This window comes from Gekko japonicus, unplaced genomic scaffold, assembly GCF_001447785.1.
Source record: "Gekko japonicus isolate JY-2015 unplaced genomic scaffold, Gekko_japonicus_V1.1 scaffold775, whole genome shotgun sequence".
In the NCBI taxonomy this organism is placed as follows: Eukaryota; Metazoa; Chordata; class Lepidosauria; order Squamata; family Gekkonidae; genus Gekko; species Gekko japonicus.
The window spans coordinates 533,447-604,748 of NW_015168673.1; the positions used below are offsets into that span (position 1 = coordinate 533,447).

General features: G+C 44.6%; 3 protein-coding genes across 3 annotated transcripts in view; 2 read left to right on the forward strand and 1 right to left on the reverse strand.

Moving 5' to 3' along the window:
* Positions 1–18,524: 18,524 nt before the first annotated feature.
* Positions 18,525–28,778, forward strand: GTSE1 (G2 and S-phase expressed 1). The gene is made up of 9 exons (XM_015415361.1): positions 18,525–18,707; positions 19,163–19,318; positions 21,776–21,917; positions 23,130–23,357; positions 24,652–24,724; positions 25,607–25,855; positions 27,257–27,443; positions 27,943–28,071; positions 28,386–28,778. The coding sequence occupies exons 1-9, from the start codon at positions 18,546–18,548 to the stop codon at positions 28,467–28,469; spliced, it is 1,410 nt and encodes a 469-aa protein (XP_015270847.1). The 5' UTR covers positions 18,525–18,545; the 3' UTR covers positions 28,470–28,778.
* A 6,451-nt stretch (positions 28,779–35,229) lies between these two features.
* Positions 35,230–51,680, forward strand: TRMU (tRNA 5-methylaminomethyl-2-thiouridylate methyltransferase). Its single transcript, XM_015415360.1, has 11 exons — positions 35,230–35,375; positions 37,406–37,571; positions 38,975–39,081; positions 39,976–40,098; positions 41,918–42,090; positions 45,402–45,455; positions 45,571–45,637; positions 47,540–47,640; positions 49,160–49,304; positions 49,500–49,582; positions 51,474–51,680. The coding sequence occupies exons 1-11, from the start codon at positions 35,288–35,290 to the stop codon at positions 51,624–51,626; spliced, it is 1,260 nt and encodes a 419-aa protein (XP_015270846.1). The 5' UTR covers positions 35,230–35,287; the 3' UTR covers positions 51,627–51,680.
* A 16,239-nt stretch (positions 51,681–67,919) lies between these two features.
* Positions 67,920–71,302, reverse strand: part of CELSR1 (cadherin EGF LAG seven-pass G-type receptor 1) — a 154,458-nt gene continuing 151,075 nt past the window's right edge. Inside the window, exons 35-36 of the mRNA XM_015415356.1 lie at positions 70,512–70,773; positions 67,920–67,982 (exon numbers count right to left, since the gene is read on the reverse strand). Coding sequence (XP_015270842.1) covers positions 67,973–67,982; positions 70,512–70,773 — 272 coding nt within the window. The 3' untranslated portion in view covers positions 67,920–67,972. The remainder of the gene's footprint in view (positions 67,983–70,511; positions 70,774–71,302) is intronic.

The window sequence follows — 71,302 nt, forward strand, 5'->3', positions numbered from 1 at the left end:
GGGACAGAAGTGCTCTGTAAAAACACAGCAGCTGCAAGGCCCAGGATAGAGTTACTCCTGAGAGTGGAGTTCTTGTTGCTCCAGTCTTGTAAAAAATCCTGGAGCTGCGCTTCTCCATGTCTCTGCCCTACTCTACTCCTGGCCAGTGAAATCACACATTTCTGCTTTTATATGTTCTGCTATGCTTTGCAAGAGAGGCCCAGTTTAATTCTAGACTGGAACTCTGTGCTTGCCCAGAAAGTCTGCTAACCTACAGAACATTCAAAGTCTTCCTCAGTGATTCAGATGCTGGCACGGCACGTTGATTCCAGTTTCCCATTGTGTAGCAGGAAGGAGCTCCTGCCAACCTAGTAGTTCGAAAGCAAGAAATTGCAAGTAGATAAATAGGTACCACTTCGGTGGGAAGGTAATAGCGTTCCGTGCGCCTTGGTGTTTAGTCATGCCGGCCACATGACCACGGAAATGTCTTCGGACAGCGCTGGCTCTTCGGCTTTGAAACGGAGATGAGCACTGCAACCCTAGAGTCGGACTCAACTGGCTTTCGAGCAAGGGAAACCTTTACCTTTACCTAGCAGGAAGGATGTTCACATTATTGTTGCCAGTTGCTTACTTTGTGTTTTGATTGACTATTTCAGGTTAGCGTGTGCAACTAGGATCTGGGAGACCCAGGTTTGAATCCTTGCTTTGCCATGGAAGCTTGCAGGATGTCCTTGGGCCACTTGTACATTCTCAGCCTAACCTACCTCACAGGGTTGTTGTGAAGACAAAATGGAGGAGAGGAGAATGATGTAAGCTGCTTTGGGTCCCCATTGGAGAGGAAGGTGGAGTATAAATGAAGTAAATAAATAAATATTTCCGTTACTGAACCTGATCTACTGAGATCCAAACTCTGTGATCAGTCCATCCTCTATCCTCCATCCTTTTGGACTGATTCCATCCACAGGTTGGTGCTATAAAACTGGGTACTCAGAACAGAAATTTATTGTGAACATTAAATCAGAACTATTAAACATAATGACATGGCTTTTAAAATATTTATTTCATACGTCCTTTAAAATGTACAGGTAGAGGGCTGCGTCATATTATTACTCACAGTCGTATCAACATTCTGTCTAGTTTACATTCTGTGCTGAATTCTGTGCATCGTTTGGAAAACAGTGCTGCATCCACTCGCAATAATAGTTCTATTGGACTTTAGAGACAAACTCCAGTGTGTCTAGGACTTCAGCCTTTCTGTTCCCAGCAGTCTGTCTTGCCCTTTTGATTTAGAAAGTCTTCCTTGACCACGCTCAGGTGTCTTTCCTGAGCCAAACTCCCCAAATTGCAATAAGGATGACCATGACAATAAGGGTGTATAGTGTGTGGACAGTCGTTTGCTCATCTCCACACCACGGTTTGCAGCCACAAGAATTCTGTGCATGCTCGCTGACGCTTGCAGGTGATTTGGGCCTGTGAGCACGAAGACAGTGTATTCTGCCAAAAGAAAGGGAAAGACTGGGATTTAGCAACTGTTTGACTTTGGAGAAGGTGCCAGTGCCTCTATTTGCATTCAAAAGCAGAGGATCCCATGTTCCGTCTCTGCCATCTCTAATGTTAGACATACCAAAATATATATATCACTGTATACAAGAAATATATGTTTATGGAAAAACAATGTTATGCTTTATTCTTTTCCTTTTTATATTTTTCAATATTGTTGTCTAAGCTACTGGATAGGGCAGGGTACAAATCCCAAAATAAATAAATAAATAAGTATTTCACCCAAACAATACATAGAGAAAAATATGTTTCACCCAAACAATACATCGAGTGCAGGTTTACATTCAGACAGCACCTTGTCAGTAACACTCTCACTGATCCCACTGAACTCTAGTAATTCACCTGTTCCGAATGAATCTTTTTCGAGGACCGTGATGTTTATATAAAGGACATAAGGTGCAATAATTTTTCTTTGTGAGCACAAAAGCTCTTAAGATAGCAGCATTGTCTAGGATCCCATCAGAACCCTTGCGGCAGACATAATAACCTATCTAAGACAGCATATCTTTCAAATTCTATCAGGTAGCTTGGGGAAGGGGCCATGACTCAGTGACAAGGTATCTGCTTTACGTGCAGAAGGTCCTAAATTCAATCCCCAGCACCTGCAATTGAAGGATCATGTAGCAGGTGATGTGAAAGGCCCCTACTTGAGACCCTGGAGAAGAGCGGCTGCCAGCCAAAGTACACAATACTGGCCTTGACGGACCAATGGTCTATCTCAGTATAAGGCAGTTCACAAGTTTGTTTGTTTTTCCTGCCTAAAACTAAGAGCACTATTTCACCAAGTACACTTGGCACATGGCTTCTTAGAGTGAATGGGCGTTGTAGGGAAATCTCCATAATTGGAAGCATGGAACATTGCCAGACATTCGGCTCATATCTATTTGAGGATGTGCACAATGGTTTTAAGTGGGCAAAACCTATTAATTGCTTTGTCGATAAACTCCTTCTCTCTTCAGCACCTCGTTTTGTAGCACTGGTAGGAAGAGTCAGACTGGCCAGATTGGAAAGTAATTCTTTTTTCCCTGGTCTAAAGGAACAGAATGGAAAGAAGATGGCACTGAAAGCTCCCACGGTTGAGGGATGGTAAAGGTAAAGGTTTCCCTTGTTCGAAAGCCAGTCGAATCCCACTGTTGAAAGGAACTCACAATAACTATCCAAGGTCATAACTACTTGTTCCTGACAGAACTTCAGGTCAGCACTCCCCCATGCAAAGACACTCTCCATTTCTCTAGAAGTCTAATTAACTGTTTTGAATCCTGACCACTTCCCAGGTTGTCTAGTTAAAGAAATATCCTATTTTCACTTCTACATTAGTATCCAGTGATACAAATTAGTGAAGCCAAAGTTGGTAGACCAGATATGGAGCATCTTCAGTACCTCCCTCCAGTAATTCCACAACTGATCACCTTTTTATTATATCCCATTTGACAACTTTGATGAATGATTTGCACTCTCATAAACAACAACAAATTTGCACGCTAGGATCTGAAAATCTGTCTTTGTTTGCCATATTTTTTTTGTTTTGTTTCATCCAGTGTTCCTTCAGTGACCGTCCCCCCCTCCTTCCTGCCCTAGGTTTTCATTGTTGTTTCTGGATGGCTGATTTGTTCTTATAATGTTCTGGTTTTTATTGTTATCTGCCTTGGTGTCCCAGATTGGGCAGAAAGGCAGGATATAAATCTTGTAAATGAATAATTTAAATAAATAAATACATATGCAACTAAAACAAATGCATTTTCTTCTAAGCTTATAGCAGGATTTCACTTTGTAAATTAAGCTGGAATGCACTAACATCAGAGAATTGAAGTGTGAACCAGCGTTGGTGAACCTGTATAGATAGGGTTGCCAAGTCAAAAAAACTCACCGGCGGGGGAGCCTTGCCAGGCTCCGGGAGCTGTCTCCGGATGCGCACACGTGTGCCGCCAACACATCACCGGAAGTGATGCGCGACGTCGACCACGTTGAGGGCGTGGCCCCGATCGTCGTAGGGAAACCATAGAGTTTTCCCTCTGACAATCCGGGCCATGCCCTCAACGTGGTCGACGTGGTTGCGTCACCTCCGGTGATGCAGCCATGCTGTGCTTCGGGGGCAGAGTTCCCCCTGGGGCCCGATTCTGCAGCGGCGGAAATCGGGCCTCCAAAGCGGGGGTATACCCGCCCCCCATCCCCACTTGGCAGTCCTATGTATAGAAGACTCATGGCTGGTTTGCCAGCCAAAGCACCCATTGACCGCTTGGAGCTGCACAGTAGGGGAAGGGACCACATAGGGGCTCAGTTCACGCCCAGCTAGCAGCAGCACAGCAGATGACTGGCATCCTCTCTTGACATGCTCGGCTTGGCTTGTACCCTGCCAGTGGTGACACAGGCCCAGAAGGGGATAAACGTATCTTGTTTCGAGCAACAGAGCAGCATACCATGAATTGCAAAAGAATATATCAGTAGGCGACAGCCATATAGTGCAATCTTAGGCACACCCAAGAGTAAGCCCCATTGAATACAGTGGGACTTTATTCTGAGTAAACCTACATTGGGCTGTGCTATTAGGAGGTTAACCCTAACCTTTTGTTCTAAAGCCTGCTTTCCTCGCCTTTGTCCTTGCAAAGTGAATCACTAGGAGAGGCCCAAATAGTGGCCTATGGCATTTTCATTTGATAAAACAGCAACTGATATCAATATTTGGTTGGATGTCCTCTAGCAAAGATATGTGTTTTATGAGTCTGAACTAGGCTTGCCAAGTCCCCCCAGGGGGCGGGGAAACTCCCGCCCCAGAGGCCCATTCCTCGCCGCTGGCGGATTGGGCTCCAGGGGGAACCCCACCCCCAAAGTACGCGACCATGCCGGGCACACTGGGGGCGGGGCCACGGTCATCCGAGGGAAAACTCTATGTTTTTCCCTCAGATAGTCGTGGCCCTGCTCCCAGCGTGCCCGGTGTGGTCGCGTCATTTCTGGGTGACGTGGATGCGGCGCGTGCGTGCTTCACGTGCGCGTGCTCCAGGAGCAACCCAGGAGTCCCCCGCTCCAGATGAAGGTAGGACTTGACAACCCTAGTCTGAACTTGGACAAACTGTGGTTGCCCAGGACCGGCAGTGTGAGCCGTATCTGGAATCCTATTTACTAATCTCAAAATGTCAAATTTTCAATCGATGTCACCAGCATCCATAAACACAGGTTTGGTGCACGGGCACAAACTGGGGGATTTGAACCCAGGCCTCCCGGATCCTAGTCTGACCCTCAGAGGCTGTGGTCACACACACTAAATAATCCAGTTCACATAGTAAAAATCCAGTTGGAAAGTGCACTGAAAGCGGATTGAAAGTGGATTATTTAGCATGTGTGACCGCAGCCTAACCAGTCCACCGTGCTGGTGAACCACTGGTGAGACTGCAAAGCACGAGAGACTTCTGGCATGCAGTAAGTTTTGTGCGTTGCACATTTCTGGGGACAGGATGAAAACGGACAGACTTACCAAGAGCACAAAGGCCAAGAAGGGGGCCATCTTTTTTAATGGACAGAAGGAGAGGTAGATTGGGACCTTAAAACAGGCCAGGAGCAAGCTGAGCCAAGTGGTCCCTGTGGTCCTGTCTGCACTACAGGGGCTGCTTGGCTCGGATCAGGGCTGCAGCGATGACAGCAGGAGTCAGGCAAGCGTGCACCCATTCCTATGCTTAGGCATACACAAGTCACCCCAAAGTCTTCGCACATAACCTTGCAATGGTTTCTGCAATGTTTATTAAAGCATTTGCTTGGTAGGGTTTGCATAGCATTTTGAGTCTTAGTGGTTCTGAAACTCTTTTTTTCACTAGAGCAACTGCGTTTTGTCTGAGTACACTCAAGCTGCAGTTAAGCATGCAAAAGCCAAACGGACACAGAAGTCTGTTCCATTTTACCACATTCCTTTGTGTGTGGGAGGGGCACTCTGTTGAAGATCAACTGATGTTAACAGGACAGGCAGGTATCTTTTTTGACATCCCTCCCTTCGTCATAGAAAGGCATCTGTGCGGTATGTACACCTGGTACCAGATGGGTGAGCAGCAGATCTGCCCAGGATGCACATATGGATTGCAGAAATTTGAAAGCACTCTAAATCCTAAACAGTGTGATATCCTTCTAATTAGAGCATAGAAGGATATAACTTTGCTTAGGCTTGCTCTGTCAGTCTGGAAATCCAAGCCATTCAGACAGAAGCCCAGATGTGATCAACAGGAAAAGGGAAGTGGTCAAAAGATCAGGATATGATCTGGGAAGCCCAAGTTAAGCCCCACTCTGCCAGGAAAGCTCACCCGGTCAGTCACCCACTTTCTGCCTCACATACCTCACAGGGTTGTTGTGAGGCTAAAATGGGGGACAGGAAGAAGATGTAAGCCCATCGAGGAGAAAGGCAGGGTATGAATGACGTGAACAAAATAAAATAAAACAATTTGAACATCTGCTTTGGCAAGGATGTGCATTCAGTTTTGAAATGCTGTCTTCTCTGCCACTGACATTAGTAACATTCACACACAGTGCAAAACAGGCTCAGATTGTGTGTGAAGACACCCTTAGTCCCTTCATTGCTCTACCCCCACCCCCCAGAGCAAGAGCCACCCACTAGTCCCCCAATTTCTGAATTCCAGATATCACATAGAACTCCCCATTCATGACATTCAGCTCTGACTATGGTGAATTCTGCGCTGCAGCGCATTCTCCCTTTGCAAATGGCTTTATGAGCAATTTTCTCTTACCTCCTAGAGACATTCATGCTTTCTTGATGGATGCCTTTCACACCTCTTCCTCCAAAGCTGTCAGTGACTGGAAGGTCCTTGTTCTGTGGCACTTACAACTCTTAAGATGCTGACTTTTGCACACCTAGACAGCTTAGAACCTCAGGAAATGCTCCGGAGCGACTGGAGAGCCAAGCAACCGATAGACTCAGTTATGTGTTCTTCTCTCATCGGCTCCTGAGACTTTTATAAACAAGAACAGTGCGGCCCCTGCCAAATCTGAAGCAATAAAGGGATCTTTCCCTCCCATCTTTCAGCATATCTGTTTATAGAAAGGAGGAGGTGTAGATGTGGGAGACGTGCAATATCGTGCTATATTAATTCAGAGCAAAAACATCTTTGCAGAACTGCATTTTGCATAAACGAGCATTTGAATTCCTTAATCTGTGGCCAGGGGAGATTTGATGAATAAACACAAATGATTCATTTGTACTAATGTAGAAGGCAGCACACATGTTCCTCAGGAACTGCCCAATATTTTTTCCTGCAACTGAACATTTTATGTCAGGTTGTAATTTTTAAAAAGCAACTGGTTGCTAGAGAATGAAAAGACATGCAGTAAGGAAATCTCCCCTGTAAAAATTACAACCTGACATAAAATGTTCAGTTGCAGGAAAAAATATTGGGCAGTTCCTGAGGAACATGTGTGCTGCCTTCTACATCAGTACGGTCAGATTCTCAGTTCTGAGTATTTTCTCCAACTCTATATATGCTATGTATACATAAAAGCAGGGGCGGGGATTTGGGGACATCTCTTTGCCAGCAGAGTGGGATCTGAGCCAAGTTTCTGTTCTCTTTCTTTCAGGTATTTAGCCTGGATGTGCCCAGGGGCATGACTGAAGGGTAAGAGCCGAAGCCGTCTTGGCTAGAGTTGCCAGTTCCAGGTTGGGAAATACCTTGAGATATTGGGGGTGGAGCCTGAGGAGGGCGGGGTTAGGGGAAGGGAGGGACTTCAAAGGGGAAGAAGAGTAGTTTTTATACCCTGCTTTTCTCTACCTTAAAGAGTCTCAAAGCGGCTTACAATCACCTTTCCCTTTCCACCAGGCATAAATAAATAAAGCATGAGCTGATCACAATCGCATGTCGAACCCAGTATATTTCACTGGCGACGAGGATGGGATCCTGATGGGCAAGCCCGCTCAAGACAGCACTGCACCGTGCAACGAGCCCCCGAGCCTCGCATTGCTCCTGAGACCATGGCTGCTGCATCAGGACATCTGCACAGTTCGACCCTGCACACCCAGAACTGTGGGAAACCTGGGTGGAATGGCTGAAATACTTCATCTTATTCCAGGGCATCACCAATGCTGACAAGAAAAAGGCCCTCCTGCTCAGTGCCTGTGGAATCGCCACCCTACGGCTGGTACAGGGCCTCGTTGCACCTAACACCTTGGAAGCATCCACGTATGAGGACCTCCTAAAGGCGCTCACTGGCCATTTCACACCACAGCCCATCAAGATGGCGCACCACGTGGACTTCTTTTCATGCCACCGACTTCGTTGCTGACCTTCGCCAGCTGGCCCTCCACTGCAGGTTCTCGAACCTTGATGAGACCCTGCTCGATCGGTTCATCATGGGTATCCAAGAACTGAAGCTATGGTGCAAGCTCATCGGCCACAAGGAGCTAACCCAGGTAACAGCGCTACACGAGGCCACCACCTTCGAGAAGGCCCAGAGGGACCGCCGACTCCAGTGCGCATCAAGCCTCCATTCCATTGGCTTTGGATGTGTCCGACGGGGAGGAGACACACCAGGTCCGCCACCGACTCACCGCAACCCGCGTCCATCCACAGCCCCCACGCATCCAGAAAAGACGAACACGCCACCTCTCTGCGCCAGCTGCGGGGATGACCACAAATGTCGTTCCTGCCGTTTCTGCAATGCGACCTGCCGGACCTGCAGCAAGACCAGCCACATCGCATGCACCTGCCACTCCAAAGGCAACCAGAGATGCACAGCAACACACCAAGAGTCCACGGAGCTACACACCACCACCGTCCACCAGTACGAGGTACTGAACTTGCCCTGGGACACCCCCCATAAAAGTGACTGTGCTTATAGAGGGAGCACCTTGCAAGATGGAACTGGACACCGGGTTCTCCATCTCTATAATATTGGAAGAGACTCTCCGGAGGCTCTGTCCATGGGGGCGTCCCCGCCTTAAGCCCATCGGCTTCACTTCGGGGACTTTCAAAAGAACAAGGTGGCCATCAAAGGGTGGGGCAAGTTCCATGTTAAATACCGCCGTTTTGAGGGACTGTTGGACTTGCTAGTGGTGGAAGGGCGACTCACAAGCTTACTGGGACTATCTTGGTTTGTGCCCTTGGGCTTTGAAGTGACGGGGGTGCACCACGTAGGCTTTAAGGGCTTTCAGATTGTGTACGACGAGTTCCCTGCGGTTTTTGATGGGACGCTCAGTTGCTACACCAGGCCTGCAACTCAACCCAGAGGTGCGGCCGATTAGGCTGAAGGCCAGGCATGTCCCCTTTGCCCTAAAGCCCAAGATTGATGGGGAGCTGGATCGGTTGGTGGTCCAAGGGGTTTTAGAGACGATCCTGCACATCATATGGGAAACCCCCATCGTGACCCCAGTCAAGCCCAATGGAGATGTCCGCATCTGCATAGACTATAAATGCACCATAAACAAAGCGTTCCAGGACCACGCCTAACTGGTCCCCGTGGTCAGCCACATCCTGGCATCCCTAGTGGGTGCTAAGGTTTTCGGGAAACTGGACTTGGCGCAGGTCTACCAACAGCTTCCGGTAGACAATGCAACTGCGGAGGCCCAGATGATCGTAACGCACAGGGGTGCGTTTCGGGTGTGGCAACTGCAGTTTGGGGTCAGTGTCACCACGGGAATCTTCCAAAATCTAATGGACTCTCTCCTTAAAGGAATTCCCAGGGTCCAGCCATTTTTCGACAATGTTCTAATCGCTGCTCCCACGGACTCCGCCAGCCGTCTACAACGGTTCCGCGACACCAGCCTTAAAAAGGGGAAAATGCCTCCTGGGGGTTCCACCGGTCGAGTTCCTGGGTTTCTCTGTGGATGCATGGGGCATTGATCCTGCCGCTGACAAGATCCGCGCCATCATCAACACCCTGACCCCTACATCCAAGCAAGAACTCCAAGCCTTCCTGGGTCTGCTGAATTTCTGTCATTCATTCCTGCAAACAAAGCTGCAATCGCGAAGCCACTGCACCGACTTCTTGACGAATGGGCCCCCTGAGTCTGGGGCCAGAAGCATGTCACTGCGTTCTGATCGGTCAAGGAGCTGCTCACCTCGAACGCAGTCCTGGCACTCTTTGACCAAGCACTGCCCGTTGTTCTTGCCTGTGACACATCCCTGTATGGGGTAGGAACCGTCCTTGGACACCAGCTACCCAAAGGCAGAGAGGTTCCCGTGGCCTATTACTCCTGCACCTTGTCCTTGGCCGAACACAATTATGCACAGATCGACAAGGAGGCGTTGGCAATTGTGGCGGGAGTAAAGAAATTCCATGATTACCTCTACGGGCGGCCCTTCACCATCGTGACAGATCATAAACCCCTGTTGGCATGCTGACCCCAGACCGCCAAACACCACAGATGCTGTCTCCCTGGGTTCTGCGCTGGTCCATTTTCCTGTCAGGCTTAAATTCTTACAACTGAGGCTACCAGTACACTCTCCACCACTGCCCCGGGAAGGCGATGGGACACGCCAATGGGACACGCTGATGCACTCAGCCGCCTACCACTGCCCTCCTGTGACCTGGACCCTGCGTCTGCCCACCAGATGCTGCTCTTGGAGGAACTTCCCAACTGCCCTCTCCAGGTATTGGATGTGTCCCGCCACACTGCCAGGGACTGCGTCCTCTCCTGCATTTTGGACTGGGTGGGGAGGGGATGGCCCGCTGGTCAGGTGGTCCAGAATTCGCGGTGTTCTCCTCCCACCGGGATGAACTATCCACACACAAAGGTTGCCTGCTGTGGGGAAGCTGGGTCATGGTGCCAGCTCAGTTGTGCCAACAAGTTCTAGCGGCGCTACATGAAACACATCCGGGTATCGTACGGATGAAGGCACTGGCCTGCAGGTATGTCTGGTGGCCCGGTATGGACAGCAAAATTGAGGACTGTGTTAAGCGCAGCTAGTCCTGCCAACAATCCCGTCCGGAGCCTCCCCGGGCTCCGACATGACAGTGGGAGTCCACCCAACGACCGTGGTCCCGGTTACATATAGACTTTGCAGGCCACTTCCAAGGGCAGATCTTCTTCATTCTGGTGGACTCCTTCACCAAATGGCTAGAGGTGGTACCAGTCCCTTCCACCTCATCCCAAGCAGCCATCCGCGCCCTCCGAAGGATCTTCTGCACCCATGGCATTCCTTACACTGTGTTGGACAACGGCATGGCCTTCACCTCAGGTGAGTTCCACAACTTCATGGGACATTACTTAATCAGACACATAAGATCCGCGCCCTTCCACCCAGCCACCAACGGCCAGGCAGAATGAATGGTGAGGACCACCAAGGACGCTCTGAGGCAGATCATTCAGGGAGATTGGGACCACCAGCTTACGGCCTTTCTTTTTGGCCAGCGGGTGACTCCAAGCACCTCCACTGGCTGCAGCTCAGCGGAACTCCTAATGGGGCGATGCCTCACCACACGACTGTACCGGATGAACCCCGATCACGCTGCAGAGCATCATGCAACCCCCAAGACTCCAGCGGCACCCCAAGGGTTCTTTCCAGGCAACCCCGTCTATGCCTGGATCTTCTCCAGCGGCCCCGCCTGGATCCCGGCCAAGGTCATCCGAGTAACCGGTCCCCTGTCCTACGAGGTATCGACTGATGGTGGCCAAATACTGCAGAGGCACATCGACCAGCTCCGCTGCCATCTCCTCCCCGCCGAGCCCGGTCTGCTATCAGCGACCCCAAACGAAGACAACACGGAGTTGCCAGATCTACTGGAATCGGAGGCCGAGAGAGGCGTCTCAGCAGCCAGGGCACAACCTGCAGCCAGCGAACCACCAGATGGACCTGTAGAAGCAACATCGGAACAGGCAGCCACGGACGGGCTCGAGGTCGCGTTTATGCCACTGCCGCCCCTCGCAACTGTTGCATCAGGACCAGAGCCAGAAACCCCAGCCCCGCTGACAGAACCACGTTGCTTGAACTGCGAGCGAAACAGATCGACCTATTTAAGATACTATGTTTGTTAGGGAGTTCTGAACCTTGGGGGGGAGGGGTGTTATGTACTGGACCCAACATTGACTGACCCAGTTTGGGTACACAGAACAATAGACTACTAGGATCCTGGAAAGAACCCATCGACCAAAAGTACCTCTGTAAATAATCTATCACGGGGTTGTGGTGTGGGTTGTGGTGTTGGTCACGGATTTAAGCAGGGCTTCGGTCCTGCTACGGTTTTCTTTAGTTTGAGCTGAAATCACAATAAAGCATGAGCTGATCACGTGTCGAACCCAGTATATTTCACCTGCCTTTCCAGCAAGAGTTCAAAAGCCATCTTAGCAGTTATTAATGGTTTGTACAAATGTGAATCAACAACTCTGACATCTTTCCAACAGTGTCAAAATTCCTGTAACTCACATATTTTAGCTCTAAATGAATAATGTTCAATAATTGTAAGAACAGTGCTGGTATGACTCTTAGGTTTTGTTTTCATGTTTAAAATGGTGGTGGTGCAGGATGTGTATGTAGCTATTTGGTGCTTAATTTGTATAGAGAAAACACTCAATTGTTAACATGAGGTATAAAAAGCACAGCCATTTCGAAACTAGCTGTGGAAAACTTTCATTAAAGCCATCTGTCTTCTTGCTCTCCTTCCCTGACAGTCACAAGTGCAAAAAGAGTCATTTGGATTGCAGTAAAAAATTGCAAAAGATTAACTAAAACTCAGCAGAGCCCAAAAGCAAAGAAAGATGATACTATTCGGAACTAGGGTTGGCAACCTTATGGAGGATAAGTCTGCCAGTGGCTACTAGCCATGGTGACTGAGGGGAACCTCCACACTCAGAGGCACTAAACCTCTGAATCCCAGAGCCAGGAGGTAGCATCAGGGGAATGCCTCAGCCTCTATGCCCAGTTGTTCATCCTCCAGAGGAACTGGCTGGCCACTGTTTGAGACAGGATGCTGGACTACATGGACCACTGGTCTGATCCAGCAAAGCTCTATTTACATTCTTACAATTGGGGCCTGGAGATCTCCTAGAATTCAACTCATCTCTAGTCTACAGAGATCAGTTTCCCCTGGAGAAAACAGCAACGTTGGAGGGAAGACTCTATGGCATTATACTCCACCCTCCCCCAAATCTCCAGGAATTTCCCAACCTGCTCATTCCGGCTCCCCCAGCCCTCCTTAGGGGCTCTTTAAAAAGTTATGGCCACCGCCGCTGTCGAACGCAGCTGAAAGGGCCGTGGGCGGCCGCGGGGCAAAACGTTCCCCGCCTCCCTGAGTCTTCGAGTGGTGGCCTTGGACTTCTTGGCGCAAATTCCACCTCTCACATGTGATGTCACATCACACGCGATGCGAGAGGTCATTCCAGCTCCCCTAGCCCTCCTTAGGGGCTCTTTAAAAAGTTATGGCCACCGCCGCTGTCGGCCGCAGCTGAAACGGCTGCGGGCAGGCGGGGGGCAGGCCAAAATGTTCCCTCGCCTCCCTGAGCCTTGGGGTGGTGGCCTTGGACTTCTTGGCGCAAATTCCGCCTCTCGCGTGTGATGTCACATCACACATGACATCACACGCAAGAGATCATTCCGGCTCCCCCAGCCCTCCTTAGGGGGTCTTTAAAAAGTTATGGCCACTGCCGCTGTCGGGCGTGGGGCAAAACGTTCCCCGCCTCCCTGAACCTTGGGGTGGTGGCCTTGGACTTCTTGGGGCAAATTCCACCTCTCGCATGTGATGTCACATCAAATGCTGTTGGTTAAGTTATGGCCACCGCCACTGTCGGCTGCAGCTTAAATGGCCGTGGGCGGGCGCAGGGCGGGGCAAAACGTTCCCCCGCCTCCCTGAGCCTTGGGGTGGTGGCCTTGGACTTCTTGGCGCAAATTCCAACTCTCGTGTGTGATGTCACGTCACGTGACATCACACATGAGAGGTCATTCCGGCTCCCCCAGCCCTCCTTAGGGGCTCTTAAAAAATTTATGGCCACCGCCGCTGCGCGGGCGGGGGCAAAACGTTCCGCGGGCGGGGGCAAAACATTCCCCCTGCCTCCCTGAGCCTTGGGGTGGTGGCCTTGGACTTCTTGGCGCAAATTCCAACTCTCGGGAGTCATTCCGGCTCCCCCAGTCCTCCTTAAGGGCTCTTTAAAAAGTTATGGCCAAAGCCGCTGTCCTAGGGGCAAATTACCTTAGCAACTCAGGGCCAACTCACTTGAACTGAATTCTCACTTTATCATGAGAGAGCAGCACTAGCTGAGGTCTTGGGCGGTCCTACAGTTCTGGATTGTATGCTGTTGGTTAAGGACTAGTCTGCACTAGCAGATAAATAAGATGGTGGTGGGCAGGAGACCCATATTTAAATCGTTAATTAGCATGAGGTTCCCTTGGTGAACTTCGGCTAGTAGTCACTCACTACCTCTGATTTTAAATCTCCCTTCCAGAGTTTTTGGGTGGGAGGGCGATTGAGACAAACGGGTAGAGCACACTGGCCGTTGTTCCACTTCAGGGGGCGCTGTGACGGTGCTGATGGGCTATCAACAAGACCCTCTCTTGGGATTTCTCTGCGGACCACAGAGTAGTACACTTTTCCCAAAGGAGACGCGATGGCGTTCCTCTGAAAACTACATGTCCCACAATGCAGTGAGCGGAAGATTCCAGGGTGGAAGTGCTCTTTTTAACCCCCCCTGCAAACAGAATTGGTTCCAGGTCGTGAGCGGTGTTTGAATTCACCAATAAGAAGGCTCTGCATAAGGGAGGTAGGCGGAGCTGCCATTTCAAATTTGACAGCGGCAGGCGTTATCAAAAGCCCTATTCGCTTTTTCAGGGTGACTAGTCGGCTGGCCTGGTAGGACTGCGGTGGCAGAAAGAGGTGCCAGGAGGGCAGTACGGGGTTGCGTCCGAGGTTTAGTTTGCCAGTAGCGGCGCGCCGGGGGGGTGGGCGACGCTCCTCATCGAAGGAGTGGCACGTTTTTTGAACGGCCGGTTCAGGCGACCCTGCTCAGGTATGTGCATTGTTGAGAATCTTTGAATCAGTGTGTTAACTGATTTAGACGTTTTATATGCCGTTTGTCCAGAAATTGCACCAGGCAGCTTACGACATAATAAAACAACCCTCCCCAGTAAAGGTAACTGAGCTGGTAATATTTATGCTTTAAGAGCGCGGGGCGTGGGTGTGGTGTTTTGTTTGATCAGTATCCTGATTTGGCAGGTTCTACTTCCTAATCCCAGATATGTGAGAATAGGCTGTGGCAGGCAGAAATTTCACCCAGGAAAGATAAAGAAGCCTGCTTCTAAGGAATCTTTGTCATTGGTACCATGTGGACCCCCTCTTGGAAAATAGACTGCTTTAGTGGAGCGGGAGCGACTTCCTTTGTTTTCCCAAATCCAGGTGCTGCTCAGAAGTAGGAAAGCCACTTATTTTCATGAGGAAGTCGAAGGTGGAGCACTATTTTAGAAGGAAATTATTATTATTATTATTATTAGTAGTAGTAGTAGTAGTAGTAGTTGTTGTAGTTGTTGTTGTTGTTGTTAACTTAAACTCGCTGAGACTCAAGGTGGATTGCAAAATATGATAAAAACAACTTGGTCAAGTACCAAAGGTCTCCGATGAACAAAACAATGCAAATTACATCAGGTTGTCTGAATTCTCTTTGAAATGTGAAGATGCTTGTTTGCACATAGATGCAACAGATTATTGGATATTTCATGCCTTCCAGTTTCAGTGGCTATCAAAGAATGAGATCAAGATGGGTAGCCATGTTAGTTTGTCTGTAGCAGTAGAAAAGAGCAAGAGTCCAGTAGCACCTTAAAGACGAACAGAATTTGTGGCAGGGTATGAGCTTTTGTGAATCGCTGCTCACTTGATCCCTGCCACAAATTTTGTTAGTCTTTAAGGTGCTACTGGACTCTTGCTCTTTTCTACTGTATCAAGGAATGAGTCTTCCTTGTTAGAGGAAGAAGATGGCTTCCCAGAGTTTTCTGCAATATTTTGAAATAGAATGATCCAAACATAAATTCTGTTATGATTGTGAGACTGTGGTTCCCACTTCTCATAATTCATAATAGATCCACGAATGGAGCCAGTATGGTGTAGTAGTTAAGAGTGTCAAGATAGGGATCTGGGAGACCCAGGGTTGAATCTCTGCTCTGCTGGGGAAGCTTGCTGGGTGATCTTTTGCCAGTCACACACACTCAGCCTAATTATTTTATTTTGCAAGCCACCTAGTGTAGTTTACCTTAAGACACAGCATAAACATTCTCGTAATAGTTGAATAACCTACCTCACAGGGTTGTTGTGTTGTTTAAATAGGAAAGGGGAGAATGTTGTAAACCACTTTGGGTCTCCATTGGGGAGAAGAGTGGGGAATAAGTGAAGTAAATAAATAAATTCATTAGAATGGCAAAATACTATGCCATAGAATTATAGTAAATCAGGGCTTATGTGATCTGATTCTTTTCCAAAGGGAGGGTCACCAGCAGTACACTTTCCCAATTCAGGGGAACTGCTTAAATTCAGGTTATACTTGCTGCAAGTAGAGAGGAATGGTTAAGGTGTATGATGCCATATTGAACAGGTGTGTGATTCTTCCCACACTGCCTGGTTGCCCTGAGCTTCAAATGCACAATGTATGCAGAATTGCCCTTTAATTTCTGAAGTAACCCCTATTTTGGGAATAAAGTATTTCTTTATAGCTTGGGCTGCCCATGAAAGCATTGTAAGAGCAATGGGAGCAGCTTTTTGGAACCAGTATTGTAACCTGATGCTTGCTTTGGTTTTTGCTGTGTGGAAACTCTCTTTGTAGTTGTACCATGGAAGAAGGAAAACTGGGCATTGATTCAGAATGTATAATGACAGAAATTAAACCTGATGAGTGCATCAATAATGGTAGGTGGTAAAATACTGACTATTACAATATTGTCATTCTAGTTACTTTATAGATACTGTAGTGGGGTCAGCATGATGTTAATTTGGATTCCGTTAAGTAGTAGAAAATCTTCAGTGCACAAGGAACTGGTGGCTAGTTAGTTTTTAGGAGGAACTAGAAAGCCAGATAACCCAGTTTTGAGGTCAGATGGGGGACTTCTCATCCCTTCTTGCCTTGATCATCCTTTTCACTGTCTGAAAGGGTGCCTGAAGTCACTTGGGCAAATAAGCTGGATCGCATGCTGTAGGTATTGACCCTGTAATCAATGTGTTTCTTCTGTATTCTTTAATTTTCAGTTTGATAAGAAAATAGTCAAAGTCAAATACCTTTTATTAGCATACAATATTAGAAGCAATTCCCAATATTAATACAATCCAATAGACATTAGGCATATTCCGCCAGAAAAGTGGGTGCTGGTAGGTTTGTCCCACCCCCCCTCCAATGTGGCCCAAGATAGGAATAATCAAGTCATTAGGACGACAAATTGTGAGCCGCCCAGAGACCCCTTCGGGGGTTAGGGCGGGATATCAAGTCTAAGGTAAATAAATAAATAAATAAATAATTTAAAATTGAGTTTTTAAATTTATAAATTAAGACTCATTAATGTGATCAGGGTCATTCTTCCATTTTATAAAACCATGGAGAAACTTAGTGGTCAGTTCAATGATTTCCGGATCTCGTGAAGCAAGGAGATAATGTACCTTGATTCTATCCGGCTGGCCTGCTACCAACCTAAGGGGGGCTTCTATAAATTCCACTCGAATGTCATTTAACAATTTACAATGTAAGAGTACATGCTCAACAGTTTCTATTTCTCTTCTATTACATCCACAAAACCTGTCTGAATAAGGGATGTTCTTGATAAGAAAATAACAGGTGCCCTGATGAATCAGACCAATGGTTCATCTAGTCCAGCATTCTTTTCCATTCTGTGATCAACCAGCTGCCAGTAAACAAGGCATACAGGCCAAGGCCTACCCTTAAATTGCCTCCTAGCACTACTATTTAGAAGTAGACTGCCTCTGGACATGGAGATTCCTTTGGCTAGTAGCCATCAGGGGGCCTCTCTCCTATGAACCTGTCCCATCCCCTTTTAACAATTTCTACTGCCTTTAACCTCCATCACCAAATAGTACCTTTGGTATGGCAGTTTTTTCCTAAGCAAAGGTAACTGAAGTTGAACCACTCCAGTGAATATCTCACCTTTGACATTAATGGTAGGTACTGAGCTGATCCTGGTTGTTAAGTGCCAATGATTTGGATTCAATTAAATATAGAATTACCCCTAAGACCCTGATTTGATGGTCCTCTGGATTTGCTCCCTTTGCGCTGCTTGCACTGACCTGTCCATAGGACTTTGCTACGTAGATGTCTAGTACTGTTGACTTTGACAGAGCCAGTTACCTGCCTTGGGAGTGGGGAGAGGATGAATGTGTAGATTCTGCACTCTGTTTGGCAGTTGGAACATCAGTAGAAGGTGTAGGTTTCAGTATGACTAAAAGTAATACGTTAGCATTTGAACGGGAGAAAATGTCATTCATACCTATAAATGATGTACCATTGTAATTTCAGACATTCCCTGTCTCTCTGATGAAAAACTTGATTTTGACCTTTCACTGTCTCCTTCGAGGTAAACAAAGAACACACTGTACTTTTTGGTACTTAGAGGGTAGGCTTTACCAGGCATTTGACTGATGTTGTCTATTTTAGTGAAAATGAGGATGAAGTATTTATTGGACCCATGGGCCATAAAGAGAAATGCATTGCCGTATCTGTTGAGGCCTGTGATAGGGCTGAAGGGAGCGTCTCACCATTGCCTGCAGAGAACCCGTTGTGGAGCCCACTTGCTGAGGAGAAGTTTGCAGAGATTGTTAAAGAAGCTCACCTGGTGGCTCTTCAGCTCCAAAGTGGGAGCAAAACTAAAAGACCCCATGCTAACCAGGTGGGAGGTCAGAGACATGAGTCTGTGGAAAAATTTGTGCAAGAATCCAAGTCCAAACTGAAAATGTTTGAGACAGGCATTAAGACAGAGAGAACACCCAGGACTATAAAGAGAGAGACGTATTGTGTGTGGGAAAGCCCAGTGTCTCAGCTTCCACCTTCCTTTCAGAAGCATTCAAAGCAACTGGTACAAGTGATGGACAACTTGCGTTCTCCACTAATGTCTCAGAAAGTCTCTAGTCCTAGAAAAGACAAATTTCCTAAATCATTCATCGGACAGGTAGCACCATGTTGTGTTGACAAAAATAATAAAAAGTCAAGCAAGCTGCAGACCGTAAAAACTTCATATGTGTTTGGAAACAACTCCTTAGCAGTGGAACAGGTAAAGATCTTTCCTGTCTAGTATTTTTTTATATCACCCTTCTCTCCTGGGCCATGTACATGTCTATAGCCCTAGGACTTATTGCTTCTCAGCAGCAGATTCCCAGCGATATGCTCCAATATCCGATCAACAGCTCCATGAGGTGATTATTTGCATTAAAACTTAGTATTATCTCAAATAATATTTTCTTTGGGCTGGCCTGCATGTACATTGGGTGATTTTGCCTGTATTTTTTTTTTTTTTTGGGTTGTCTTGAGTGTGCATACCAACTGGTCTGATAATACTAAATGTCTGCTTTGTCACAGTTTTTGTGGACTTCCAGTAGGTGATCATTTGATCCCAAGTTAGAGAGTTTTTTGAAATGGGCTGTGAGTAGATAATTGGAACAGTTAAGTTAATATGCAGACATACAGTTTTTCAGGTTATGGCCTCTAATTGATTTTTCAATCTTGCAGTCGGAACAAGACAGCCCACATCACCCTTCCAGCAGGAAACACGTGAAAAGCATGGGATCACTTGAAGACCTGCTCTGTGGCAAATCAAGTATCGTTCCAGATGCCAAAGACTCTTCACTGGTACAAGACAAGAGACGTCTTCTTACTCCTGGCAAGGTGACTGGTTGCCCTTAATGAAGGTGCAACACCTGTCTCTATTGTGATCTATAGTGACATGTCCATCTTTCACTTTCCTTATTGTTTTATACCTGTGATATTAGAGCCTGGTGTGGCCCAAACCCAGGTATGTTGACTCACCTCACAGCAAGGGAGAGCAAGCATGGTTGCATTGGCCCCACTCCCTGCCTCTGTAGTGGCAAGGTCGTTTGCAGAGTGAGACTGCATGGAGGAAGTGGCTGCACGTACCCCTCCTCCCCCAGTGATCAACAATGCTGCTTTTAGATTTACTTTGGTGGGGAGGGCTCAGTATATGTAACCAGAAAATATATTGCCTGGGGGAAATAAAGGCAATTGTGTGCAAACTGAGAGAATTATCCAGGGAAATCAAAAATAAAATTCATATTGAAGTGTTTATTAAAATTTAACTGTCACATACAAAGCCCTTCATAGCCTTGGACCCTCATATTGGTGAGTCTACCTCTCCCCCTACATTCCGTCACAACAGCTTGTCTTATGAGAGCAGGGTCTTTTGCAGGTGTTAACCTGCAAATGGGCAAAATCAGCAACTGCCCATACACATGCTTTCTCCAGTGTGGCCCTCACCTTGTGGAATGTTCTGCCTGAGGAGGTCAGGAAGGCTTCTCTTGGCTTTCCACAAGCTATGCAAAACTGCATTATTCAAGAGGGCTTTTCTACGCAGGCAATAGAGTCACACTATACTAAATGTTTCACAAAGTTACTTGGATAAATGATTAGGAACTGTGGTCTATACTACTGTGTATAGCTTGCTGAAACTAGGATCCTACTATGTAATGTTCACATCATTTTGAATCATTTAATGTGTTTTGCTTCAGTTCGGTTTTTAGACTTCTCATTGGTTCTACAACCCTAATTTCTATTGCATTGTTCATTGAACATTCTGTTGATTGTATTGACTTGCTCTGTGTAATCTGCCTTGAGTCCAAGTGAGAAAGGTGGACTATAAATAATAGTCTCTGACTCTGCCCCTGAACATCTAGACAGGGCGTTACAAGCTGAGGCTGGATGGTTACAACAGAGCAGACTGAAATTGAACCCATTGAAGACGGAGGTCCTTCGCCTGGCTCATGGTAGACTGGGATTAGGTATTAGGCTCCCAACCTTTGATGGGGCCCTGTTGGTGCCAGCGTCTAGGGTGAGGAGCCTGGGGGTGTTTCTGGATGCCTCACTGACTATGAAGGCCCAGGTCACCATCACTGCCAAGTCTGCCTTCTCTCATCTGAGGCAGATCCAGCAGTTGGCCCCATATCTCACCCCCCGTGATCTGGCTGCAGTGACCCATGCAATGGTCACTTCCAGACTAGACTATTGTAACTCTTCCTACATGGGGCTTCCCTTGACTCTGCTCTGGAAGCTGCAGCTAGTGCAGAACGCAGCGGCGTGGGTGTTGATGGTGTTGCCTGTGTGGGCACACATCCGCCCAGTGCTGTGTGATCTGCATTGGCTGCCTATCAAATACTGGATCCGTTTCAAAGTGTTGGTGCCTGTCTTTAAAGCCCTATATGGCCAGGAGCCTATATATCTTCGAGACTGCCTCTTCCCATATGAGCTCCAGAGAACATTGCGTTCTAAAAAACAACATCTCCTGACTGTCCCTGGCCCTAGGGATGTGCGACTTGCCTCAACTAGGTCCAGCGCCTTTTCGGCCCTGGCCCCTGCCTGGTGGAATGAGCTACCTTATGAGATCAAGCCCCTGTGGGACCTGCTACAGTTTCCCAGTGCCTGCAAGGTAGAGCTCTTCCACCGGGCCTTTAGTTGAGGCAGTGGGCACCCACTTGATTGGCCTCTCCTCCAGTGACCACAGATCCATGACGCTGGACTGGAACCACAGTGTTTTTCTGTTGAGGTGTTGTTGTTTTAGTATGTGATGATTTTATTGGTTTTACAGATTTTAAATGTAAATCTGTGCAAATTGCAGACCTATATGTTGGAACCCACCCTGAGCCTACAATGTGGGGCGGGGGGATACGAGCCCTGTTGGTGCCAGCGTCTAGGGTGAGGAGCCTGGGGGTGTTCCTGGATGCCTCACTGACTACATTGTAGGCTCAGGGTGGGTTCCAACATATAGGTCTGCATATATATATATTAATGGAAGAAATATCTCCAGATGTCATTACGAGACCTATGTTTTCTTGCAAAAGGAGTTGTAAGGCTTCTTGACAGTTGTGCATCTGCAGAAAATGCTGGTTCTAAATGTTACGAAAGCAGCAAGTTGCAGAGTATGTTGTTTTGGGTCTATAGAACATCAGTGGGGAGCACCTGGTCATTTTTTTTGGGGGGGGTTGCTTTTTTATTCTAGTAGGACAGTGCTACAGTGAAGATACAATCATGTGCATACTTACTTGGACACAAAAGGGTTTATTTCCAAGTATGTTTGAAGTCTGTTAAATTTAAGGTCTCTTAACGTTTTCATAGCAAAGTATAAAGGCAACACAACTGAAGCCACCTAATGATGTTCAAATGCAGAGGAACACTTTATCTTCATCATCATCCTCACTTTCCAGTATGAACTCCAGCTTGAATTCAAGTCTGTCCGTCTCCCCTAAAAGAGGAAAAGGTAAGCAATACAAACTTAGTAGTGGTCATGCACCAGCATTTATTTACTTCATTTGTACTCTTGCCTTTCTCTCCAAGGCAGACCCAAAGCAGCCTAAAGTGTGATCTTCTCCTCTGTGTTGTCCTCACAACAGCCCTGTGAGCTTGTTTAGGCTGGAGGTGTGTGACTGGCCCAAGGTCCCACAGCAAGCTTCCATAGTTGAGTGGGGATTTGCACCTGGATGTCCCAGATCCTAGTCCAACCTCTAACCACATTGACGAGAAGTCAAATCAGCTGGCATGTATGTGTTAACCTGTCATCTATAAGGCAGAAGGTATAGAAGGGAGATGGTCTTAAGCTCTTACTCTGTAAATTTCCCAGCTCTGGTGTTAAATGTTTGTTTGCTTGTTTTTCTGGGCATGATCCTCACTGGGTTTATCAAGTGTTGTCTCCTCTTGTTTTGTTACAAATAAGGAGCTCACATATTTGTAACAAAGTTCTTAAAGTGCAATTTTCTGTAGAGTTCCACTAGTCTAAGCCCCTGGATTTCAATGGGTTTAAGCTCAAACTTTGCCAAGGAGTGCTCATTGAACATCTTTGACCCAGATGTAGGTGTGTTTAGCACAGAGGATCAGAAAAATGTATGTGTTTATAGGGAGATCAGGTTTGGGAAGAGCTCTGTACAAAACATATTTGTAACCATGCCCTCGCCCCCCAGCAGGCAATAATTTCTGTAGGTTTTGGATGATGCAGATGACATCAAAGGAACCATGGCTCTAGAGATCTTAGGATTCATATCTGAGAAATCCTCCCATCAGTTGTGATGGAATTGAACCTAGAAATGTGTTTGTCTTTGGTAATGCTATGCTTTTCTTGCTTTAGCTAATGGCATACTTGCTCTTGAGAACACTGAACCTTTTTGTTGGCTCTGGGTATGAATGCTTTGGACAAGACCATGAATCCAAGCACAAAATGCTACCTTACTGACATGCAAGATGATAGCAGCCAAAATGCATCAGGTGCTTGATTCTGGAATGTTTAGGCATTCTGAGACATCAAATGAAACTGTTCCTTCTACCAATGGCTCTTTCTTTTCTGTCTTCCATTACTGAAATCCAGATTGCAAGTTTCACAGTTGGGACCTGGCTCTTCCATGGTGTTTTAAAAATGCTGTGTTTATTGATTCTATGTTAATGTTAAGTGACAGGTCATACTTACAATTTTATCTTCTAGTTAAAACAAATATTGTTGCGAAAACTTCGACATGTGGCTCTGAGATCTCTGGTACAACCAAGGTAGCTATGGTTAGACCTATGAGGGTGTCATCTGTGCAGGCTTCCCATTCAGATGCATCTGGGAAGCAGGAGAGATCAACCTGTGCTATGAAAGGAAACCCTTCCATGAATGCGGCCAAATATAAAGCTGCTTTTGAATCCAAGACTTCAGGCACTGGGATTCGAGGTATGAGTTTGGATCCTAGACTGCAAAAATCATCACAGAAAAGCATAATGCTAGAAAGAAAAGGCAGTTCCTGTTCTGAAAATAAAATGGTACCCTTCACAAAGGAAGGTAAGACCTTGTTGGGCCACGCCATTTGTGTCATAAAATGTAATGCCAGGTAGCGGAGATATAAACTTTATAAAGGACACAAACACGAAGGTGTTTTTTTAACTTAAAATAAAAACATGCTTAAAACATTAGCACTCTTGCATTAATTTATTAATTGTATTAGCTATAATGGAACTGTATTAGCTATAATGAAATTGTTTTTAGGTGATTATGTTGTTTTAATTGTATTTATGTACTGATTGTGAGCCGCCCTGAGCCTGCATTGCAGGGAGGGCGGGGTATAAATGAGATAAATAATTAAATAAATAATGTAATGTAATGTTTTCACTCTTTTCTGTGAGCCCTCTTATATGTAATCTCTGTAAAGGCACCTCTCTGTAGTGTTCTGAGGTGACATATATTATGCTGGCTCCTTGCCTTCCTTAGCATTCCCGACTTATTTTCATTGCCACCTTAGAATTCTTAGTTGGATCTAAAGGAGGGCTTAGGAGATGGCTTGGTAGAATAACAGAACAGTCAATGTGTGTGGGGTGGCTCTGAGGTAAAAGGGGACCTTTAACCTAAATACAACAGCTGTTTTCACTTAAACATAAAGAGAGTTTATTTAGAAGTAGAAGAGCCTAACAGTTTCTGTGTGGTTAATAAGTATAATGGTATCAGTTCTTGTTTCTCTAAAGTTCCTTAAACAGACCTAGCCACAAAGGTTTATTTTCTCACTTACACTTAGGCTCCTGACTTCTGCACAAAACACAGATTTCTCTCACACTCTACACAGCATCTCAATCAGTCTCTTTTCTCCACACACTCCCCATGAACTCTCTTACACAAAGCCTCTCAGAACAAATCAGTCAACTCCACCTCCTAGGGTACAGCTACCATCCAATCATAATGTATTTCATTCACCCATCCAGCCTCTCTCTTAATGTACAGCCCTGCCCTTTAAATCACTGCAACATACATATAAAACTCCACATTAAAAACATAGAAATAAAAAACACACAAAACATTTACTTTGTGAAAACATTGCACCTAACCTGATCCAAGGGTTTCAACTACACCAGTTTCATTAGAATACCTTGGGGGATTTTTTTTACTCAGCACTTTATGATGGATCAGGATTGAAATGAGGAAATGAATGTACTTGGGAAGTTTAAGGTAACCTCGGGAATCATGTCTTTCCTCTTAGGTGTGTCATCAGAAAATGGAGCGGTGAGAGTATTACAGCCAATTGTATTCCTATCGTGTGGCAATGTTGGAAGGTTAATCTCTTTTAATACTTGTTTTCACCTGCATGCCTCTGTCTGTGCCCTTCTTTTGGGCCATTCTGTACAGGCATTAGCAGTATTTGTCGGAAACCTTGGGGGGAGTGACTTGGAGCAGTGTCTGGAGAACTTGTAGCCCCGGCTAAGCAGGGCTGAGGGGTCTCTTTAAGCTCAGCAGTCCAATAGGATTGCCCCTATTCCCCAGCATATGCATATTTCAAAATTCTGTGTTCTAGGTGGTGATGATGGTCTGACTTAGTAGGTCACATCTTAGGACAGAAGTATATATACTCAGCTGTCTTGTGCACTGGCAAACTGAAATTTGGGATACTGTATTTACTGCTGAGCGTATTGGTCTGTTAACTGCTTCCCCTGTTAAAGAATGCTATGCTGAGTGGAACTTGGAGTTCAAAATTGGGGGACTTTTGCACTTGATGCAATCAGTGGCATCACTTTTCTTTGTAGGCTGTTCTATGGTGCAGCACTCTAAGCTGGAAAGGGTACCTTCTTATCCCTCATAACTGGCTTGGATTTTTGTCAGCCATTCTAAATTTGGGATACAAACTGGACAACTTGCTTGGCAGCAGCACTTCAGCAGACCACAAACAGCTCACATAAATATCTGGAATGAGTTTTAAAGCCTGACCACAGGACTGCTGGACTTACCTTGTCTGAGAATCTCTAGAGAGCTGCTGCCAGATGGAATAGAGAATACTGAGACATCAGTAAAGTAGTGTAAGGCTGCTGTACAGAAAAATTATTAGTATCTAGCTGTTGGGCTGCCTTAAATTTTATTCTGAATGTGCTCTTAAATGAAGAAGGAATATTTCAGCTGTGGTTTTGTTAAAGCTTCTAAAAACACTGCATATATCTTTCTAGTAATGTTGCAGCCAGCCCACCTGTCAAACAACTGGAAGAACGGACTGTGTTAAATTCCTGTTCTTCCATAAGGTCTATTCCAACTCCAGCCAATATAAAACGTTCTGGATTGCCTACACCTGTTGGCCGTCGCATGTCAGGAATTCCAGCAAGGACACCCAAAACTGCACCTAGATCAATGTCGTCACCCAACCTTCTACCTGTTCGTCAAGTCTCTAGTGCTGTATCCAAAAAAACGACAGCAGCTAGGTAAGTCTAGCCTTAGTGAAATCCAATCAGTGCTATGCCATGTATGTTGTCATGGATTCTACTTGTCCTCTCAGTCCTGCACTCTCCATCTTAGCATTCACAAGACCTACCTTTCAGAGTCACTAGCTAGTATCATAGGATGCTGTGTTGGTGGGAGCCTTGGAGTGTTGTTGAGCTGCTTTGGAGTTAAACCGAGGTCTGGATAATGTGGGACGAGGGTCCCCAACATGGTGCCCATGAACAGCATGGTGCCTGCGACACCTTTCCCTGTGCCTGCCAAGTGTTTTTAGGAAGTGGGTGGAGCCAGGGTGGAGCCAAGTGGGTGGAGCCTTGCCTGCGCAGATTTTTTAAAATGTTGTTTTGGCAACAGCTACCACCACAGCACAATGATCTACATTGTGTTACTGAGGTTAAGGTGTGGCAGTCATTTTGTGGCTGGCTCTGCCTCCTGTGGCAGCCATTTTGTTGCTGCACCCACCGTGTCATGTCAGAATTCCAAATGTGCCTGGAGGCTCAAAAGGTTTAGGGACCATCAGGGCTCTTTTTGGGCAGGAACGGAGTTCCGGCTGGCTCCCGAGTTGGCCACACCCAGCAGGAGCTCATTAGCATAATAGGCCACACCCAATAGCAGGAACTCATTAGGATTGGCTACATTAGGGGTGTGTGGCCTAACATGCAAAGGAGTTCCTGCTACAAAAAAAGCCCTGGGTTTTGACAACAAACAAGGTAAACAGAATAAGAAGGTAAAGGTGAGTGTGGCTGGATGACCACACTTCTGGTAACATGGCGGTGTGGCCTAATGTGCTAATGAGCGGTGCTGTCAGGGTGTGCCCTAATATGCTAATAGGTTTGCTGTCGGGTGTGGCCTATTATGCTAATGAGTTCCTGCTGGGTTTTTCTACAAAAAGAGCCCTGCATTGATCTAGGGTTAGGCTTTTGCATGTGAAGGCAGATTTCTTTAGTGACTTTAGAACTAAATCTGTGGCTTGTGAGTTGTTGTTGTTAAATTACAATATTTAATTTGTGGCTGGTTGAGCATAAGCTTTTAAATAGGACTTTTACTGAGCCCTGTTATTAAACAGGGTACATTGTACACATTATATAACACAATTTGCAGATCTTTTATATGCTGTGTGTGATGCATAATTCTATGTCTTGTACATGTTCCACAGAGCTAAGGCTGAGTGTGCACATGCAGAGTCAAATCTCAATTTCCTATGCTGAGATGAGCAAAAGTTAGGATCACCTTCTGTTGTGTTTGGGCATACCCACTGGCAATACCTGCTATTGTTCTTTGCAAAACAAGTTGAATTGCTTGAGCTACTATTTGGTACAGAACTTTGGTACAGAACTTGACCAGATTCTGTGTAGAACTTCCAAAACTTCTCTCTTCCTGTGTAGTTCTAAAAGGGCAAAAGAAAGCAGTGTGCAGACAGCCGATAGCTCATCAACTTCTTCCACTGAAGGAGACTCATTTCCCCCTCAAGCTGTGTCTGTTGCACTTGATTTTTCACCAGAGAAGGCCCCTTCATGGAATCAGGGCTTAACTGAAAATAAAAAACTAGCTGAAGAAATACAAGCTAAGGAGGTAAGCTGCAGTTTTGTTATCCTCTTAGAAAGCCAGTTTGCTAAATTAAGTATGAAACATCCTCTCCTTCAGAGTGGTTTCAGGTGGAAACTGCTCTGGTGCCCTTCAGTGTCTTTTCTTGGTAAGCAGGCTTCGATGGAAAAACATCCTTGTCAAATACCTTTATTAAAGCAGTTTTCTTCCCTTATCTCTTTTTGGGCTTGTGCTGTGCAGAAAAGTTGCAGCCTACTAAGATTTGTAAAGAATAAGTCCAGATTTTGGGGGAGGTGTACTGCTGTTATAAATGGCTGCCTCCTACATGTTGGTGTGGTCATGAAAGTTTGCTTGGGTAGTAGTTTTAAGAAGGTGCAAGGGGGGAGTGGCATGAAGAAGTCTAAATCTAGGCTAACAGGACAGTGTATTTTAGAGACTGTCATTTTGTCCATGATGGCATTTCAACTGTAATGAGTTACTACAGGAAGCTCAGTGAATGAATATCTGAAACTCTGTTGTTTTCTAGGGCTTATTGATAGACACTGGGATAGACACAGCACCAGTTGATCCCTCAGATTGTGAAAATAAGCCTCTCATTGATTTCTTTAACACCCCTGAAATGATTAAAGCCCTTCCACTGAAGCTGACAGAACAGGTGAGGCAAATCTCCATTTATTTTCCTCTTTTTAATGTACATTGTGTGAGTGTGTTTATGTTGGCTTCATAATAACTCTTGGTTAACTGCTTACAAAGATTTTCTAAGCACATGTGTGACCTTCAAGAGCTGAAGCTGTAACCATAACTAGGGCTGACATCAATTAGCCATAACAAGATAATCATTTGACTTTTCTGTCCGTGTGTGGCAGTGTCTACAAGAGCATTGCCCTAGACTAATTAGTAAATGGCATTCCGCAGGCACAAAGATAAACTAAAACAATGTTTACTTTTTTTTTTTGGTTCTGCTTCCAGCTAATAGACCTGGGCTCTCCTCTTATTTACCTCAGTCCTGAAGGAAATAAAGAAAATCTGGATTCTCCTCTATTGAAGTTCTGATCTCCTAGACTCCAAAATTCACCTCGAAACCTGAAAGAGTTTCACATGTGTGTGTGTTTAGCTATGGAAGTATTTCACTGAGGTACTGGGTGTAACATACTTGAAAACTTTTGAGAACTGTTTGCAGTTTAAACTATGAATAAATGATTGTGTGACTTGCTGCTGCTAGGGAAAATAGGGTTTAATGGCTAACTTTTTAATTAGATACTTTGATTATCACAGCCAATGGCCTATACTGTGTTTTTAAAATATGCTGTTAATATATGACTTGTAAAACTAAGCGAACTGTTTTTGAAGTTAGTAATATCATGGGCTAAAATAAAATGAATTTTGTACTAGAATCAGTATGTAAATGCTGGCCTTGAGTTTGTACTTCAACCCTCTTGTGAATACTATTAAAGACTTTAGACTAATTTTGTGGCTGGGTACCCATGGAGCTGCGGTGGCTCAAGTGGTTAAGACGCTGAACTGCAGGCTGTGGAAGGTCAGTAGTAGGGCTGCGAAATGCAGCCGGGGGGCGGGGATTCCCCCGCTTCGGACCTCCAATTACCGGCGTGCCGGAATCGGGGCCCAGGGGAAACCCCACCCCCACGTTCGCGTCACCCGGAAGTGACGTCGCATGCTGGGGGCGGGGCCACGTGATTTGAGGGGAAAACAAAGAGTTTCCCCCTCAAATGGCAGCCATTTGAGGGGAAAACTCTTTGTTTTCCCCTCAAATCGCGTGGCCCCGCCCCCAGCGTGCGACGTCACTTCCGGGTGACGTGCACGCGGTGCGCGCGCACGTGCCCGGGATCGTCCGGGAGCCCCCCGCTCCCGGACGATCTGAATTTGGCAACCCTAGTCAGTAGTTCAGCAATTCGAGACCCCAGGTGCCAGAAAACGGAGTGAGCTCCCGTCTCTTTTTGCCTTGACAACCTGTGACATATGTAGCTCTTCTCCTAGTTCTTCAAAATGGCTGCTGATTATAGATGTGGATAAAATGACACAAGATACTTTAAGGGCACATTTCCTCCATTACTCTAACCATGCACTTTTTAACAAATTCACCATTTAGCAACATGATAACTGGCCCTCACAGTAGACAGTTTCTCTTCAATGTGCTTTCTAAAACTATTTTACTGCAAATCTTTTGATTTTTTTAAGAGACTTTATTTTGTTCACTCGCATCTCTCCTTGATATATTGAGTAGCTCTTGTGACAGGATTCAAAGTGCCTTTTAACTCTGTACTCCTTTAATGCTGAGACAGTTTTAAGACACATCAGGAAAACTGTCTTATCCTTGTTTAAAACAAAGAAGTACTCAGTAGTCCATTTGTTATTAAAGATACAGTGCTCATCTACATTTTTTTGTTTCTTTGTAACAGCACTTTTTTCCCCAGACATCTTCTTACAGAATTTTTAGCAGGACAGCAATTGCAGAGTTCCAATATAATCCTTTAATAAATAAAGATATGAGAAGCATAGTTTTAGGGGCCTAATTCCTTTCCCATCAAATCCACCCCACTCTAGTTGTTATTAGCTGGGGGCTTTCATTTTGACCATGGCAAAGAAGAGAAGAGACCCCCTCGCTTCCCTATCCACAAAGGTTTTCAGGAGTATCGGGCTGTATGCACAGGCCAGGAAGAATTTTTTAATGGATTATGAATCTTATCTACCAGATGGTGGAGTTGCAATCCTAAGTACCTTGAATACTATGATATTTATTTCTTGAGGTTTGAATCTATACATGTTAATACTTTAAAAATTGGGGGCCTTCCAAAAAAGGGCAGGTAGAGAGAAAGAGTGAGTGAAAGGGCAGCCTCCCACCTGGAACAGAGGATATGCCATTAAGTTGGCTTCAAATTATACGCAGGCTGCACATACACATCACTGCCTGCCAGACAAGTCTCAATCATGAGAAGCAAAATGACAGCTGAGGGGAGGAAGGAAGGATGCTTTTGACTGCAGCAGTCACCTCACCAGTATCCGTGGAAGCCACTTGGAGGAGCCTTGATGGATGGAGTCCCTAGAAATGTTCATTATGTAAAACACTTTGTATCCTTTTTTTTTTGTTGCAAAAATGCAAGCCCTTTTCCTGCCTTTTTTTGCAAAAGCAGGCCAGACACCTGTACACATTCACACAACTGCTTTATTTTCCTTATACACACACAGCCTTTCAACATGGTAATGCATGGAGAGGGGGAGTGGAAAAGCTGAGTGGTACCTGAGCTTTGCTTGCTAGCAAGGCATCCAGAATGCTGGTATGGAGGATAAGACAAACCGGGCTGACGGAAGAAACATGGACACCAGAAGAAACAATGTTGCCATTGTGTTTTTTGCAAGAAAGGGACAGGAAGAACAGCGATAGAGTTTTCCCTTGTATGGCCGTGGCCCCGCCCCCAGCGTGCCCGGCGTCATAACGTCACTTCCCTGTGACGTGCACGCTGGGGCGGGGTTCCCCCCGGGGCCCGATTCCCCGGCGTCGGGGAACGGGCCTCTGGGGCGGGGGGGTTTTCCGCTCCCTGGGGGGAATTGGCAGCCCTACCATGATTCTATTGTGTTAGAGTGTCTGTAATTTTTGCCATGACATACAGATTCCATATCTTTTGATGCCATTGTGTGAGATTAGGAGATTTTAGAGATTTCCAATTTAGTGCTATAGTAGTTCGAGCAGCATATAATAGCAAGGAGACTTGTTATTTGAATGAATATGATTGGACTGTGCCCCCCCCCCCATGTATTTAACAGTAGATCCTCTAGTGTAAGTGTTAGGACAATATTGGTAAAAGATGAGATGAGTGATATGACAGATTCCCAGAAGGTAACAACTTTAGGACATGTTATCCAACAATACAAGTAATTTCCCAGGTTTCCACATTTTTTCCAGCATAGTGGACCGCACTCATCACTCTTTGGTGATGAGTGAGCTAATTGTTTAGGAGTGAGATACCAGCAGGAGATTAATTTAAAAGACTGCAGATGTACGTCAGTGATTTTGGAATGGAATGGAATAGTGTTCCATATATCGGTCCAGGTGTCATCAGATAGAATTCTTCTACAATCTTTATTCCAAAATGATTGATATATCAGGGATTTCTGTGAATCCCTGTGTGGCGTGCTGCTTATTTGGGGGGGGCTGTTTTCACTTTAAAATTATACTCTGTGTTTATAAACTGGGTAGTTTCTGCTGCCACCAGGAATTTTAAGGAATTCCAAGTCTTCTCTCTGTTTCTGCTGCTGGTAATGTGACCTAGGGTCTAGGCTTTTCAGAAGTCTAAGTGGCCCTGAGGAAGGATTGAACTAAATTCTCGGTTAAACTTAAACAAAATATGATTTATTGATTAAGGAACAAAAAATAAGTTGCTGGCTAACTAACTGTATTGGGGAAAAAGAACTGGTAAATAAACTGGCAAGGTATCACACACAGTCTTTTGACATTAAGATCCCACTGTGACAGGAATCTCTCACATAGGAAGCCACACTGGCTAAGCACTTTGTATTATTGACTCTTTATCATAACTTTAGAGTCTCACAGACCCTTCTCATAGCTCCTTCACATTTAAACTTTTTGAAGACATATATACTGATCTCTTTTAAGTTTCCACACAGAATATCACTCACTAACTGAATAACTCTCAAACTTTGACTTCAAGACACACACACAGATTCACTCTGAACAACTCCTCTCACAGTCTCAGTCATCCACCAATCATAGCACACGTCTCTCTCAATCACTCTACTAACACTGCACTCCAACCAAACATTTAAAGGAACACACACATAGTAAAACAAGGAATCATTACACCCTGTCTAAGATCATTCTGTATATTGCTGAGATGAGGCCTTTTGCCAAGCGTTGAGAGGTTTGAATAATTTTCTCCAGACCCCTTAGAGGTTGCTTTAGTATGTGTGGAAGGTTAATACAAGAGCTAAGATGCGATATCTGGAAATATTGCATCCAGGGAATAGATGACCCTATTTTCTTTTCCAGATCAGTCTTAGAGAGCAACAGATCTTTAGAGCCAAGATCCTGGAGTGTAGTAGTCTGAGCCAGTTTCCAGTTGTCAAAAGAAGGATTCCTACATCCTGGTAGAAACCAATATTGATAGAGAAATGATTAAAATTTAGAGATGGGAGGAAGCAACACTGTTCTATGGCTATCCCAACAAGATAACAAAGTGTCTATGATAGAATTGTCAGGTATCAGTTTGGAACGTTCTGAAGGTTTCTTCCATATCTAGTCTCTGAGATCAAATGGAACAGATTTCCTGGAATTGGTCACTGTCTTTGTGAAGCTAACTCAGACATTTGTTAAAGTTACATTTTATCTTTATTTCCTAAGATTCTAAAACTATTTTCCCTTTATAACAGAGCAGGGTCCTCCTCAGAGCTAAATGCTCTTTGACACTGGGCAGGAATTAATCTTCTTCACACTAGAAGAATCAACCCTTTTCTGTCTTGAAAGGGGGTTTCCACACACTACCACAATCACTCTTGGTAAAACTCTCCCCCAATTCTGGTGCCTCTGTAAAACAGACTTCAGCTTATACTGACATTGAGACTTATAATTCTTATACTGAATTCCTCCTCAGGTTACAGATGTAATACAGTTAAGGCAAGGAGTCTTTTTCTTTCTCAGTAGGTGAACTCATCTGACTTTTCCTATCACACACCAAACTGTCAGAAACCAACTAACTGCTTTCAGACCAGTTCTATCAAACTGACTCCCCCCTCAGCTGATCATATATTTTCCTCAGCTGGCACTGGCCAGTCAGAGAAGAGGAGCAGCCTGTCACTCAAGCTCTCCATTCCAGGGAAAAGTTAACTCTTTATCTCCCTGTTCTCTGATTTAGCTGCACTCAGAAACCAGCTTTTAAAGTGCAGTCCATCACAGTGGAAAATTCTGAAAATGTCCACAACTGTATTCAAAACATAATTCTGCCTTTCTCACATAATAGGATAAAGAAAAAGGCAAACTAGAGCCCTGACCTGGATAGCCCAGGCTAAGTCTGATCTTGTCAAATCTTGGAAGCTAAGCAGAGTCAACTCTGACAAGTACTTGGATGAGAGACCTCCTTGGGAAGTGAGAGCAGGCTTTATTCAGCCACCCTTCTGATTGTCTGTATATGCAAGATCACAGCAAAGTCATGTAGGACATGAGGTTTAGATCAGACAAGAGGGGGACCCGCGATACTCGCGGGGGGGGAGAAGAGCTCCGTTTCCTCCATACCTCCCCCCCCCGCTCGATATCCCCGAGGCGGCGGCGGCGAGGCCGGTCCTTTCCCCCTTTTGGGGGGATTTAAACATCCCCCCGAATTTTTTTCCAACTTTTTGGATTTTTGTGCACACGTGGGGACCGCCCCACGTGTGCACAAACCTCCCCCTCCCCCCAAGTGCCCCCGGAGCGCGGATTTAGCGATCCGCACTCACGGGGGCAACTTGGCTATTAGTATATAGATGATCTGAATGACAGCTGAGTGGTCATATGACACTAATTGCATCATATCAGTAAGTGTCACAGTGACTCAGCAATTGTACAGTACTGTGATTGGTCTGTACATGTATATATTGTAATTGGTTCTTAGTCAAGCACTGCCTATATGGTTACGGCTGTTATGCGTAGCACTGCGTTGGTCAAAATCCTGATTTGCTACAAGCTGTGTATGTATATATTCTCTGTAAATAAATATTCTACAACAAACAACTCTGCTATTTTCCGGCTTCAAACACCGTCACTGATTAACCTCCAGTAGAGCTCAGTCACCAGAGGTCGCCATTACTTCCAGGTGCACATGGATACACGTCCACATATGAAAAATACCAAGGAGGGAAAAAAGGCAAGCTGGCTTGTTTTGCAGTATTCCAGCAGGTTTTGAGAATTTCAAGGGCATCCTGAAGGGAACAAAGAGGCCAGTTGTAGGTGCCTAGTTTTGGGTTTCTACACGCTTATTTTAATGAGCGTCTGACTGTCCCTGGGAGACCCGGTTTCACTCTGCCACCGGAGCTTGGTGTGAGGATAAAACCGTGAGAAGAAGGATGTCAGCTGTTTTGGGTCCTCAGTTGGGAGAAGGGCAGGGTATAAATGGAATAAGAAAATAGCATGTTAAGTGTACGTTCCTCTCAGCTGGCCATGCTGGGCCAAGGAAGCGAGGCTTCCTCTTTAAGAACTTAATACCGGTAACACTGGAGCTCCTCCGCCCATGGGAATCAATGGGCAGAGACTAGAGATACTTCTCAGAAGCCTGCACGATATTAGGCCACGTGCAAAGCGAATTTCATCCGAAGCAGCAGGTTTAAGGTAAAGGTTCCCTTGCTCGAAAGCCAGTCGAATCTGACTCTAGGGTTGCGGTGCTCATCTCCGTTTCAAAGCCGAAGAGCCAGCGCTGTCCGAAGACGTTTCTGTGGTCATGTGGCCGGCATGACTAAACACCAAGGCGCACGGAACACTGTTACCTTCCCACCGAAGTGGTCCCTATTTATCTACTTGCAATTTCTTGCTTTCGAACTGCTAGGTTGGCAGGAGCTGGAACTAGACAGGAGCTCACCCGGTCTTGCGGCACCCGGGTCTTGAACTACTGAACTACTGACCTTCCACAACCTGCAGTTCAGCGTCTTAACCACTTGAGCCACCGCAGCTCCTTCAGCAGGTTTACTTGGGTATAAATCCCACTTCCGACTGTGTCACCTCTCGCCCGGAACGTATCTTTCTACAGCCACCACGGGGGGGCGGTGTCTCCACCTCCGACTTCAGCTCCGCCCAGGGTAGGCTCCGCCAGGCCTTTCCCCGGCGAGGCGGAAGAAAGCGAAGCCGGGCACGCTACTTGGGAAAGAAAGCGAAGATGCTAGGCGCTGTGGGGCGGCATGTGGTGTGCGCGCTCTCCGGCGGCCTCGACAGCGCGGTGGCAGCGCTGTTGCTCCGGCAGAGAGGTGAGGGGGGGAGGGGGACCCTGAACAGCCGCCACGTCCCCTTCGCTCGTCTCCTCCGGACCCGAATCGTCCCGTCAGGGGGAGGCGAAACATTCCCGACCCGGAACTCCATTTGCTTCGCTAGCCGCCTTCCTACCCGGGGGTCGGGGGGTTGCAGCCTTTCTCTCGAAGCATGTGCAGTGACGGATCCCCCCCCCCCGGTGCCCTTTTCCCATAGAGGGGTGTTGGTGTCGCGCCTCTATTGTCATCTCGTGAGTTTTGTGTATCCCCCGCCCCGGGAATAGGAGATGGGCATCCCCAAGCTGGTGTGTCTTTTCTTGGGAATCCCTCCCGCAGAGCTTAGACTGAGAGGCTTGCTCTCAAGGAAGCGTGTTGAGCACGTTGTCTGTGGCACCTTAAAAGCTAATAAAAATATACCTCAGCATTTCCTCAGCTAGAGCCCACTTCTTCACAGGCAGTGGAATAAATCATTATTTCCCCCCCCCCCCCCCCCCCCCCCAATCTCTAGCATGCTTGCTCTGCCTACGAGGATAAAGTGCACTGCATCTGAAGAAAGAGCCCCGGAAAGCTTCTGCTGGGCTAAAATCTTGTGGGAGTCCTGTTCATTTGGGTTGCCATAGACTCTCTCATGCCTGTTCCTCTGAGAGTGGCCTGGGTATCTTATTTGGGTGTTGTTCTTCTTGTGGTTAACCATTCAGTCGTGTGATTAAGTGCAAAGGGGCTTACTCCGAAGTAAGCATGCTGAAAATTGAAATGTTAAAGGGGGGGGGGGCTGAATCTATTCTGTCATGGCTTTTCCCAAGGGATTTTGGGGATTGTAGTTCTGTGTTGGGTTGCCAGCTTTGGGTTGGGAAATACCTGGGGATTTTAGGGGTGAATACTGAGGAGGGTGGGGTTTGGGGAGGGGCAGGACTTCAACTGGGTATAATGCCATAGTGTCCACCTTCCAAAGTGGCCATTTTTTTCCAGGTGAAATGGTCTCTATCACCTGGAGATCAGTTGTAATCCCAGTAGATCTCCAGCTACCACTTGGAGATTGGCAACCCTAGTTTTGTGAGGTACATCTGCTGAAAATGTTCTCTTAAAGTTTCATTACTTTCTCGGTGTAAAATAATAGTGATAATGACTACTTCCTGTTAGTATCCCAGCAATAGTTATGCAAAGTGTAAAGGCTTTCTTTCAGCAAAGGTTTAGACTGCATTGCATTGAGAGCAGATGTGTTGTGGTTAGAGCATGGGCACAGTATATGAAGGAGGCAGATTTGAAACCCTACAGGGTTGTTGTGAGGATAAAATGGGGAAGGGAACCGCCCTAAGCCTCTTGGACAGGACAGTGGGATAAAAATGTAGTTGATGGGTACTCATTAGATAGGAGTTAAGAACTCCAGGTCTTAGATTTAGTGGTATAACTAGAGGGGGTCAGATTGGGCCATTTTTTGTATCTTAAAATTAGAATCTTGCGTGACTTTCTACTTGGGTTGGGTGAATAGGACTTTAAACTTTAATGGTAGGCAGAGCAGTAGTACCTGTTCTGAGAAAAATAAACTGGAAAGTTCAGCAAAGCTGCTGGACTTAAGGTAAGTTTCTCTTCACAGAAAGTATTTTGATGCAAGGTAGTGAGAAGTGTAATGCTTACATATCCAGTGCGTATTGAAGGGCTTTCCCTGCACAGCTCATGCATGGTCTCTGTGTGTTCAGATTACATGTGTGGAGTGCAAGGCATGGGACTTGTGTTATCTGACTGCCCTTTGGGGATGGCATTACGCAAGATCACTTGTCTGGCAGAGAGTGGGTGGTGGAGACTGAGATGTGTGCCCTTCCCACAAGACTTTGAAGGTCAATGTGACTGGTGCTGCATGCAAAGACGGGTGTCTTTTTATTGGTGACTGGTTGTTCATAGAACATGGTGTATGTGCATGATCTCACATTGTGATTCTCAGTTTGTGTAAATTAATTTCTGCTGTCTTTCTGTTTTAAGTAGTTCTTCACATAGAATAATTCCTGTTTACTTCTCCCTTCTTCCCCCACCAGGATACCAAGTGACTGGGGTGTTTATGAAGAACTGGGATGTTGCAGATGAAAAGGGAATTTGTTCAGCTGACAAGGACTGTGAAGATGCTTATAGAGTTTGTCAGATACTAGATATTCCGTTTCATCAGGTTTCGTATATAAAAGAATACTGGAATGAAGTGTTCAGGTAGGAGAGTTTTCATCAACAATTTACTACCATAAAGGTTTGCATGACTGTGAACAGTAAAGATGAGGTCCAGAAAGTCATTTCATTGTGTGTGTTTCTACTGGTTGGCTGGGATTTCTCCCTCCTCCAGTTACAGATTCTGATTCTGTCAGAGGTTACAGCTCCGCCATATTTTGGGAATGGGGGAGGGAGGTAGGGTCTCATGGAAGCTTCCTGGCAAAATGCCTGACCAAGTTAAGCTGTAAATACTTTCCTGTATAAGTAACATTTTTGTAGAATCATGACTCAACACAGGAGTGTGTGGCCAGGAATTTAACATAACATGGGGCAGATGAACTATTTAGCAGGAAGAAGCCGGCAAAATCAGCTGAAATCCCTGCACCAAAGTGATTTTCAATTTCCTAAATTGTTTTAAGCCACAAGAAGAAAACTGATCAATTTAAAACTTTATCACTTTAAAAACATACCTGCATCATGTGTAACTCAGCCGCTAAGTCATCAAATGATGCTTTGATATATTAGCATTTTGTTTTCTTCTCAACAGTATGTATTCCTGTACTGTTAGATATGGAATTGCAAGCTGCTTCACTGGAAGGTTTTTAAAAGGGCTATCTTTTTGCCAGTTGGCAATTGGGAGCAAATTAAAGCAGCAGTTTAAAACAGAACATGAACATTGTGGAAAACCAAATAGAAAGTTACGTTATTGGGGCTTCAAAATAGTCTATACACCACAACATCATTCTGTGGAGACGCTCCTGTTTCTAAGCAGAAAATCTCAGAAATGAATTTGTTATAATTAATATAGCTTTTTGGATCATTTAAAAATCAAAAGTACTCACGAGAGGATTTTTTTTTACTTTCCCAATTACCAGTTCTATCATATTGAGAAAAATACATAGTCAGTGTGGTCACCAGTGTTCCCTCTAAGCTGAATTAGTGTGAGCCAGCTCACAGTTTTTTAGCCTCCAGCTCACACATTTCTGTCTTAGCTCAGGAAGGATGGCTCCAGAGCAAACTAATTTATGCAGTACCCAAATCGCTCACTCACAACTTTAATGCCAGTAGCTCAAAAAGTAGAATTTTTGCTCACAAGACTCCACAGCTTAGAGGGAACATTGGTGGTCACCCATTTTAATCCATCAGAGGCCTCATCACTCTCTAATAACCTGAGAAAGCATGTTGGATAGCATGATCTTGCATCCTTGTGAAATTTCCTTAAAGGGAGATCTAGATAGGTTTTTCCTCCTTTGCACCAATGTGTGAAATTAGGAAGGAATTTATTCACTGCAAATGTCTGCCTTTGTACAAAACACTCAGGATTAAAGAGAGCCTTCATGGCAATGTTTAGGCTAAATCCATGTGCATGGCACAATAATCATAATTGTTCTAACTTTTTTTAACAGTTACCTTTTAAATGAATATGAATTGGGGAGGACCCCTAATCCTGATATCATATGTAACAAATACATCAAATTCAAGTATTTCCTGCATTATGCATTGGATAACCTTGGTAAGTTATTTTCAAGCATGCCTTCTCTACGATATAGACAAATTTTTGTATAGAAATTAAAACATTTTTGATATTTAATTATTGGAACCAAACAAGTATGACAGTCATGTATTTTGACTTCTCTATACAGTATCTGGACTGTATAAAGACATTACAAATAAAGTTTGCCATCTTTGCAACAAGAATGAGCCAGGACACCCTTTGGCTCACATGCTCCCTCCCCCTCATACACGATGCTAAGATTGTAGATCATCTGAAAATTGAAATTTCTGTGACACCTGAATATGGCACTTTAGCAAACCGCACTTTCTTTCTGGCCTACAAACTAGGATTTTAGTCAGGATGTAGCTTAGAGTCACACGCACATGAAGCTGCCTTCTCCTGAGTCAGACCATGAGTCCATCAAGGTCAGTATTGTCCACTTAGACTGGCAGCAGCTCTCCAGGATCTCAGGCAGAGGTCTTTCACATCTATTGACTATTGCTTTTTTAGGTATATGAACTCACATCACAGTCAGAGGCTCTACCACTGAGCCACAGCCCCTCCCTGAGTCTTGTGTTGCAGGAACATCATGACAAATTGTGGTTAGCTCAAAACTAGGAAATCTTCAGTCTTGGTGTGTCACAAAAGGAAAGGTGGGGGAAGGGAACACATGACTCTGAGAATGTCAGAGGCTAAATGAGAATGTCAGAGGCTAAATAAGTCACAGTTTGTTTGGATGCAGCCCTTGTGTTTTTGAAGAATGTGCTCAGGATTTTAAAGTCAGCTTCTTGTCTTTCAGGACATAGGTTATCAAAGGAAGAAACATATGGGTCTCTGTTAAAATAATATCTCCTAACTATATATTTTTGGGAACTTTTGTAATGTGCATTTTATTTATTTTTAATATGCCAGGAGCTGATGCAGTTGCAACTGGACATTATGCAAGAACTTCCCTGGAAGATGATTTAGTATTCCAGCAAAAGTATATACAGAGACCACAAGGACTTTTCAGAAATCGATTTGAAGTAAGAAATAGTAAGTGGTCTCTTGCTTTTATCCAGGTCTCATATTTAAATGTGCATATCCAGACATCTGCAGGCTTGTGGAGTGAGACTTTTCTGCTTCCCACTCCTGCTGCAGCCCCTTGCATTTTTTTTTGCCCTGGGAGTCAGTAGACCCTCAGGAACAACACAAGGGCAAAATGAGGGGGGTGGAAATTGGTGGAAACTACCAGTCCCTCTTCTGCAAACAAGAGTGCTGTTTTCTTGGAGGAATTGTGCAGTTGGATTCTTGCCAATATCATTTAACACAAGATACGATGATATATAGGATGTCAGTTCTGTCCCCATAAAAGGTTGCTTGTACAGCTTGCAAAAGGCTTTATAACAGCAGTATTCAAAGGGGAGGTTGAAGCAGAGCCGATAACTTTTTTTTCTTCCCCAAAACAATTTATTAGGATATATTATAAAGTCAAAGACACATCATAATATTAATTGTTATACATCCTTTCTTCCCATTATCCTACCCCCTCCGGCTTCGCACAGTGCTCCAACCTCCAGCCCAATTCTTAAATTTTCTCTATCTTCCCCTTATCCTGAAGCAGAGCCGATAATTATGTTGCTTCATCTGGTGAAGAAATTGTAGAAAGCTTTTGGTTAGTGCTGCATGTTGTGGACTTTAATTAGGATGCTTGCCATCAAACATCACTTAAACTAAAGTTCAGTTGTTGCTATCTACCCTTATTATTGCTTTGTATGATTCTTTAAACCATATTGCTTTGAGTTGCTTCTGTTGTTTTTGTTACAACCAGTGGCCAAAACAAATCAGCTAAAATTGGCTTGATTATGTCATGCATACAGAAAATATTATGTTGTACAAGAGAATCCCCAATGAATTTTTCATTCTGAAACAATGTTTACTATGCATGTTCCTCCATAGGATGAATTCTGTGGTATCTCAGGCATATTGGAGGCATACAATTTGGTTGGCATAGGTCAAAATCCAGAGAAAGGGCACTGCTGTTACAGCAGCTTTCCCAGTGCTGCTTATGTACACCGTTTGCCACTGAAAATCAGAGCCAGTTGTATACATTGCCACAGTTCCCTGCTGGAGGGCTCATAAGCACATATACCAGTGGGGGAGGGAGAGCTTGCTGTGGGGTCTCTTTAGGTGGCAAACTTCAGGTGTCTGCAAATTGGTGGCTGATGGAAGAACAATTTATTACTTTTAAGTATTATTTGTATTTATGTCCTGCCCATCCTGCGGGTGGGCTTATAGTAGCCTCTGTCCTTTTGACAATTAATCAGAAGACTGAGAAATAAATACCCTGCCATACTTACTTGAAAGGGAGGTGACCTTGAATGTTAAGATGACCCTCCTAAAAATGTTATACACCCCCCCTCCAAATGTATTGGACATAACTGTAACTTCTATGCAATTGTAAGGCCCCTTTTTTTTTTTGCTGGCATCCCTGGGGGAAAAACCTACTACTCTTGCATTGGAGTAAATACAGTATTTTGTTTCTTGCAAAGAAAGACATAAATATTTGCTATTTCTTCCATTGAAATGGAAAATATGAACACGTGAAGCTGCGTCTTCCTGAGTCAGAGCATTGGTCTATTGAGGCCAGTCCTGCCTACTTTGACTGGCAGCAGCTCTCCAAGGTCTAAGGAGAAATCTTTCACATCCTAGTGCTTTTAACTGGAGATGCTGTGGATTGAACCTGGGACTTTCCGCATGGCTCTTCCCATGCTTTTCAAACTTTAGATGGAACGGGCTAGGCAAATTATGGCAAACCGTGTAGGAATGTAACATTCTTTTGCATCTCTTTTCTTCTCCCTCCTTTACTTTGCAGATATAAAGCTTCTTCAGGGAGTTGATCAGTGTAAAGACCAGACATTCTTCCTCAGTCAAATTTCACAGGAAGCCTTGCGGAGAACCATTTTTCCTCTAGGAGAGTTAACCAAGAACTTTGTTAGGAAGATAGCAGCGGAACATCACCTTCATCATGTGCTGCAGAGAAAAGAGGCATGGTAACTCCTACAGCCCAATTCTCAGAGTGACTGCAGGGTAATCTTGAGTGGATGGGTTTTGTACAATCCTATAGCTATTGAGTCTAAGTTGGTTACACACACACACACACACACACACACACACACACACACACAAATTAACATGGCCCCATCATCATAAACAACAAAAATCTCATGAGAAAATATGATTTATAATAACGTTGATTCTGTAATTCTTCAGAAAATAAATACTGCACAGCGTTTGCTCAGAGTAGCTCATAGAAAACATAAGGAGAAATTCTCTATAGCCTTATCATTTCAGAACATTAAGAACATAGCCCAATGATCTATAAACTTATTTGAAATATCAGTTCTTTTATGTTCTTTAGTTCCCAAACAGAACTCAACCAGTTTCTTGGAGCTAGAAGGTTGGTTTTCCCCCCATCTAGCCACAAGGATTAGTTTAGCAACCACAGGAAGGCTTAAAACACATTCTAAATATGACAAAACAACATAATCTTTAATGTAACCCAATAATATAACCTTTAGGTCATGAGGTAAACCAGTATTTAACATATCAATAATGAAGTCACTTACAGAATCCCCCAAATTCTGTATTTTTGTGCAGCTCCAAAAGATAAGAATATTTAATTTGGTTACCTTTTATATTAGGATGGATCCTACCCTATCCTACCTGTCCACTTAGAAAAGATTAGTTTTTATTTGTAAAGTAAAATATTTAAACCCCACCTTTCCTTTGGCTGGAGTTCTGGCTGGAGTTCTGACAGAACAGCCACTTCAGTTGGAGGAAGGCTGCTGGAAGCATGATGGATCCATTCAGTCCAAACACCTGGTGTGGGCGGGGCACGGCCTGCTCTGGGAATAGGAGGAGAATCTGACGAAGGCAGTATACCTGACAAATGGTAACATGGGTGTCTTCAGGCAAGCTCAGGGAGGATAGAAATCTCCTTTAAAGCAGTAGTACAAAAGCTCACTGGAACTTGATTTGCAGTATGAGTACAGAATGTGGAAGTGGGGTTTCATGATGATTCTTCTGATTTTCCAGGTTTTAAGATATCAAAAGTCAGTTACTGTTTTTGGTCCATCAGTGTTCTTTTAAGAAGAGCTTGTTCGCTGTCAAGCCCACAGATAAGACACTCTCCACACACACTGTTGGTAGTGAAATGCTTTATTAGAGATTTGCTTGCTGTAGGTGCAAAACTTTTGTTAGGACTGAAGAAAATCGTGGGAACCAAGATCAGTCTCATGAGAAACCCACACTTGGGGCACAGCTTCAGGAATAATTGTGGCTACTCCCATGCACTCTTACAACACACACCCTGCCCCCCCCCCCCGGAATTTAACATGACAAGCCAAGGGAAAGAAGGGAAAGCACAACTTAGGGAAAATGGAAGTTATTTAGGCCTGAGCTTGACATTTGCACATTAGGATTCCAGTAGAGATGACGTTTCAAGTGTGTGATCCAGCCAGCTTTTCTGCTGGTGAAAAAGGGAGGTCTTCTTTGACCACCAAAAGGTTATGCTGGGAATCATGGGACATAAATGCACAAAAGGCAGGGGAGATGGGAGATTGAGTAAAAAAGCTGGCAGGATCCAGCTCATACTTTATTTGAAATGCCGTCTGGTCCACATCTTTGGAATCACAGAGAGCCAGTTTGGTGTAGTGGTTAAGTGTGTGGACTCTAATCTGGGAGAACGGTGTTTGATTCCCCACTCCTCCACTTGCACCTGCTGATGTGACCTTGTGTCAGTCACAAGCTCGAGCACAGCTGTCCTTGAAAAAGAGCAGTTTGTGTCCGAGTTCTCTCAGCCCCACCCACCTCATAGGGTGTCTGTTGTGGGGAGGGGAAGGGAAAGGAGTTTGTAAGCCGCTCTGAGACTCCAAGTGAAGGGCGGGGTATAAATCCAATCTCTTCTTCTCTTATTCTTAGTGGTTTACATATTAAACCATATTATGTATTAACCATTATTAGTGGTTAATTATGTGAAATCATCCCTATGATATTTAACCACATACTAAATTATTGTGTCACCTGCTTCCAAAATGTTGATACAGTCACCATGTTATATCCCATTCAGTTCTGCCAATTTGCAGCAGTATTCTAAATGCGTCTGGTGTTGAAAACCAGGATTGCAAAAGCAGGAAGTACAACAGCTGCAGCAATATAGGAGAGTCCTTTTTAATTTTTAGCAAAATAAGAATTTGTATGTAGCAATGGAATGTACAATAGATCCAGGGGTGGCCTGTGAAGCAACAATGAGTTTGGAAAGGGCCCTTCCCCCCAGTGGAGGGTGAGGGAGAGGGAAAGAAGCAAAAGACTGCTCTTTTCCCCTCAGTGGCAGATGAGCTGGCTGCCATGGCTCCAAGTGAGGCAGCTGGCTTGCTCACTACAGCTGCTAGGTCCTTCAGCTTGCAACAGGGGCGGTTACAAGGGCCACCTGAATGTGGCGAGGGCTTCCCCTTACTCAGGCCAGGATTGTTCCTGATGGCCTAAATGACCAATCCACCCCTGAACAGATTATTTTATTTTAAGTTGCCTTTCTTCCTTACAGAACTCAAGGTGGCTTGCAAACATAGATAAAACACATAGGAAAAATATATCAAAAACATAAAACCAAAATTTAAAATCACTGTTCAGGACTGCTTCTAAACTTAAATGCAGTCCTAAATAAAACCATCTTCAACTGCCTCCTAGTTTAGTTTTGAAATTCTTTCAGAAGAAATACATTGCACTATCTTTTGATCACAAAACCTTTAGTGGGGATAGAATCGTTAGATAGCACAGAGTAATTTTAGTGTTTCCACTTGAACATGTGGAAGTCTTCTGTGAGATTCAACCAGGGGTCATTTCCTGTGGGAGCGCACAGGAGGGGAGCTCTGGCAGTAAGGAGCCCAGGGGGCGGACAGATGCAACAAGCCCCGCCCCCTGCTCCCAACAGCCCTCAGTCAGGCCGCAAGGAGCAAGAAGCAGCCAGGTAAGTTGCAGGGCCCCCCCCCCAGGCCCGCCTTCAGGTACAAGCTCTCCCTCCTCTGTGAGCGCAGATCTGCACATTCCCCTCCCCCCCATAGCTAGCAATCCAAAACAGTCCAGTGGAGCCTGAGTGGTGGGTGTTGACTTCTGACACACTTCCGGTGAAGTCTGGGGGTGTGGCATATGCAAATAAGTTATGCTAATGAGCTCCTGCACCTCTTTTTCTACAAAATGACCCCTGGATCCAACCCATTATATATAGTTTGGCCCCAAGACTTTCAACATATCTATGTTTTTAATGCTGTTCAGAGTCTTTTTGTTTGTTTTATTTTTAGAGCATGGGAATCTGTTTTATTGGAGAAAGGAATTTTGAAAAGTTCATTCTGGAGGTAAGTGGTAACAGATATGTGGCATTTATTGAACTATCTTGGGTGGGTTTTCTTTGTTTTGATTTTCAGGATGTGGCCTGCAAAATGAGTCTTCACATGTTTCTTTGTCTTGTAGTACTTAGAGCCCCGTCCAGGCAATTTTGTTTCCATTGAAGATGATAAGGTGATGGGAACACACAAGGGTAAGCAGAGGCTCAGTCACGCTGGTACCTCTAAGTGTCACTCTTAACCTGGAGAAACAGGCAGCCCTCTTTTGAAGAAAAGAAATCATGCTGCATATACAGGATTTATGAAAATGTTTTCCAGCTCTCTGAGCCAGTATTGCATGAACTGGAAGCAGGCGCTCTTTCTCTGCCTTTCATGTGCTGTTCCAGCTACCAGAGGATTAGAGCTTCAGCCCCAAGGCTCGTGAAGTTGCCATCCCTGTCAAATCCATCTGGCTGTAGAAGCCTCAAATTAGATAATGAGCTATTTTGCCATTTCATTCTGTTACCAAGTTTTGAGCCTTTCATCCCCTTAAGATAAACGGTAAAGTAGCATAAATATCAACATGCTTAAGGAAGGGCTCCCTTAACGCTGGAAGTTAGACCGGACACAGAAAGGGAGAAATGTTTGGTCTTGACATCAGCAGCCAGATTTGGATCCTTCCTTCCCTCAGTACACAGATAAATGTGATTCCAGTTGTTCGTGTTGCTAGTGATGCTGGAATATCTAGTTGTAAAAGATGCAGGGAAAAGTCTGTTTAACAGTAAAAGCCATCCTATGATTACGTTGCTGTTCTGGTGTCTACTGAATGCTCACACATTTCAAATGGGGGTGCGTTTAACATTATGGCGTTATCGGGGTTGGATCCAGAAATTCCTTTCCCCTAAGTCAGGAATTTCACTCTGGCAGGAGTCTTGCTCTGCTGGAGGACGATATTCACTTGGTGGAAGGAAGTTGTTGAATCCAGCCCATAATATTTATTGGGGTTTTTTTTACTACAGTCCTAATCCACGTGAGAGTGGGTACAGAATAAAGGCTAAGAGTGGGATAGGTGAGCTTGGAATTACGCCTCTGCCTGTTTTCTCCAGGCTCAGCATCCAGGCTCTCCACCCCCTGTGATCTGCTGCATGGGGATCCTGGCCTGTTTCATAGTGCAGTCCTGTGTAGAGTTTCTCTAGTCTAAGCCTGTTGAAATCAGGAGGGTTAGGCTGGAGTAACCCTGCGCAGGACTGCATTCTTAGAAGGCTGTGATAAGGGTTACTGAGATGAATATCTATGAAGCATTGTGTGTACTTCAGATATACTGTATGGAATAAGTGACAATGTGGAAAAAAAGTCCTTCCAGGAATCATTTGGACTTGCTTCAGGATTGTGGTATAAATTAGGATCTGTTTAAGACTTGGGTGTCCAGTTATTTTACTTTTCAAAGCCAAAAAATTGGCGTTGACTATTGCTTTTTTAAGTATATGAACTCAATCCCTCTGTACAATTTTTCAGCAATAAAAAAAACCTACCACAAAATATGTAGACTGTCCTCTGTATTCTCATTAAGTATCTGTTTATATCTCATTTTTTGTCAGATTGTTAGTAGAATTCTCTTTAGTGGCTTAATAGTTGAAGTTGCTTTTATAATAACAAAGCTTAGTTTCCAGTCTTTGCTGAAGTATAGCAAACTCCTCAGACTATCATAGCAATGTTGCTGAATGTGTGCAAGGTATCTCTGAGATCTGTAATGCCTGGCAGTTTACTGCTTTTCTTTCAGAGGCCTGTGGAAGAACTTGTGCATTGTGTGAAATTCCAACATATTTGGGGCTTTGCAGACTGCATGGCTATTGATTGTCAGCGTGCATAGTGTTGATAGAAGCACATTTTTAGAAAAGGGATTTGGTCCCTCATAGGTAATAGATACTGGATTCAAAGACTGACTTTTCCTGGTGTTCCTTGAATTTTCATGAGCTTTTAACTAAAAAAACAAAATCAGGGGGAAAAAGTTTTAAGTCAGTAGATTCATTTTCTATGTGGGAAGGATTCCAACGGGAAAATTTAATTTCTGGTGAAACAGTCCTAAATGTTTCATGGTTGTTACTTTTCTCGCATAGGTTGGTTCTTGTATACACTTGGCCAGAGAGCCCGGATTGGAGGCCTCCGAGATGCGTGGTTTGTGGTAGACAAAAATGTAGCCACTGGGGATGTCTTTGTGGTAAGTTTGTTTGTGCTTGTACTGTTTGCGATTCCTGGCAAAAAGAATATAGCTATTACGGGCCTAAGATTCTTGGCTTTTGTATACAGAAAAGAAACAAAAGCGGCTTAGGTGAGTTGATGTCAAGAAGTTTTATTACTTCCTGTTCCAGGTAGCTTTTGATTATCCAAAAATTGAAAAAAAGGATTTTAGCATCGAGCACCTAACATATGGCAAGCACTGAAAGAAATTACCATAGTCTCCTTACTCCAAGGCAGATAAGTTTCATCTTGAAAACAGCAAAGCTTAATCTTACATAAATGTTTTATTTTGCTTTCATATAACAACACTGGTCTAGTGTAATTAAACCTTAACCCTGGTTTAAAATCCCAAACATACTGAAACAATGATTTAGCTTCCCATACATTCCCGTGTATGGGAAGACTCCAATGAAATGTTTGTCCCCTAAAAAAAAAAAAAGGCTGGAAACATGAAGAAGTGGTCTGTTTGGTGCCACACTTAACCATGGTTAAGGCAAACTCTGATTTGCAAACCACTTGAAACTATCGTCTCAGTTGTTAACCATGGCTTAAGTGTTCAGAATCCGTGATAAGTTAATGCTAATGATACCAGGGTTAAGCGTTTTGTTTTCACGGGGCCAATGACTGCCTTTCACTGAAACTAAAGCACTGGCAAGAGCACACAAGACAGAACAAAGTCACTGTAGTCTGAGAAGCAACTCTCAGTGCTGTAGATCATCTTGACGATACTGAATCCTAAAAACGCGTATAAAAATTTCATGGTTGTCGTGTGTACTGTTCATAGTATCTTCAAAAGTACTGTGAATGAGAAATATTTTGAACAGGGCCATCATTAAATTTGAGACTTTTGAAGTTTTAATTTGCAGGAAGCAAATCCACCAAAGTCAGTTGTCCATAAGAATGTTTGCACAGAACTATTTATGCATTACTGTTGTATTTTGTCTTTCTTCCCTCATGGAATGTGTGTGCATTGGGCTTTTCTTCCTGAGTGGTTGCCTGGAGGCCGTTCCTGATTTGCTTCCAGTGAATTGGGCAGCCCCATGCACATGGCCACTTACCTTTCTGAACTATAAGGGCAAGGGACAATTGGGCTTGGTATCTGTGACTGACCCATGACTGTATTAAATAATATGACGGTATGAAATAATCCCAGGCAAGTCAGATTGTCTCAGGCTTGTTCAGCCCCATGTTTGCATAATGAGGATAAAAATGAGATGCTTCGTACGATGCCAAAGACAGGTGAGATGAAGGTGGCAAAGCACTTTGTGTGTTGTGTTCTGTATTAAAAATGGCACATAGTTGTAACTCTCAGGTCCAGACAGGATTCTCTAAATTAGCTTTCACCTGCTAGAACAGGGGAGGTGGCCACAAAGAGGGACTCTTGCCTTACCAGGCTAAAACTCACCTTTTCAGTCAGGATTTTAAAGTGTTTTTAAATTTATCTTTGTTTGCTGTAATAATCTGGCTGAGCTATAAATTCAAAATTGTTGCCACTTAAGGCCCCCTCTACAGATCACCCGGCACTCTACAGGGATGTCTTGCGGACGAACAGAGTGCACTGGATCGCGGAAGAACCTCCTGCGGAGCTGGTTCGGGACAAGATGATGGAGTGCAATTTCCGCTTTCAACACCAGATGGCACTAGGTGATGACGCTTGGTTAATTTCACAAGGCAAAGCATTTTTAGTGTATTGTGTTTTGTGGTAGCAGTATTTGTTTTTTTATAAAATGAAGTAGATAAAATGTTAGAACAGAAACTTCATTGGATGAGATAACAGTATTTAATTTTGATGGAAACATTTTTTTAATGGTCAGCTTCTGTTTTACTTACTATTTTTAGTGCCCTGTACCTTAACTCTAAATCAGGATGGGACTGTGTGGGCGACAATGGCCAAGCCACTAAGGGCTCTTACGCCAGGACAGGTATGTACGGAAATGATTGTGGCAGGCCTCTTCTGTGTTTTACTAATAGTCCCCTTCAAACCCCTTCAAATTAGGGTCTTTTCCCCTAATTTAGGATTTTAGCCTGACATGTTCAACAGGTTGTGTGTAAAGTGTCTGGAGCAGATATAGCCTTGCAAAATGTATTTGAATCTCCAGATTAGTTCTGTCTGAACTTATTTTTGATAATAATTTTGATTTGGTAGTTAAATATGCAGGATGAATAGGAAAACCTCAGCATGCTGCATTGCTATTATAAAAGTCTGAACTTTACACTTGAGACTCAATTTAGCTTTTTGGTCCTAGAAAGCTTCCCGTGGTTGATAGCAACTCCCTCTGTCAGTAAGGTTTTATCAATATATGGATCGTGTTGCGCTCCTAACAAGGAAGAGACTGTGGAAGAGTTAAGTCTGACTTATAGATCTTTGCTGAGTTTTGTGGGGCTTACCCTCAAGTAGATTTGCAGAATGATGTGGGAAAGGTCATAGTTCAGTAGCAGAGCACATGGCTTGCACGTTCATCTTATGGCTTTCTCCAGGTCCTTGGGTAGCAAAACCATGAAAGATCCTGGCTTGAGATCTTGGGCAGCTGCTGTCAAGATGGGCTGAGGGCTGGCTCTTTTGTGAGCCATTTTATCAGCTTGTTTGTATAGGAGGGTATACATTTTAAGCTAAAGACTCTACAATTGCAGCCTTTCCCTCCTCCCCTTGTGGAAGCAAAATGAGGAATTCTCTTATAGGAACTAAGAGGAAAATGGTCAGTATACTTGCTAAACGGCTGTTACGTTTCATCCTGGAGGTAGTATTTACCCGTTTATTTGTGTGAGTCTAAATGAAATTATGAGATTTATGTGTAAATAGCCGGGCTTGGGATTAGAGTACTTGGAAACAAGTTTCTCTTTGAAAGCATCTGCTTTTTCAGAAGAGTCTCTGCAGCTGCAAAAATGTTTTCCTGGGAGTAAGTTCGATTTAATAAAACCACCGTTCACCACCACAGTTGAATCTTTTGTTTGGGTTTAGCTCAAGTGAGGTCTGAGCCTCCGTCCCTTTGAAAATGCAAGATCTGGAACTTGGCAAACTTTGTAATTAGTGATTTGCAGGACAAAGTGAGGGTGGTGTAGTGGAGAGGGCTGGTGTACTGATAAAGCAAGAAATGGTTGTGCTCCCTCTAGCCTGTTGCATACACATGAATGGACTTGCCAAAGAGGCAAACTGGGCAGGTTCCCTGGAGCCAGGGCTGGCATAAGCATACCCTGCAGTATGGCAGCTGCTGAGGCCCAGGTCTTCAAGGAAGGGCCCACTGCTGCCTCCCCGACCTGCTCTTCTCCCCTGCTGTCCATCTGCTTGTTGTGAGCCCTCCCACACTCCCATCTGCTCACACTGCACAGGACTGCTGCGGGGGGGGGGGAGGTGTGCAGGGGGTGTACAGCAGCAATACTCCCAGCAGCGGTGCTCCTAGCTGCACACTGCCCATCACAGACAGGGAGGGTAGTACAAGCGCTGGGAAAGGCTGGGAAATGAGCAGGTGGCTGGAGGTGTGCCGTGGTGGAGGAGAATGGAGGCAGGTGGGCAGGAAGGTGTGAGTGAGGCATAGCGGTGGGCAAAGGAGTGGAGGGAGCCCTTGGTGCTCTCTTACCAGCATCCACCCAACCCTGGAACTCGTCCTGCATGGAAAGGCAACGTAGAAGCTTTCCAAATAAAATAAACTGTGAAGTCTAGGTTTCGGTATCTATTTTTGTAGGAACCTTTTGGAATTCTCTCAGCCCCCCCCCCCCCGCAACCCTGAACTACCTAGTAGGGTTAGGTGTGACTGCAGCATTCTCTGCACTTGTGCTCTCTGTTTGCTGAAAGGCTTGTCGTTCTTGGTCTTCCAGTTTGCTGTTTTCTACAAAGGAGATGAATGCCTTGGCAGCGGGAAGATTTTGCGACTGGGTCCATCGCTGTATACGTTGCAGGAGAGCAAGAACAGGGAAAAGACTGCTGGGACTTCACCAACTGAAGATGTCAGAGTAGAGCCAGCCACCTAATGGCTGGCTTCAAAACCTGCTTGGTTGGAATGACTTTTTCTCCTCGGTGCATGCCTCAACACTGGTTCTGTGGTCAGCTGTAATTAAGATCATGCTTTTAAATAATATATTTTTAAAATTATGTGTGACTTATATCAGTAAGTAGCACAGAAAATATATTTTCCTGTCTTTTAATCTGCTGGATGTGGTACACTTCCTCAGCTGTAATCCATTGGTGTTTTAACAATGGGATTTTTAAGCATAAGGGATTTATAAGTATAAAATCTAAAACAAAATGTATTTCTTCTAAAAACACTGCCTGATCCAGAACATTACTTAGAGTCATTCTCTAGCTCAGTGGAAGTTTTGACTTTTAGACCATTTCTGCAGTAGAGGAATTCCCTGCACTGACATTTTTAAAACTGCACTTTATGTGAAATTTTTCACAGTAGATTTTTCCCTCACCAGGTGCAAACCCAAAGTTTTCTACTCCTTACCCCATGTTTTCAGAACTCACTAAAACTGGGGATTCCAAAAACTCAGGGTAAGAAGGAGAAAACTTCAGGTTTGTATCTGGTGAGGAAGAAACTACTGTGGGAAATCTCCTATAACACACAGTTTTTAAAATGTCAATGCAGGGAACTCCACTACTGCGGAAATGGTCTTTTTAAAAAACCAAACGAAAAACAACCCAGCTGATTCACCTTATTGGATCACAGACTTCTGTTGAAATGCTCTTTTCTCAAAAGCAGTCTACATTGCTCCTCTCTCCACGTCTGTGGGGGGGTGGTCCTTGATGAACTGCCCAGGTCTTGCCGCCTTGGGCTTACAGGCCTACTGTCAAAGTTCTCTGGAGCCTGCCATGAGTGTGAGGGGAGGGCGTGGATGTTTTCAGTGGGTCTCCTTCCCCTTTTCTCCCTCTGAACATTAACCTCCTTCCTTTTTACATCCCCTGGCCACAAACGTCTCTGTAAACTCTGGGGAATTTTGCAAATACTTCACGATATGAATAGAAGAGGGAGACTGTGGTTCACAAATTGGAGGGGTGAAAGGAAGAGGAAATGAGGCAGAGGGGGTGCACCTCTCATTGAGTCTGCTGTTTTTCATATAAACCCCAGTTCACTGATTTCATAATGTAATCCAGTAGTCTTTAGAAAGCCAGATGTCCCCTCCAGCAGTGAATCTCCTTATTTGTCCCCTCCAGCAGTGAGTCTCCTTATTCATCTCTCCAAACATGAAAGACTTGCTTTTCCTCTTTGTTTAGTTGTGTTGTGCTCTGTCTGGATGATAAGACGAAAATGTTACCAACTGAATTATTTCCATTATGTGAGCTTGATGTTTCCTGCAACCACACTGTAACGTGTGAGGAATTTTAATGAAAAGCCAAAATTCTGGGGGAACATATGGGAAAGATCCACACTCATGTACAGCTCCTGTTTATATGCTTCATACATAGAAAGTGGGAGATGAGGCTCTGAACAATGTGTGAACATCAAGTCAGAACAAGCTGTTCTTACTTGAAGACCACCTACGTTTATTTTACTGGGTGGATTTTTTCAGAGCAAGAGGTTTCAATAGAAGCAACACTATTTGATCAGCTTTACTTGTAAGAAGCACCTGTTGTGAGCACACAGCTCTGCCAGCACAAGACTTTTCGGTTGAGACCCCCCCCCCCCAACCTTTCCTAGTTCAGGAGAGATTAGAAAACCTCTATCGGTGGCAGTGTTCCTGAATCATTAAGGGTCTAAGTTAATGTGTAACAATGACCTGGCTTACACAGTATTTTCCCCCTGAGGAATTGGACCTGGCATGAGAACAGGAACATGTCTCAGTTTGGGAGCAGGTCTTCTCCCCTGCTCCTTAGCAAACCCGGAGGCAGGGCACATAGTTATTTGGATGCAGTACGTGGCTGACCTTGAGAGTTTAAAACCAGTAGAAAGGATCCTGGAAGAGAGAATCATACTGATGCCTTTCAGGTGATCTCATGGCAATGAAAGGGCAGTGGAAACCTATCCTGCCACACAAGCAACTTTCCCAAGATGACCTAATGAAAGCAAGTTCAAATGTTGCAAAAATGACACACAAGTAACATGGGAATTTCCTTTCCTGTCATGACCCATCTCACATCTGTGTTCCCACACTGAAAGCAGGGAATGCAAAAAAGGTTGCTCACTTGCTCCCGTACTCTTTTTAACATTTGAGGTGATGGATGCACAGCCTTCACAGGGGAGGGTTTTGAGCCCATCTGTTGTGCTTCCATGTTCCACCCAGCCATGCTGAACTTACCGTGCAGGCCTTGTCAGAATTCCAGCACAATCTAGGTAGGCTCATAGCCTAGTTGATGCCGGAGGCAATTAGCTGACAGTGTCACCTGACTAAAAGAATGATGCAAAGAGCTTCTCTATTGATGAATTTATTTGTCCAGGGGTCACGCACTGGGGGTCTTGCAGGCAGCCATGATGGAGGTTGAAAAAACCCTGGTACGGAAGCGTCCTGCAATGGAAGCCACTTGCTGGTCTCCATGGGGGACTGATTCATTCTGCTCCCTCCTCTGAGGCCATGTTTTACTTTCAAGCTCTGGAGGAGCCATCCCTGCCTTTAGTAACTTGTAGGTTTTACTGAGGTCTCTTAGTTGATGTATTAATGCTTAAAAGCTTCCTGGACAGTTTCAGGGTCTTTGCTAGCTTACGGAAGAATGCTTGTGGAGATAATTCTGACATGGAGGTTCAGTGGGAGGGACAGGTGTGCTTATATTAGGGCTTATGCGAAGTCAAAGCACAGTGTGCTTTAGAAAGACCACGGCGTTAACTATTATCTGTCTTTGCAAATGTTAGTGTAAGGGAATATAAGTATAAGTATAGTGTAAGGGGTTCGAGCGGGGTAGAAGTTGAAGGTAAATCAAATAAATAAATAATAAATCAGAGCTAGGAGAAAGAGCTAATTGCAGTGGGGGTGGGTCAGTGGCCCCCCACCCTTGGGGTAGAAGGTAAATGAAACGGTGGTGTAGGACCGATATAAATTGTCAACCAGCGATTCGCACAGCCCATCAAGTAGGCAACACTATAATTGACAACCCCCCACCCATAAGTTAAATATGAAAATGTTAAAAACAACTAGCCATGGCAACTTTATGTAAGTATCCTTAAGATACAGACAGATAAGGGCAAAACAGGTTCTCAAAAACATACCAATTTTTATTTTATCCTATTTGGTGTTCTGAGGAGAACCTGTTTTTCCCTTTGTGCTATTGCAGTCTCCCCCTTCGTTTCCGGAAGCTCATCACACACGCTTAAGCTGGTTCAGACCTGAGCTGCAAATTCTTAATTCCCATGTATATGCTGGTTCAGTGATAACTCAGTGGCTTGGAAACCGTGGCTTTGATATGTCACCTGTGGCTCTGCTGAGCACTGTTCTCCAATGTGGCACTCAAGCTGTCTCAAGAAAGTGGGTAAAGCCATAGCCTAGTAGGGCTTGCAGTTGGTAGGTGATTCCCACCTCAAAACAGTCACCTCTAAAGGGATTGGAGGACAGATAAGTTGTGGGCCTCCCTCAGATCTGGACCTTGTGCCAGGGATAGAAGTAAAGGTCTGGTTCTTTTCAACAACTCCCACCATTCTCTGCAGCCTCTGTGCTCTCAGCCTATTTTATAAGTGTACAGCAGAAAACCTTTTTTTACTATACCTTGAAGACCTTCCATAGCATGCATCACAATGGAGCTGAGCAATACTGAGGAATGTGATTTACAAGGGCCGTGCAAGCTAACAAAAACGCAAATGATTGATGGTATGGTTCTATCTCATGCCCTCCCTCCAACAAGTTTTGGGTGATGTATGGGCTTCCTCTGCCACCCTCACAACCACTTTGTGAGGTAGGTTTGGCTGGGAGAGGGCGACTGGCTCAAACATATGCAGCAACCTTCATGGCATGGTTGCCAAACATACAGGATTTCTATGTTGTTTCTTGGGCTGCTCTTGGACTAAATCCATGGGGTGGAGGGAATGAGAAAGGGAGAACATTGTTAGAGAAGAAGGGAGAGGAAATGAAGAAGAGGGCATAATGGAATACACCCTCCCTGCAGGTTTTTTGTGCGTCCCCACTTCCTCCTCCATATTTCCCCTGCTCTGTGTGCAAGAAATCAAAACCTGTGTTTTACATCCATGTTAGAGAGGGTTGTTGAATTGAGGGAGAGGGTTTATTCTTTTGGCAGGTTGACATTTGCACTTGATGACACATTCCCACCGCCACCACCACCCCAAATTGTAGGCAACTTATTTGAATTAAAAAAAAATATTTAGACAGGTTCAGACAAATTAGTGCAAAGTCTTCTCTAAGTGTTATTCTATTTCAAAGCCCCTACAGGTGTTCTTTACTGTGTCTTACTTCTGGACTGATCTAGAGCCAAAACTGATCTCAGTCTTTCACCCACAGCAATATCCCAGAGGAGAAGATTGTATTCTTCTCCTGCAGTGGAGCCCACAAACATACACTTGAACAGCTCTCTTCCTGATACATGCACTTTGCCGGTCACTTTCTCCAAGTTTGTTTTTGAACAACTGAACAGATTCCCAAGCTGGCCTCCTGCTTACTTCTCCCCCTTTCGGCACCCACTTGGTGAAAGGTTTGCGCTGATAAGGCTGCTGGTGCAGGGTTTGGTGTGGCCTGAGTCTGAGCCTTTTGTAGCCACAGTTTCGTGATGGTGGGTTGGATCCAACCTAGTTTTCTGCTAGTGAAAAAGGGGAGGGTGTGAGTGTCCCTCTGGCCAACAGAAGGACCTTCCTGAGGATCATGGACCCTTCTTGGATGAAATCCTGAGGGACGGGCTGTTGTAGGGAGGCAAAATTGTTGTAATTGAGCAAAAAAAGCTGTCCAGGGCTGCGGTCACACACACTAAGTAATCCACTTTAAATCCACTTGCAAAGCACTTCCCAACTGGATTTTGCCAGTTCACACAGTACAAAGCCAGTTGCAAAGTGCACTGAAAGTGGGTCGAAAGTGGATTATTTAGCATGTGTGACCACAGCCCAGATCTAACCCAGTACTTGTAGATGTTAGCCTGTGCCTGCTATGTTATGACATTAACTCCTCTCATAGAATATTTTAAACTTAGGAGACAGCTACAAATATGTATTAAACATTCTTTTATCATTTTTGGGTGCTTTTTTAACCTCCCCAATGTTTTGTGTGTTGTTTTTTTTTGGGGGGGGGTAGGTTTCAGATTATTCTGCAAGCCCGGGGTGTTTTTCAGGCTTGTAGAAAGATCTGTCTTGTCCATTCATGGCTCCAGTCACTGGGTTTAAGTATTCTCAGATTTTGCCGTTGCTATTAAAATATATGAGGGGATCCATAAGGACTTGAGGAGGGCATCTAATTTCCCCCTCCCCCACTATTGTTTCCCTGAAAGCCCCGATAATCTCTTTTCTTGCTTCCTCCTCCTCTCTCCCAACAGCCAATCTACTTTTATCTGCCCTTCTGTCTCAGATGAAGGGATCCTCCCAGAATCCTCCCTGATTGTATCATGACTCCCACCCCCCACACTGTTGCAGCTGCAAAGCTGCTGTGCTCCCACCTCCCCAACACCGCACATCAATTCCAGTGAGCCCAGCGCAGTTGCTGGCCTCCGCCACCCAGGCCACTGAGGATCCTGAACCTCCCCCACTCTCACATATCTTCTGCTGATGAGACCGCTGCAGCTCCTGCCCCCCCAACCCCTTGCAACATCAATGCCAGCCAGCCAAGCATGGCACCAGACCTCTGCTACTGGGCCCCCTGCAGCTCCAAAAGCCCTTCCACCTTCACAGCTTCCGCAGTGAGCTTGGTGTGGCTCCTGCCTCCCCCAGCCCCTCCACTGACATTGATTCCAGTGAGCCCAGCACTAATCTAGGCCTCTGCCACTGGGCTGTGTGGCTCCCAAAGCCCCTCCACCCCCACCGCTTAGGCTGGCAAACCTGGCGTGGATACAGCCCCCACAACTTCGATGCACCACTGCTGCTGTGCCTGCTGCAGCTCCTGAAGCTCCTCCTCCCTCACAGCTGATGCCGGCCAGCCCGGCTCTCGGGGTTCCTCATTATGGCCCCCATTTGTCATTGCTGAGACTCTGACAGAGGTAGGGGGGATTTAAACCCCACAATGTAATTTTTTTTTTTCAGTTTTCAAATTGTTCTGCAAACCTGAGGGGGTCCCCAAGGTTGGGGGGGGAAATCTTTCTCCAAAAATGCCAACTTGTCATTTTTAGTTCTAATGATCCTACTCAGTAATTCCATTTCCAGAATTATAGCAAACGACTCACCTCTATGTGTCATATTTCTGCAAAACAGCATATCTTGAGGTTTTAAAAAAGGTATACTGTTGCATTGACACTTGCAAAAATACACATATTTTTGAAATTGAAGACAGCTCTGCTCTGACTAGAAGTCTGGATTCCAACAGCAGAGAAAGTACAAAGAAATGGTCCAAACTGATTTTGTTTAACTTGTTGACTGAACTCCCATTATACAACAGCCATTAAAAATGTGAACCTTACTGTGGTTTCTTGATGTCGGTCATTTTGTGACTAGCAAATTGTTCAAGTTCATGTTTGAGACTAGAGCCCTTGCTAAATTGAGTGGGTAGCAAAAATCCTATCGGGTCATTCCCTGGGTTGATGTTTCTGGAGCTATTAAAGGTAATTTTCTTTGCCAGTTTATTACTTCGCTCTTTCACTGATCCCCTAATTAGCCAATTAAAGCAAGTGTTCTGGCATGTTAATACATGTCAGCAGTTTAACAATAATTAATAGTGTGTCATTAATAGGATGCTGTTGATACCCCCTGCTGCATATAGTGTGGCTGGGGAAACCCTGCATTCCATATCTCCTCTGTGCCCAGAAGGCAGATCCCCTAAGAATTCAGAATACTCTCCCAGCTGCACTTTTCTGCCACCGGGCTAGTTTGTGTACAGAATGCAAACACAAAAAGTAAATATTACATGAGATTTAGGGAGAAGGCTTGTAACTGGCTGACCCAGTCTTAGAGTATCAACTAAGGCTGCATCCTCACCACAGCAGAAAATCCTACAGAAATAAAAGGGGCAATATACATAGGTTTAGAATGGATGGTAAAAATTATTCTATGATAATAACAGTGCCAGATTTTAAATACTCTCAAAATGGATTATATCGCGCTTGCTTCTTATCATGCTGTAATTTGGCTCCGGATAACTATTATAGGCCAGAGATTGCAATCTGTGCTTGAACGCATGATACTGATGCTAATGATTGCACACACGAGATTATTTTTTTCAATGCAATTAATATAATCTGTGGATTTACCTTTAAGATCAGCAAGATGGTAACTTCTCTAGTAAATTAATTGAAGCATTGGGGAGGGAGCCCCAATGATCTTCTACCAGCAGTATTTGAAACAAGTTCTTTTAAAGGGTAGTTAGGGCAGTCTAGGAGTAAAAATTAGCTGGTGCAGTGGTTGAAACAAGCTTCTCCCCCCCCCCCCAATGCATCTCTCTTCCCTGGGTTTTAAAGAAAATGGGGTTGCACTTACCTGTAGTCATTGTTTATTGAGTGGCCTTCTGTGTAGGCACACATGGGACTGCATGATTGCAGGCCAGCCTCTCTCCTTCCTGCTGTGAGGACATGCTTCTAAACCACTGCTTCATGGGGCTTCAGCATTAAAACAATGAGGTTTTTTTCTCCTCAAAGAACAGTGAGGACTTTCAAAAATTGGTAGAATGGCTCTATTTAAGGAGTTGTTGTTCAGTTGCACAGTTGAGTCCGACTCTTCGTGACCCCATGGGCAAGATCACGCCAGGCCCTCCTGTCTTCTATCGTGCTCTGGAGTTTGCTTAATTTCATGTTAGTTGATAACACTGTCTAACCATCTCATCCTTTGCCGTCCCCTTCTTCTTTGACCTTCAATCTTTCCCAGCATCAGAGTCTTCTCCAGTGAGTGCTCCTTTCTCATTTGGTGGCCAAAGTATTTGAGCTTCAGCTTCAGTATCTGGCCTTCCAGGGAACAGTCAGGGTTGATTTCTTTTAGGATTGACTGATTTGATCTTCTTGCAGTCCAAGGGACTCTCAAGAGTCTTCTCCAGCACCATAGTTCAAAAGAATCTATTCTTCGGTGCTCAGCCTTCCTTATAGTCCAACTCTCGCAGCCATACATGACTACTGGGAATACCATTGCTTTGACCATGTAAGTAATTAGATGCAAATTCCCTCCTTCCTGTTTTAAAAAAAATAAAGTTAACCCTTTTTATTTAAGAGAACCTGTGCTGTCCCTCCTGGATCACTTGGGTGCATTTTATGTCTATGCCAGCCTGCAGTTGAGCCAGGCCACATGTTTAGCTAAATGAGCAGTGTGTGTATGTGACCAAGAGAGGGGCTGTCAGATTCTGCCTCAGATCTTTAGGTGACAGGCATATTGGCAGTTTACCTGTTGAGAGTGTGCAGCTATTGTGTCAGCAAGGCAAGCAACAGCCAAGTGTCTTCTGGGAGGCTAGGGAAAGCAAAGTAAATTTACCTGTAACTATTGTTCATTGCGTATCTTCTGTGCAGGCACACATGGGACTGTGCATGAGCAGGCCTGCCATTGGAGGGGTTTTTATAGCTAAAAGCTTCCACGGGGTGCTGCATGCCAGAGCCAGAAACTTGTTCCTGCCCAGGGACCATACCACCCTCAGTAGTACCTCTAGCGCTGCCAAAGCAAGGAGCATGCAGTGGGGCAGGAGGGAGGGTATGTGTGCCTGCACAGAAGATACCCGATGAACAATAGTTACAGGTAAGTACAACTTTGTTTTCATCATTGATTTTCTGTGCAGTCCCACATGGGAGATTCTAGCAAGCTACTCACCAAGAGGTGGGGCATGCTCTCCTCAGCCAGAACAGCGAATGAAGTACCGCATTGCCCACTTGAGCTTCTCGCCTCACCTGCAGATCCAAAGCATAGTGACGCACAAATGTGGCTGCTGACCTCCATCTCCATCAATGGTACTCCATCAAAGAAAGTTGCCTAAGAAGTCATTGCTCTAGTGGAATGAGTGTGAATGTTTAGCGGGCAAGGTAACCTGTCCAGACCATAGTATTTCCTAATGGTTGTGACAGTCCACCAGGACAAAGTTTGAGACGAGGACCTCTTTCCTCTATTTGGACCAGCGAAACATACAAACCAGGCTCTATCCCTGTGGAACTCCAGGGTTCATCTAAGGTAAAATAATAAAGCCCTTCTAAGATCTAAGAGTAACGATCACTCGTTTTCAGAGCTCGGTGAAAGAAGAGAGAGGAAAAATAATATCCTGGGATAAATGGAACCTGGAAACTATCTTGGTGAGAAACCTAAGACTAGGTTGAAGGGATTACCCTTTCAGGAAAGATCTTCAAAAACGGAGGTCATGTTTGTTGGTTTGGGTCATCTTTGCCCCACAATGGGTGCATTTTTTGAAAAGGGCTTTCTGAGCCATGGTATGAGATCAGAAGCCGCATGCATCCCCAGTGAACCAGGGAAGCAATTCCTCACCAACATGAAAAAGAAACAAAACTGGAGAGACTAAAAAGATGACCTTCTCCTTTGGTGGTCAAAGAGGGTGGGGGCACTGCTGTGCAGGAGCACATGGTCCCTGGGCGGGAACAAACTTCTGGCTCTGACACACAGCACCCCCTGGAGGCTTTTAGCTTTAAAAACCTCTCTGTTGGCAGGCCTGCTCATGCTCAGTCCCCATGTGAGACTGCACAGAAGATCAATGATGAAGCACGGTTCTCTGCCTCTGTGTTTCCCTTGTCTCCTTCCCTGCCCTGAAAGCTGTCCCTTTAACTTAACAGGAAAGTTTCTGAGGAACCACTGCCCTCAACCTACCTCACAGGATTGTTGTGAGAATAAAACGGAGGAGAGAAGAACAATGTAAGCTGCTTTGGGTCTCCATTCAGGAGAAAAGCAGATACAAATGAATTAAATCAATAAAAATAAAAGGCCACTGGTGCCCAGTAGCAAGCTAAGCCCAATGTCCACTGCGGTGCAGGCAGGGCCACTGGGGGGTGGGGTCACATGGTTTGGACCCAGGTGACAGCAATGACAACAGCCTAGACCGGTGGCCATTGTAGTGCAGGTCTGAGTGAAGCAGCTCTTGCAGCCTTGCCTGAACTTCAGGACCCCTGAGCTCGGTTTGCTCCACAGCTGTCCTAATGTCCTGATCTGCTCCAGCCTGAAAGACTCTTTGGAAGCTGGAGCCGGTGCACCTGTGTTCTCTTGGGTGCAATATGGAAAGCATAAACATTCATCTGTCCACAAATGGTGGACATGGCTTGTTAATTCCTAATTCAAGATACTGATGGTTACCCCCTGAAACTCTTTCAGGCCTGCGTTTTAAGGTCTAGTGCCTTGTCCCTATAAGCTCTCTGCTCCCAGCAGCCTCCCAACATTCAGAGAAGGCTTTGCCCTGCATAATGTGTATGTATGACATGCTCACTACAAGAGCAGCAGCACTTTTTGGGTGTGTGGTAATAACTGTGGAACTGCCCCCCAAGATGGTTCACCAAAGTCTGTTACAAGTTGGGTAAAGATCTCCTTGTTTTGGCCACTTTTGAGAATATTTAATTTCTGTATTAAGTTTTACTGGAAGCTGTTTTATTTTTTGTGTGGTTTAGTTATGTATTTATTGTTAAATTATCAATAGTTTAGAGCTGCTGTAAGTTTCCCATTCTGCCTGGAGCCAGAGTCAATTAATAAAAATAAATACTAATGATATAATGTTCATCCAAAGTTGAGGGGTCGTGGACCTGAGGGAAACCTCCCTCCCACATATCCGCTGTGGCCAACCATGCCCCCCTAGCATGGTGTAGCACCAAGCTGGAATGCAAGTGGAAAGGCAGGACAAAGGTTGCCAAACTAAGCTCATCCACATGTCACGTCTCCCCCCCCCCCACACGCCACAGTCACAAAAGGACACCCGATAAAAGCAGGGAGACCAACTTGATAAATAAATACTACTGTTTATCCCAAGCATCATCTATGGAAATAAATGGTCAGAGCAGAAATACAAATTCAAAACCTTAATTTATTTTTAAGTCCTCTCCTCTGTGCTTCAGTTCCAGTGTTCTGCACATTAATAAATATACATTTGTTAAAAAAATTATCCAGTGTCTATTCTGCCATACATTTTTTTCAAATTGCAAAAAATAGGCTCTTGTTCTTCTGTGGTTAGCACAACTGATGCTCCTGCAGTAACAGTTCTGATCAAAAACTACATCTCACTGGGGCAAAATATACATACAAACAGTTGCAACAGCATTTGCACACGATTGAGTGTGACAGGTAGATAATTACACATTCAAAACATTTTTACATCAAATTTTCACACTGCACGAAAGCAATTTTTTAAAAAGAGCCAGACTCTTTCTCTCATCTAAAAGGCTTTCTGATAAAAAAATTATGCTCTTTTAAAATGTCAAAAATATTTGATTTTGTTAAAAATCAATTATAATAAATTCACATTTTTTAAAAGTTTAAAATGATATCTGCATGTAATTTATTAATGCTGAGTTCATTGATTGGATTGTGCCCAAAGATAAACACATGTAAGTTCCACTGACCTCGAAGACAATGACTTAAGTACACGTGCAACATTGTAATGGAAATAAATGTGACTTAAAGAGTTTTATTTGGCTGGATCATGTACACGGAGTACAAACCCGGTTTGCTACAAAAATTACTGAATCAAAGGAAAGAATATGATGCAATAGGTTGTAATACTGCATTTATTACTGTACAAACTATTAATAGGCTGAAGAAATCCACAGGATTTTCCATATACTGTAATTGCAGCAGTCACTGCTTTTGGAAAGTTCAGGGCACTTCAGTCTTCAGGATGGTGGTCTTGCTTAATAATTACTGGGTGTGTATGCAGAGAACCAACAAAACCCCTATAATTTCACAATTTCTTCCTCAGCAAATGCAATTTCTGTAGTGCAAAAAAGGCACTATGTGACCAGAGGTTTCAGATTATACTCCTGAGCGTAATACAAAAACTTTATTGTATTTAGTTGTCAAAAGATATGTACTAATGGTTATATCAAGCAAAAAGTACGTCTGTGTGATTTGTAATTATATGAATTAGTTGAAATGTGATTTGTATCAGAGATTTAAACTGCCCCTTTTCCTTGGTTATTTAAATCATGATTGAAATCAGCTTAATTTAAATCAAGCCATCCTGCTTGAGAACATATATAAAACCTGTGCAGTCCAAGAGAGGAAGCTTACTGTCAGGTTTTATTTCATTTGCTGTAGAAGAACTTCTGAATCACATTTAGTCTGAACCTGCTTATTCTCTGAGCCAAACTATATGTTATGGCAGCCATGGGTTTGACTTGTGGCCACCACCATTTTAGAGGAAAATTTCGCCATTTTAAAATTGTCATGAGGTTTACTACAGCAGCACCAGGTGATCTTGTTTCTCTCTCATGCCTTTTCAAGTACTGAAACACACACCCCCCCCCCACGATTGGACCTGTGGCTGCTGTAAGATGTTTGGCTCTCACATACAGACTAGGGATGGGCACAAACTGAACCACAAAGCAGAATTTGTCATGAAACAGCTGTTTTTCAGGCTGTCTTCTGCAGTCCCTTTAGAGGTACTGCACAAGACAGTGTGAAACAGCTGCTCCCTGTCAGTCAGCTGTTTTTCAGGCTTTCAGCAAACCCCACTGAAATGGACTGTGGTCCCTTTCAGCAGGGTTTGCCAGGCCACAAACTGCTTTGGTTCACAAAGAAACCTCCTGGTTTGGTTCATGGTTTGGTCACAAATCACAAACCAAACTGCATTTTCCCAGTTCGTGCACATCCCTAATATGGACACCTGAAGGAAGAGAGAATAATTTTGTCATTTCAACTAATATTATACACAAAGTATATGCTGTTTAACCTACATGGGAAAGGGACTGATAACAAACACAGCATTTCAGAAACAAAAGAACATGATCCATTGGGAATTTCTCTTGCACATAGCTTCAGAACAGGAGAAGGGAATCAATGAGCCAGAGTAGGATGTTGTTACGCCAACATACTGAACTTTAGTGAAGGTTCTGCAAAACTATCTTTAGGAACTTGCTTGAATTATCATCATTCTAATTTGTAGGTCCTGTGAAAACTCTCAACTTTTTTTGGAGGAGGGGTATGCTCCGGCTCTAGATAAAGATTTGTGTTTACTCTTGTTGCAATTAGCTGACATGACTACTGTTCTGGAATTATTCCCATAGGAGAGTGTTGAGGTTCTTCACAAAAATTTGTGATGTTGCAATGGAGTCATTTATAGCTGGGCTTTAGAGCATCAGAGGGAAAAGGTATCCTGTTGTCCACTTCCAACCACTGACTGGGAAAAGCAGGACAGCTTCTGCCATGATCTGTGTAGGCCTGGGAGAAAGGTTTAGAGGCCTGTGTGAGAGTGGAAAGTAGATAGCCTACAACCCCCACAATGCTTAGCAATGGTTGTAGCCAATCAGTGTACAGAGATTGTGTGAGGGAATGGAACAAGCTTTGTGGGCCATGAAACGGTGTTCTTTGTTCTTCTGCAGTCTTGCCTCACACAGAGTAAAACTGAGGGGACTGGTCTGAGCAGGCTTCCCAAGTACTTACATGATTCAGTGGGGGACACAGACGTCTTCGCAGGATCATTCCTGCGGGGACAACAGACACGCCGCACCATGCTGTCGCCAGGAAGTGACGCTGGGTGATGCTCTGGCAATGGCATGCTGTGTTACAGGAATGGTCCGGCCGGGGAGCATGTTTCCCCCGCCGGATCGCAGTAAGTACTTGGGAACCCTAGGTCTGAGAGAGAGATCTCTCACTTTGGGCAGAGTGAGTGCAGGCAGGCAGGCCTAGCAGAAGAGGGCTGTGGGCCCTGAGGTAGTAACCAGTTACATGAACTAGGTCGTGTTAGATTCGTTTATTTTGCCTTTAAACACTGTTATATATTTTAAAGCACCTTGGCTTGTTTTCCTTGCCCTGGTACTGTGTTAATAAACCATTTCTTTAAGTGTTCTCTGCCTGGTCATCACGCCAACGTTCTCAGCTTAAAAGGGGGCATTTTGGTTGGGCTTGGGAGGGTACTCTGGGCCTTCTCAAGGGACCCGAAGTCCAGAGTGGTGGCAGCTGGAGGTGGCAACCCGCAGGGGATCATGACAGCTTCCTATTCCCACATATTTCAATACAACCAGTGAGGTCATACCACTTTTCTTCTTCTCGCATTCTGAGCTGTCAAGCCATCTCTTTCACTGCAATTCAGTTGGGGGTGGAAAGCCTTGACCTGAGAGGGGCTTTCTCTAAAGCAGATAATCAACATTATGCAGCAGATCTGCTCCACTCATAATGGTTCCTTCCCCGGTTCCTTTTCCTGATGGCAAAAATTGAATCTCTGCAATATGGAAATTAACAACACAAGGTAGGCCAGCAACCTTATCCTCATATTGCAGATTTGGTGAGTAGGGGGATGTGGAGAGGAGAAGGCACAAAATCTAAAAGGATAATGGCTTGACCAATGAGCTTATAGCTAGGAAAAATTTGGAGCAGTCTTCCTACCTCACATCTTGCAGAATTTATGCTATTCATATGTGCCTTAGCATAACTTTGGTTCATATCAAAGGGGCTTGCGTAGGTGAAATTCCTGAAGGACTTTGCCCAGAAAGTGAAGGGCTCATAGTCAAACCAGAAGGCATCCTCTGCAGAAGTAAATATTTACATTTCCCAAGCCTCCTTTGTAAACAGCCCAGAAAGAGAAGACTTTGCCAGCTATTTGGTCCAAATTTTTGTGTTTGCCTTTAATTGAAAACCCCTTGTGAATGGCTGTTAAACCATTGAGGAATTGAACTGAAGCATCCTTAGATTTTTTTTACTCTGCTTTGCAAGGAAGGAAGGAAGGAAGGAAGGAAATATTGTCATTTGACTGCTAATGTCATTCGACATCTGAAATCTCTCCACTTTTCAATAAATGAAACAGATGGACGGGATCCCATTCTAGCTGTATCCGGAGAAGAGAGCAGTGGCTTATGAAACTTCATACCCTGCCACATATTTTGTTAGTCTTTAAGGCACTGCTTGGACTCTTGCTCTTTTCTACTGCTACAGATAAACTAACAAGGCTACCCATCCAGAATGCCCACAGAAAATCATGTTGGGTGGCAGGAAAGGTGGAGGTGAAGGCTAGTGGGTAACTAGCATCCACAGTTACACAAAGTTTACTCCGAAAGTCAAATGCTGTTGTAAAATATAATTTATAATAAGAGTAATTTCAAAACCCAGGTAGACAGAATGTGAATTCTGCAGCACAAGGAAAACATCTATATGCGGATGAAGAGTGGGAAAGGCCTGATTTGTCTTAGAAATCACTGATAGATTTTTGTTTGGCTGTTTGTACTGAGGATTAAACACACACACCCCACAAACTATTCCAGACCAAATCTGCTTATGAATGTGGACACTCAAAGTCACACAGTAGGCTTTTCTAAAATGACTTGCTAAGCAGAGTGACACCCTTCAAAGTCCACTGACATAGAAGGGTGTCACGATGCTTAAGATTGCTCTTAAGTACATCCCTTACTCGGTTGGGCTTCATGCAGATATTATGCCTTTTGTTTCTTTTCTTTCATTCAAATGCCAAGTTCAAGTACACTTGTGCTATTCTTTTTTAATATAAAAAAATACCAAAGCTCTTTCACAATTGCTCTCTTGCTATCAAATTTAAGAAAATCAGCACATAGGTGAAATGTACAAAACAAAAACCTTACTTTTAAAGAATCACCATACAAAATATATAAAATTATCTACAGCTATATATATATTTATATATATATATTTATATCAAAATGATGGTAGTTTAAGACAAATGTCCACCAAAAATTGGTGCAAAAGCTGGTAAAGGAATTAAAAGGGCACTTGGGGTGATAACTCCTTTCTCCTGAGTTCAGTGATCCTGGTGTCATCTGAACAAAACCCCAATGTATCTTTCAGATGGGGAGAATGGTGGGGCTTGCTGATGGGATGCTAAGAACAAATCACTCACTGGTATGGACTGGCCCACTTCGCAGCATAGCTATAGCTCTGTCCACTTTTCCAAACAGGAGTCTTCTCTCGTAGTGCATCCCCATCATGGTCTCTGTGTATTTTGGCACCACTTACACAGGCAGGCAAGCAGGCTGGCAGGCACTTGAGTGTGCTGTAAGTCAATCTATCATGGTCCTCCTAGGAAACTGGGAGCACTGAAGTATGCCATGATGTGAAACTTGCCCCGGATGCAACATCCTTGGTATCCTCATGATGCAGCAACAAATACGTTGAAACTTGAGAGGTCCCAAGCAAGCAGTGTCACAGCAGAGTAGTCCCAAGGTGCAACGGTTGTCATGATTTCCTGATGATTCAAATTGAAGTTTCGTTACTGCCTCTGTTCGTGAGAAGAAGTAACCATGCAACTGAGGGTTAGAGGCCGAAAATTCCAAGCAAAACTGTCTTGGTCATTTTAGTACATGATCATGCAGGGGAACAGCCATGCTTTTACAGAGGAAGCATCCTACAAAGAGGCTCATCTTTGTTGCAGTGTAAAGGTTACTAAAGTGCTGAAGAGTACTATGGATCATGAACAGAACTGGCATTCAAGGACTGAAATGATTATTAAGCATTTGGCTGGAATAGGGAAAGGATTTTGCCCCCAACCCAGTTAGAAGTTAGTCATAGCTAAGTTCTAAGGGTAGCAGTTTGTCTTAACTGAGCCATTACTGACTTCCTCCTAGGCTCAGCTAGATGATGTGGAGAGCAAAATAGCTCTTCAGTTATCTTTGGTTGTCCTTAAAAGCAGCCCTGGATGGATTGTGAACTGGATCAGGATTGTGGCAGGGATTATTTTAAACTCCCCCCCCAATCTGTATGTGATTAAGTCGTTACTTATGACTAACTTCAGCTGCACAAGGGGCCATATGGAATTTTTACATTATATCTGGAATGTACTTCAAACATTTTTCTGAAAATCCTCCCCCCCAAACCCCCCCCCCCACACACACCAGTACATAAAAATGCAGATAAATTATTCTTGGCTAGCTTTGTAATCTTGAGCTGCATCCACATGGATGGAAAGAACCACCCCTTCCGAACCCTTTCCTGCTTGTCACCTCAGAGGAAAAACAATGACTGGACAACAGTCTTGCCAGGCTTCCCTGCAGCATGGCCACCCCCAAACACCTGAGTCTCAGCTCAGTTGTTGAGAGTAAAAAAAAAGAAGAAAGAAGTCCTGTTAAAGGGTTTGGGGTGTGTGTGTGCTGGAGCTTATTGCTCTGATTGATGATGGAGTCCGAACTGGCGGAGACTGGAGTTGTGGTAGATAACTCACTGAAAATGTTGACTGTGTGTGCAATGGCAATAAAAAAGGCAAATGCTGGGGATTATTAGGAAGGGAATTGAAAACAAATCAGCCAATATCATAATGCCCCTGTATAAATCAATGGTGCAGCCTCATTTGGAATACTGTGTACAGTTCTGGTCACCACACCTCATAAAAGATATTATAGCATTGGAAAAAAATGCAGAAAAGGGCAATTAGAATGATAAAAGGGTTGGAACGTTTTCCCTATAAAGGAAGGTTAAAGAGGTTAGGGCTCTTTATCCTGGAGAAACAATGCCTGAGGGGTGACATGACAGGGGTTTACAAAATTATGCATGGGATAGAGAAGACAGAGAAAGAGGTGCTTTTCTCCCTTTCTCACAATACAAGAACTCATGGGCACTCCGTGAAATTAATAAGTGTAGGTTTAGAACAGATAAAAGGAAGTACTTCTTCACCGAAGTGTAATTAACATGTGGAATTCCCTGCCGCAGGAAGTGGTGGCGGCTACAAGCATAGACCGCTTCAAGGGGGAATTAGAGAAACATATGGAGCAGAGGTCCATCAATAGCTATTAGTCGCAAGGTATAGGTGGAACACTTTTTCTGGGGCAGTAGAACAAATGTAGAGTCCAGTGGCACCTTTAAGACCAACGAAGCACACACGAAAGCTCATACCTTGAACAAACCTTTGTTGGTCTTAAAGGTGCCACTGGACTCTACATTTGTTCTACTGCTTCAGACCAACACGGCTGACCACCTGGATTTGTCTGGGCAGTGATGCTCTGTATTCTCGGTGCTTGGGAGGGCAACAGCAGGCAGGCTTCTGGATTTCTGGCCCCGCTGGTGGACCTCGATGGCACCTGGCTTTTGGCCACTTTGTGACACAGAGTGTTGGACTGGATGGGCCACTGGCCCGATCCAGTGTTGCTTCTCTTATGTTCTTATGTTTCCCCTTTAATTCAGAACCAAGGTGGTTTTTCTTTGCTCTGTATTAAAGAGGAAAGCCCCAGATGCCCCATGAGTCAAGCTCTTATATAGCACAGTGTCTTGTGGAAGCTCCCCAGGAAAGTGGGGGCATGGTGTGTTCCACTCAGGGAAAAATTCGTGTGTGGAAACAAACAAAGGCTACCTGTACGTTACAATCAGGGATGGACCATCAGCTTTCCTTATGTATGTCTGGGATGATTGTCTCAAGCTAGATTTAGTCCCATGGAGCAGGCCCCATGGATCTTTAAAATAAAGATGAACTATGGGTGGAAGTCAGCCTCCTCAGTTGCCACTCCCCTACCTCCTGTCACTCTTCCCTGTCAGCACTTGCACCTTGCGTGCTTCCCTCTTTCAGTTTGGAATTTTTGCAGTAATGGCTCAAATGGGGGCAGGCTTACAGCTTGCATAGGTTAACTGCAACAAAGTGAGGTCAGAGCAGTAGCAGCAATGTGACACGGTGGCATTTTTTGAGCTGCAATGACTTATAGAGAAGATTAAAAGTGCTGCTAAGTCTGTGCAAACTAGGAAAGAACAGCAAACATTAGAAACCGGAGAGAGGTAGCTAGCGGGCACTCACTCAGAATCTGAGGTCTCTGCTGTCCCTGTCCCCACGTGGACACTCATGGCCAACCCATTGATTTGCTCAGGAGGCTGATCTCGTCTTGGGTGCTTGATTGTGACCCCGGAATCTGATGTGCAGCGAACTCCATTGTTTGTCCCAATGGTAGTTGTTTTGGAGGAGAGAGTTTGATTATAATCTGACAGTTTTTCCCGTAGACGATTCTTCATGTTTTTGTCGACTAACGGAGGAGGGTAGGTGACTTTATTTTTCAGTATGCCTGAGGTGGAAAGAAAAAGAAAGTGCTGAGATTTGTTTTTAAGTTGCAAAACCCATAATCACTCACAAGGCTATTCTTCATGTACTACTAGGCTTGAAATAAGAAACAAAAAAACCTCTGTCATTTCTGTGGTTCTCAGCAGAGATGACTGAGACTTACCCAGATGCTATGCCAGCTACAGGACAAAGTGATCGAAATGGAAATGACATTAGGACCCAAGTTTGATCCTTCTCCACTTTGGAGTACAAATTATAGGTAATGAGGTTTGACGGATAAAAGAAAAGCTTAGCAAGTCACCTGCACTCTTGGGAATCCAACAAAGCCCTTCCGCTAAGTGCTTGGAGGAGCAGTCAGACACCAGGCAAAAACAAACTTGGTTTTGCCATTGGGTTTACATTCAACATGGAACTGCAGCTGTCACACCTGTGACAGACAGGTCCAGTTCCATGTTTCCCAGAGGCAGCCAATGGGAGCTGATGGAATGACGGGGGAGGCTGACAGCTGAAGACAGTGGGAGAGCAGTGAGTCT

Coding starts and splice junctions, on each gene's coding strand:
- GTSE1 (XM_015415361.1), top strand. CDS start 18,546: ATGTCTCAGAAAGTCTCTAGTCCTAGAAAAGACAAATTTCCTAAATCA. Junction 23,358..24,651: donor TTCAGGCACTGGGATTCGAG/GTATGAGTTTGG, acceptor CTTTCCTCTTAG/GTGTGTCATCAGAAAATGGA. Junction 28,072..28,385: donor CACTGAAGCTGACAGAACAG/GTGAGGCAAATC, acceptor TTCTGCTTCCAG/CTAATAGACCTGGGCTCTCC.
- TRMU (XM_015415360.1), top strand. CDS start 35,288: ATGCTAGGCGCTGTGGGGCGGCATGTGGTGTGCGCGCTCTCCGGCGGC. Junction 42,091..45,401: donor ATGTGCTGCAGAGAAAAGAG/GCATGGTAACTC, acceptor TTTTATTTTTAG/AGCATGGGAATCTGTTTTAT. Junction 49,305..49,499: donor TCAACACCAGATGGCACTAG/GTGATGACGCTT, acceptor TACTATTTTTAG/TGCCCTGTACCTTAACTCTA.